The sequence below is a fragment of the Daucus carota genome, chromosome 5 (assembly GCF_001625215.2).
Source record: "Daucus carota subsp. sativus chromosome 5, DH1 v3.0, whole genome shotgun sequence".
Lineage (NCBI taxonomy): Eukaryota > Viridiplantae > Streptophyta > Magnoliopsida > Apiales > Apiaceae > Daucus > Daucus carota.
In genome coordinates, this window is record NC_030385.2 from 15,480,782 (window position 1) to 15,552,870 (window position 72,089).

The 72,089-nt window shown below is 34.7% G+C and overlaps 2 protein-coding genes, 1 long non-coding RNA gene, 1 other non-coding gene and 1 pseudogene across 5 annotated transcripts; 4 read left to right on the forward strand and 1 right to left on the reverse strand.

Annotated features, from left to right (window-relative positions):
- The first annotated feature begins 10,536 nt into the window (after positions 1–10,536).
- Positions 10,537–14,754, forward strand: LOC108223202 (uncharacterized). Of its 2 annotated transcripts, none has more exons than XM_017397332.2 (6): positions 10,537–10,814; positions 10,921–11,004; positions 11,096–11,180; positions 13,172–13,260; positions 14,109–14,220; positions 14,366–14,754. In XM_017397332.2, exons 1-6 carry the CDS (start codon positions 10,785–10,787, stop codon positions 14,596–14,598), a joined length of 633 nt encoding a protein of 210 aa, XP_017252821.1. In that variant the 5' UTR covers positions 10,537–10,784; the 3' UTR covers positions 14,599–14,754. The 2 variants fall into 2 exon arrangements, with proteins under 2 accessions (XP_017252821.1, XP_017252820.1); XM_017397331.2 differs by having other exon boundaries at positions 10,568–10,814; positions 10,921–11,016.
- A 249-nt stretch (positions 14,755–15,003) lies between these two features.
- LOC108223201 (GDP-mannose 4,6 dehydratase 1) lies at positions 15,004–16,521 on the reverse strand. Its single transcript, XM_017397330.2, has one exon. The coding sequence runs from the start codon at positions 16,397–16,399 to the stop codon at positions 15,299–15,301; it is 1,101 nt and encodes a 366-aa protein (XP_017252819.1). The 5' UTR covers positions 16,400–16,521; the 3' UTR covers positions 15,004–15,298.
- A 15,023-nt stretch (positions 16,522–31,544) lies between these two features.
- Positions 31,545–31,651, forward strand: LOC135146917 (small nucleolar RNA R71). Its single transcript, XR_010284010.1, has one exon. It is a non-coding gene; the product is annotated as a small nucleolar RNA R71 (small nucleolar RNA).
- A 5,620-nt stretch (positions 31,652–37,271) lies between these two features.
- LOC108221403 (uncharacterized) lies at positions 37,272–41,087 on the forward strand. The gene is made up of 2 exons (XR_010291831.1): positions 37,272–38,526; positions 40,604–41,087. It is a non-coding gene; the product is annotated as an uncharacterized LOC108221403 (long non-coding RNA).
- Positions 38,526–40,597, forward strand: LOC135152643 (uncharacterized; annotated as a pseudogene).
- Positions 41,088–72,089: the final 31,002 nt, after the last annotated feature.

The window sequence follows — 72,089 nt, forward strand, 5'->3', positions numbered from 1 at the left end:
ATTTCATTAGTGGTGTCATAGACACAACTCTCTTTCACAAATTGCATGATAATAATATGATATTTGTTCAAGTATATGTTGATGATATTATATTTTGTTCTACTAACGATAACTCGTGCAAGAGATTTGCTAAGTTAATGCAGAGTAACTATGAGATGAGTATTGATGGGTGAACTGTCATTCTTTCTTGGTCTTCAAGTAAGTCATAAAGATGATGAGATCTTCATTTGCCAATAAAAATATGTCAGAGATCTTCTGAAGAAATAATATCTAGAAGACTCTTCACCGGCAAAGACACCCATGACCACTGCCACTAAGCTTGAACAGGACATATCTGGTAAGAAGGTTGATATTTCAAGTAATAGAGGTATGATTGGCTCATTACTCTATCTCACTGCTAGTAGACCTGATATAATCTTTGCAACATGTTTATGTGCAAGGTTCCAGAGTGATGCTAAAAAGTCACATCTTATAACTGTTAAAAGATTTTTAGATATCTTAAGGGCATACCAAATTTAGGTATCTGGTACCTTAAGAACACTGGTTTTGACCTAACAGGCTATACAGATTCTGATTATGCAGGATGCAGGATTGATAGGAAAAGCACTTCTGGAAGCTGTCAGTTTCTAGGACGACGATTGGTTTCCTGGTACAGCAAGAAACAACACTCAGTGTCTATCTCGACAGCGGAAGCAGAATATATTGCGGCGGGTAGTTGTTGTGCTCAGATCTTATGGATTAGGAATCAGCTTAATGACTATGGACTTGTATTAAACAAAATTCCCTATATTTTGTGATGATACAAGTGCGATAGCCATTTCCAACAATCTTGTACAATATTCGAGAACCAAGCACATTGACATAAGGTATCATACTATTAGAGAACATGTCATGAATAGAACTATGGTGTTACACTTTGTACCATCACCTGATCAGATTGCTGACATCTTCACTAAACCACTTGATAAATCCAATTTCTCAAGATTGGTTTGTGAACTTGGCATGTTAAACATGACATGAGCTCTTGTAAATAGTTTTTATGTTTATGTTTAATTCCATTTTAATTTTGTTGCATGCTTGTAAAGTATTTCTTATTGGTATCCATGTTATGAATACTAATATTGTGAATATTTCTGTGGTTGGTAAATATTTAAGTAATTGACGGTTGCAATAACTTTGTCGTCCATATCAGGGATAGACACTGGAATTGCAGGTTCTTTATTGAACCAAGTGCCTTCATAGGCATACGAGGGAAACTTGGACACGTTGCCATCTAAAACGTCCTTGTCTACCCTCCCGGAAGGAATATTTCCGGATCCCCTAAGGGATCTTTCACCCTCGAAGGTGAAAGGCAATCTACTCTGGTAGAGGATTCTTCTAAGGATCATATGCCTTAACAGGTATCCAAGGGAAACATAGGTTTCATGCCATTGAAAGGCCTAATGTCTACCCTCCCAGAATCAAACTCTGGATCCTTTAAAGGATTTACTACTTTCTAAAAGTAGTTGGCAACTTGTGGACTATGACTTGGATTTATCCGACGAGTCTACGAGGATCGGGAATTACGAACTCCCATTGCACCACCAATGACCTTCCATGAGGAGGCAAAGGTGATCTTAATTGCAGGTACATCACAGCATCTATGGAAGCTCAGGATTTGTGTGGAGTGAAACACTTACAGAACTTGTGAGTGACACCTTTACCTGTAAACTGAGAGATATTTTGAGTGTCGAGTGATACACCTGCAGAATGTTTTTGTGAGACACCCACTGTTTACCAAATTTAAACCTTATTGTTCAAAATTGGTATCTATAATGTTTTATCTAAGTGGATGCTTACTATGGTTACTTTTCTACTGGATGCACCTTCTACGAAGCCCTGTCTTCTTCATACTGGATTCTGTCATTCAATGTTTTATCTAATCAGTTGGTATCATTATTGATAACAATTGAGGATTCCTCAACTAAGGGGGAGAATGTTCAATGATGTTAAAGGGGAGACTGTTCTGAGAGAATATTCTATGATCTATGCTCTAAGGGGAAGAATGTTCTATGCCTCACTTAGGGGGAGTGCAGAGTCACATAGGGGAAGAATAATATTGCCAGAACCCATTGAAGGAGAATATCAATGTTCTAATCTATCATCTAAGGGGGAGAATATTATGAACATATGAGGGAGAAGATTAAGGGAGAATTACATGGTATATCTTGCAAGGAGATTGCAAGGCCTCTGAGGAGATTTAAAGGTCTTAAGAGATTGAAAGGTATTCCAGAAGAAGTAGCTGTCTGAAGAAAAATGGAGACTGGTACAATGTTATATGTATTACCAGAAACCATCTACTATGTACATTTTAATGTTTTATGTTTCTCTTATCAACTGGGATTGTTTCCTAATAGGTTGAGTTGGTATTAATGTTTATTGAGTCATAGAAAGTTGTTAGTTGTTGTTAGTTGAGTTATCCTCATCAGAATTTGTGTGTTAATGTTCAACAAACAAATAGGGGGAGATTGAAAGGCCTTATTCAAAGGTATATGTCTAATCCTATTTTGTACAACCAGTGATAACTCAACTAGTGTCTGATAACCACTCAACTTGTAACTCAACCTGGAATCATCTCTGATAAGTTATGTCAGTAGATAGTAGATAGTTTAGTTGGAATCAGTTCAAGAAAGTCTAGTAGATACAAGAATCAGAATGTCAGAAGAATTCCAAGATATCAGCTACAAGCCACTGGAAGAAGTTCATTCCATATGATCAAGCCTCAGTGTCAAATAAACTGTGTAGCAGTTCAAGGAGTTCGGAAGGTATGAAGATTCAAGTATTTATTTCATCAGAGATTCCATATGTGTACTGAAATGAAGAAGAACTAGAAGAGAAAGATTCGAAGACCCGACCACAGCTCAAATGTTTAATCGATGGAGAATATTCAATTTAGTTAGGCAAAGATGAACCAGACAGTACATTTGTATGCCAGCTATTTATATTGAATATTTAACATCAAAGGAAGGTGGTCGTTCAAGCCGTGTGATGATCAAGACGAAGGCTCAAGACATTTGCTTTCTGGAATATAGAGTTTTTAATTAATTCTTTGTTAAATAATTAATCTCTATTAATTTATTTAGTTGTTAAATTAATTCAATTAGAATTAATTTGATAATTAAGTTTATTAATAAGTTAATTGATTTAGAATTAATTTACAAAAAGAAAGCAAAAGAAAGAAGGCCAAAAGGAAGGACAAGGAGACCGCCGCTCAAACCTGTCTAGCTATGGGAAAAAGAATTATCACCAACGCAATGGAGTGTGATATATTCTTAATGCTGGAAACCCGGTTGGAATTGATTTATATTTTTCAAAGCAAAAGGGATCCGGTTCCAGACCCACAGGAGACCGAATCTTAGACTTGTCTGACTATGAGGAAAAAGAATTATCACCAACGCTATGGAAAGTGATATAATCTTAAAGCTGGAACCCCGGATGGAATTAAAATATTATTTGCAAGGCAAAAGGAGTTCGGTTCCTGGCCCTCTAGAGACCGCAGCTTGGACCGTAAAGATTTATTTATATTAATAAATATTTTAATTAATTAGAAAATTATATTTATAAATGTCTAATAATATTAGATATTTATTTATATAATTTCTGGATTAAATTAAATATTTATTAATTAAAGATTATAAGCTGTGCAGGATTAAAAGCAGTTCTAAGGGCTGGCTGAAGGACGAAAGTTTATAAACTTTCGTAGCGAGCGTACTGCCGAATGATTCAATGGTGGCCAAGATAATTCCAATTGTCTTACTGCCATGTAATTATCATTCTGACTTGTTTATGGCTTGGTAGACAATCAGATTGTCTTACCTTCCCTCTCTCAGCAGGACAATCTCTAATTGTCCTACCTTCCCTTACCATCAAGACAAACCAATTGTCCTACCTTGTCTCAATTTGTCTTGCCCATGGAGAATTGTCTTGCCCTTCTTTATAATTGTCTTTCTGGCTTGTTTTAGGCTTGTTAGGCAATCCAGAATTGTCTTCCCTTGCCTTGTAATTGTCTTGCCCATCTTGTTTTGTCTTTGCAAGCTTATTTGTCTTGTCTTTTATTTGTCTTACAAGTACAAATGGTTGCCTATATATATGGCACTCCATTCTTCATTTCAAATGTTCTTCACTTTGTAATTCAAAGCATTGTTAAGCTTTCAAGTTGTTCGTAACTTGCTTGTTATATCCACAGTTTTCTGTGCTTTGATCACTCGATTGTTTTAATCCCTAAATTAGAATACTTCCTGTCAAATTTATTCTAGAATATTTAGTGGACATTAAAACTGAACCTTAATTAATTTAATAAACACTTTCAAGTTTAAATTACTTTTTACTTGAACCTTGTTTATTTAATTAATTAAAATCTAATTATCCTATTTTATTCTAATCAGATTTATTCCGCGCGAATTTTGTGACGATTGTATTCAACCCCCCCCCCCCTTCTACAATCGTATCGGGACCTAACAACTATTATGTACATACTTTCATTTCCAAAATTGTTTAGTTCAAATCTACTTAAACTTGGATAACTGCTATGGGACATTAATCTTTGACTGTCATGTCTTGTATTGCATACTGTCATTTGGAAACCAAGCTGGACCAAAGTGCTTATAAATTTAACTTCAAAAAGTGCTTACGCTATACCATACTAAATTCAACAAACCTATAATGAACAAATAACATTTATTAAGTTCTGAACCAATTTCCAAAAAAGCGCAGGGATTCCGGAAATATTAAACAGACAAAAAATAAATATCAAGTCAGCTTGCTTATGTCATGAAGGCCGACATTAACAGCCTAAGACGATGAGATCAGTGGCAGTTATGATATGATCACCATATGTGACCATCAATACAGGCCCTCATGGAAATACACACGACCGACTTGCATGGCCAAAAAAACCAAACCAACAAACACCATTAAAACCAAAAATAACTTCAATCCATGATACCAGCATAACGGGCCTCTTGGAAAAACAGATAGATGGTTCAGTTCACCTACATTTCAATTCAACTCGAGGTGTGGGCGTTGTATCTTGGGGCGTGGAGAAAGGGTCAAGAAAGTATTGGATAATGGTGAAGTAAGAAATGCATATTTGCTTATTTCAGATATCTTTAAAAATCCTCAGAAGAGAACCACATGCTCGCAATCATTCGCAACAATCAGAGGGATACATTTGGCAAGCAAGTAGAGGAGGGTGAGGTATATAGCATCACAAATATGAAGATTGTCGTTGGACCTAAAAGCTACAGAACTGTCGATAGCGAGATCTATAAACTTTTTCTATAACACAAAAATAAAAAAAGAGGTTGACGGAGGGATCATCCCAAGATCCTGAAACATTCTAGTGTACTTTGATGTGCCATGCAATTCTTTGCGGAGCAAAGCCCATGAAGACGTAGGTTCCAACTGAACCTGAACAAAGTATCAATACTATAGTTTAAAGTCCATTATGATTGTGTAAATGAGCCATCACCATATGAATGTGATTTAGTTACTTTGCCAAAGAGAATGCAGAGACCCAATAAGTATGTTCTACAATAAATTTATCGCTGAGTTGAAAAACAAATATTCAACCCCACTCACCGCGGTGAAACAAAAAAAGAACTTTGCTAACAAAATAAGCCCGCAGACCTCAGTAACCAGTTTCTAAATAATTACGATGGGTGTCATCTATTCATTCTGTTAAAAACAAGTTCAAACCATAATTCTGAGATAAAACGGAAATGCTGCTAAAGCATTGATAGAAAACAGTCATTCTGATTAATAAAGTCCAATGCAGCAGCAAATGCACCAACACAAGCTTACGCCGATCCTCAGCTTTAAATAAACAATGACAAAAAAACAATTTGCGCTAAAGCGAATAGACATAACCACATATAAAATAACAAAAACTTTCACACATGCAAGGCGGTGAAGAAAGAAAGGCATCATTAACTTTACCACAGTCAGAACCATGCAGTAATTTTACCCCGCCAAAAGGAATATACTTCTGGATCATGACAAAGGCGGTGTTACTAACAGCGACGACACTAATACAATAAAAGGTATATGCACGGAAACAAGACTCCGAAAGACTAAACACCGATGCAACCTTCTATTTCCGTACACCAAAAATCACACCATAACCTAGGTCATGAAAGGGGAACAAGTACGTGAAAAAGCACCTAAAACTAAACAGATGTTACATGCATCACAGTTACCACATTTTCTTCTTCATCACCCTCAGAAGCAGGCAATGCGACAAAATTGGTTTTGCAACGCAGATCAACTATTCGACTAATAAACAGTGGATTAACAGGCTCATCCGCGGCAAAAATTTAAGGTAAGGGACCATTTTAACTACATAACTACGACAGTGCGGATAGACAAAGAGCTCGCGAACACGGCTCCAAACAAAACTACTATCACCGCCATTGTACAGCACCCGAAATGCAACCCATGCTAATTTGGAAAAGAAATGACCATTATTTGCTAGACCGAGCAGAAAATCTAACTGTGCGTCAATGCTTCCAACTCCGCATATTAAATTTTTGCATGGGACGAAACAACTGGCTCCGGGAATTTCTAACCTTGATACTATAAACAAAAAACGAAAGAAGTAACCAACTTCACTGGGGCTATTAACGCGTGAAAACTTATACAGCTCCTGAATGGGATATGCACGCAGAAGCTGAATAATCACACAACGCCGTTGACTCTGGAACCATGCCATGAAACCATGAAAAAAAATCTTCAAAAGAACCCCCGGCTAACACCTTCTTCAAAATGCAAACGACCATATCAACAGGGATATTGTTTATATTGCGCAGTACAGCATCCATGGTGTAGAAAGTATAGTACACAAGTGGAACCAAAACCCTCTTTGCAATCTGCAGAGTCGGCCTACACACACGACTCCTTATATACACACAATCGGATATGGATGTTCAGTATTCGGTAAATATAAAAAAGGAGCGTGCGTTACCAAAAAGGCCGCTGGTTACATGAATGGCAATTATTGCTAAATTAATGAGTTTTATAACTCATCTCTTCTTTATTGGTTGTGGGCACCTACTAACATACAGCCAAAAGTCAACACACATTATTCGACCTGGATCCTCTGTATATATTTGTACAGTTTTCATTCCATTTTCAATGTATATCCCTGACCACATTGACAGATCCTTATTATATTTGAGCTACATAAATCCGATTACTTTAGTAAATAAACGGATTCAAAAATTATTCACAATTACAATGCCTAAATATATGATTGTCAAAATTATGGGCTCAGGATTGTGTGCCCAGCGATATTTATGAAAATTGTTTTTACCGCATTATATTATCATGTTCAAAATATTATTTTGGATAGAGATCCTCGAGAAAAAATGACACAGTGTTTTAAGCAGGGCAGAAAATTATACAGCATATGTCAAATCACAAGATATAAAAATAGCATACAGCCACGCACTATATTCATACCCATTTTGGTGGATTTTATTGTATATAATTCATAATAAAAACTACAAATTCTAATATTTTACTCGATTTTAATACATATGAAATTTCAAAACATCTTTCCAAAAAAATGATGATGTTCCGTTTAATGATTGTCCAAATTATGGGAATCAAAATAAGGTAGTTGGGAAAAATAAAATATTTAAAAATGCATGCATTATAAAATTAGTCTACCTATATATTAAAATAATAGATAAGTTACAAATCTTTTAGATGAACAAAAGGATTACGGAATGCAGAAACAACAATTATAAAATTTAAAAATTTAAAAATTAAATATCATTACTTACTTATCTAAATAATTTACGCAAATAAAATACCTATAGAGCTATAGATGACTGTCAAAATGATGTGTTAAAGATTGTCTATCGAGTGAATTTTTTGAAAATTACTTTCACCTTATTACATTAGCATGCTTAAAATATTATTTTTGATAAAATTCCTACAACTGGTGACAAACTTTAAAACGGTGCAAAAAATTACACAACGGATGGGTACTCACATATTATAAACAAACATTCAACGTCTAACCATATCCATAACATTTGAGTTATAAAAGCTACGAATTTTAATGTTCTACTAAAATTTAATACATATGACCTTTCAAAATACAATTCACATTAAATAATGACCGGCTAATTATTTACGTAAAAAAAATTTATATTGAAAAAGAATTTAAATAATTTGGCTCTAACCATGACTCAGGTTTCTAAAAATAGATATAATTCATACTTGAATAATAAAACTAAATAATTGGACTCGAACCATGATTCATATTTGTAAAAAAAAATATAATTCATTTTCAGATTAAAATGAGATCTCCGTGAGCATCTTTGCATGAAAAAATTGATGTGCTGTCAACATGGACTATGTCATATTAATTCTGTGTTTACAAATTATAGATATAATAATAGTGACAAAGACATCAATTTGGGGTTTGAAAATATTTCTAAATGATGTAATTTTGATTACATATGATTTTGAAATATTAGCCTTGGGTCCGATATCATTAAGATTACCTTGGCAAGTAATATTGGTAGCAACTATATAAACAGGAAACTACGTTAGCGTGCGACTCAAACCCATCAAACTGTTCACGCTACCAACTCACGTACAAACTGCTTAACTCCTCATACTGACCATCCCGATCCTCTCTCTTTTTATACTACAACAAAATCCACCGTTTCTTACAGACCTGATGCCGACAATTATGAATTACTATCACCTCCACAGGTAACGCACGACTACAAACTGCTTAACTCCTAAGCCTAGAACATGCTTCAAGAACATCTTTTGTTTACCGTCATTACAGTGGCTGGGGTTGCCTGTTATGTGGTAGCAGACAGGACTATTCAAGCATCAGCAAGGCGAAAATCGTGCCGCGAGAGCTCTTCAGCTAACTTGAATGTATGAAAAACATCAATCATATTGTGTTCTCTGTGTTGCTTAAGCCTCCGATGTTACTAATGACCCACATGATGAAAATATCATACACAACCGGTTACTGTGACCCTTAATAAGTGTGATATTACAAGGATTGATTAGTAAATAACTGGGCCATTTCGATAGTTATCGTCTCAAACTTTCATACAATCAAATTCCAAATGCAATTACATAATCAATACTGAGTGTAGCACATGCAGCACATTATGCACAATCCGTAAAGTCAAATGTTCAACAAACTACAAAGGACTTTAAAAAAAACTAAACATAAAACCAACAAAAACTTCACACACCGCTTAGTGAAAACTTACAACAAAATTGATTTAAATAACAATAGACAAAATTGATAACAAATAAATATAACTAGCGCCCCGTGCCTTGCACGGCTATTATGCTAGTTTTTTATATAAAAATAAAAAGGCATGTGCTAACAGAAAATCTTTTACTCCCTCCGTCCCATTTTAACTGCTTTTGACTTTTTTACACGTATTTTAAGATGTTAAAAAAGTCACATCTAAACATTATAATTTTTTATAAAATTTATATCAAATAAAAGTTTAGAACCTAAACTTTTATTTGATATAAGAATTGAATTATTTTATTAAGTGTAGATATTGTTTTTTTACATCTCAATATACGTGCTAGAAAGTCAAACATCAGTTAAAATGGGACAGAGGGAGTATCTAAAAATATGTGTGATTAATTGATCATAGAATATTTCCTCCTTCCTTAGGTTATTTACAAAACGAGAACTTACACTCGTATTAGTTATTTTGTAAAATACAGTTTTACAAATTATTTTATTCTGTAAGAGTTAGGTTCCCTGGAGACTTGTTTTTTTGGAGTACCTGGAGACCAAATTTGACACCCTTAGATTAAAACTAAACTATATGGTAGATCTACAAGCCACGTGGCATTTGCTTTTTAATTAAAAAAAACCACCAGACATCTTCAAAGAACATGGTATTGTATATGTGCAAGACATAATCGACTGTTCTTCTTAATTAATTTTAAATTTCCAAGAGATAAACACAAGATTGATGAACAACTGCAGAACAACTGCGAGTCCCGTGAGTATCTCTTGACTACTTAAGCCCATCATGTTCTATTTGTTGGTGTGTTTATATTCTATAAGAATGTCGATGAAAGAAAGCAACTGTTCTTTTATGTTCTCTGGTCTTCTATGTTTTCTTCTCTTGACCAATTTCAAATTTCTGAGACAGATGAACTGCAAAACAATGGGGAGAAGTCTAGTAAATGACTAAATCTCGCATATTTGCAGAACAACCAGAATGTTCTTCTCAGACTACCATTCCGAGACAATAATCAGAGATACATGCGGGAGATAAGAGATTAATGAGGAAACTGGATTAATGAAGAAACTGTTGCTACTCTTGTAACTGCATATACTTTACGGAAGAAACAAAACAATGAAAAAGTAATATTTTAATTACAAATGAAAGTATATCAGCCATTAGATTATAAATAAATGAAGGGTCAAGATGTAGGACTCCAAGTCTCCAATAATTTAGAGTCTCCACAGAACTTAGGTCTAATATCATAATTCAATATTTAAATATTTATTAGAAAAAGAAAAATTTTGAAATTATCAAATTGTATTTCATCGCGCATCTGAATGAAATTAGAGGTGCCTCTACCCCTGCAACAATTTTTGTTCCAAGCTCCGGAGATAATCTGTGGCCAAGTTCTCGGCAACTACAAGTCAAATCGAAATTGAAGTCCTCTGGACTCAAAATTGGCCACTTCCTCGAGACGTGCATACTGAAAATTTATAACTTTCGGGGTTCATGGGGGCCTCGGAATCAAGCTTACTTCAGGTAAATCCCCCAACCTCCGCAATTACAATTCAAGAAAGCCCTTTTCTTTACTTGTACTAACTCACTTCTCAAATCACTATTTATCGATATCAATGCGCATTTACAGAGGTCTGGCGACGAGATAACTGTCGTTTCTGAGAGATCAGAAAGCATTGATCCTGTTTTAGAGAGGCTTCGTTCCCTCCAAATTGTGAGTTTGTATGTAAGTTTTAATTATAAGTTTGTTGAGTGTTGAGTTTTTTTTTGTTTTTTCTATAATTATGGTTATATGTAATTTGCAGGCGAATCCGATATTGGAATCTCTTCCAGCGGAGAGGAGTTTGACTGACATTTTGGTTAGGAAGCCCTTGCTGTCTTCGAATTCCAGTAATCTTTCTCCTTCCTTTTCTATATTTTTGTTGATTATTGTGTTTGCGTTTGCGAGATACAAAAGTTTGATTTATGATGGCGTTTATTAGTGAAATGAGATAGGTTTGACGGTGGAAATTTAGATGCTTAGTTAAGTTGATCAGTGGTTTGCATCATGATATAAATGGCATTTTCATATCTTTTCAAGTTCATTGTATCATGTTTTCATTTTACATGGCTGAATTCTTGTCTGACAATATGACTTATCTAGAGAGGGGCAAAGAATAATCTGGTTTCCATATTCAGGATATTTATTTAATTGACAAACAATTGAGTATTGGCTCTGTTAAGGTTGCCCGAGCACTATGTCAATCAATATTTATTGTCACCAGGGTCATTACTTCTTGTTCTATCCTGTATTTATATGTTTCAACGGGCTTCTTTGCCCCTTGCTCTAGATCATGTCATCACTACTTTAATAAGCATAAATAAGGTGCCTGCTTTTGAAGCACAATTTGGTTTAGTTCCTTCTACAGTTCTGCTTCAGATATCTGAGTTAAGGTCCAACTTGAAGTTTACTCTTGGTCATTCATATATGGCCTGTCAGGAGGTTAATGGCCACTCATTATATAACTACCATGAATTGGCAGCTAAGCACAATTAAAAAGAAATACTATCCCAATTCAGGAATAATGAAGCAAAAAATTTCAAGGAGACAGGAGAAGCTATCATTTGTGGAATTAAGGCTTATTCACAAGTAAAGTAAAGTTTCCTTTTATCAGTGAACAGGAATGGAAGTCATAATGGGAGGTGGGAAGCTAAAATGCTTGGCACAAAATAGAAGAGGCCTCTACTGAAGTGGCTTTGCCTGAAACTGGACAACTGATCTTATTTGCTATTTAGGGAAATAAACTTATCTTTACAAAATGAAAGCCACTCACCTCCGGTTTTCCTTTAATTACTATACCATTTATTTTTGTACAGCTATTTGTTTACTTTGATATGGCTTGATTGATAAACTAGCTAATTTCTTGGAAGGTCAAGTACAATCAGATTTTTTACCTTTATCACCTGCAGATACTTATATATACATATATATTATAATCTAGAGGTTATAGTTACATTCTGATTCTGAATCTGTTTGTTTACTATACTTAGGATTTCAACACAAATATTTAGTCTCTATAGTTGGCCTAGATAGGTTTTTGGGTGATAAGCTTGGAGTTATGGCTGCTATGATTATGTGAATGAGTTTCCAACACTATAAATATAATAGATTATGAGACATCAAGTAAAAGTTTGTATATCTGCTTCAGGTGGCGTAAGTGTTGCAGAAGCAAACTATTTGGACATGTACGCAGTTCCTAAGGACTCTCTTTTAAGTCTTGAATATCTCATGTTCACCTGGTTTTTGCAAAAGCATGGAACAACTCACAATGCATTTGTAAGCCATGTGAACTAAATTTTGGAGATAGTAAAGACTATCAACCCCCCCCCCCCCCCCCCGCCATTTCACTTTTTGACGGGGAGCCTGAAATTAAAATATTAGTTGGTATTTGTTATACGTTATTATTTAAAAAAGAAAAAAAGTTGATTGTAATTTATCAGAACTAAGTCATATTAGATAAGCCTATTACAGATTATTGGTGCTTACTCTGAGGATGAGTTTTGCCGATTCTGTAGGATCCCAGACGAAGTTCCATAGGTTAGCTCTCTCTATAAAGGTGCACATGAACTCTAATGTTAACTGAAGTTTTATCTTACAGTGACTGGTTTGTTTTGTACCCTATAGCACATATCAGACTAGCGGGTTGATAGTCTAGACCGGCTCTATAGTGTTTTCAAGTTGGCTGCAAATCATATTGTGTAGCAATTATTATGTGTTTTGGGTGAGAATATGAGTTTTCATTCTTTTTGTGTTTTTCTAAATAAACTAAAAGAGTGCATCTTGCATTATAACCCACATATTTGCTGCTATGACTGATTTTGATGGTCTTGTGGTAAAATAGGTACAGTAGATCCTCAAGTGCTACTGGAACTCTTTTCAATGTACCGAGATTGGCAGGAAAAGAAGACTCAGAATATCAGTAAAAGACAGGTTTGCTTTAATGATGGTTAAAAGCACATGAACCTTAAAAGAGTAGACCATACATCTATATTTCTTTACTATATTCAGGACATGGGATAGATCTGAATGTTAGATCTGATGAAATATTGATCTGAATTGGTTCCTTTTTCTGGCATTCAAAAAAGACATGGTCATAATTAGGATTTTATTAGTGGACCCGAATGCCCTGACAAGATGCATACAGGTAGGGACACTTTATCAAAGGCCATATTGAGTTATTGAAAATAAACATTAAAAGCACTGTACATGTAGTGCTTACTGTTCTATCACAAGCCTCAGTGTTGGTTCAGCCGTTCAGCGGCTTCCTGAATTAGTCAGTTTTTTGACCGTGCGAACCTTTACGTCGTCATCTACTGTGCTACCTTGTAATGTGGCCAAAACCGGCATAGACTAATGATATCGGGGCTTCTAATCTTTTAATTTTTATGCAGCAGTAGCCAGTAGTTGCACTAGAACTTGTAAGAGCTCACACAGAATATTTAAATAATAATAATAATACGAAGTCCAGACATCCTGTATTTTCCATTCTGGACGTTTTGTCCTTGGAGATTTCCAGGGGTGGTTTATATGATTCTGTAAATAAAAAAATATCATAAGCGGCTAAGCGGCTTAATTCTCTCTTTTTTCTTGCCTGGTTCAAACTTGTACATTTGAATTGCTGATTTTTTTCTCTTTGCAGTAAGGAGCTATGGTTTTCCATCTTAGAATTCTTGGTTTTGTGTCCATAATTTGTACCTGACAAAATAATTCCTTTTGCCATCTGAATGTCTCTTCCAAGTTGCTTATGGGTGGTTTAAAAATGTTCATTGTTATTTCAGGAAGAAATAGAAAATAAGATAGATGTCGCAGATGCATTGGCAGTTAAACTTCTTCAACGTTTTAATTATTCTGTCTCAGCCATGAGAACTTCTTCAAATCACCTATCAGAAGGTCAGCTGATCAGTCTTGTTTGTGAAGATCAGATTATGATGAAATATAACATTTTATCAAATGTTTGGTCGCAAACTATTTGGTACCCTTGAATTATGGTGACTCGCAATTCATGAGTAGACAATTTTATTTGTTTTGCATGCAGTTCACTCATTGCAGGTGGAGCTTGGTGAACTGAAAGGAAGGTTGACAGAGGTTATCAGCAACTGTGATGGTTTGTGCAAAAGAATTGCTGCAAATGGACCAGAATCACTTAAATCAACTGTCAAGCCATTTGTGTTGGCCTCTTCGGACCCATCAACATCTTCAGCTGACACAGCTAGATTGAAAGCAGAAACAGTTAGAACAGAACCTCAACCAATGCCGAAGCCAACCTAGATTGTATAATTTTTTTTCTTTTTTCTTTTGTTTTTCGCTGTACATCTTTGGAAAACACACGTTGAGATTACACAGATGATCAGCATTTCTTCAGCTGTTTGACAAGTTATATCTGTTCTCCAGCTAATGTATAACCATTCAAGGTTGGTTTTGAAATTTGATCTCTTTACATAAAACATGCCTTTTGCACTTTTATCGCTAGGTGGCATAGATAAGGGCTTGCCCGCGGTCCCTTTCTAGGTGGCCTATGAATGGTCCAATTGTGAGGGAGAATTTGGTCTGTGCATTGAGAAGACTTTTATGAAGTGAAAAGCTGCCGACGGATTTTCACTATTTGCAGTTGAAGAGAAATTCAATTGGAAACAAAAAAAATGAAGGAAATTGAATATATGTCCACGACTACAATCAAGCACTAAACAACAGTTGTTGATAACCAAAATTTTATAGAATTTTGTCCTTGTTACAAATGAAGCACATTGAACATATTGTAATATGACAAAGAAACATTGATGAACTTTCTCAACTTAAAAGAGTGATGATATAATAACACAAAACAACCTGTAGATCAAGATCAGAAACAACAGAGTGAAAGAAACAATAAACATGATATCTAAGACTCAATAATCCATAATTGAACAGATGAGATTTGGGAAACTAGGAATCAAATTAAAGAGAAGAAAATGTATGTCGGCAGCCTAGATCAAGGCTGTTGTTGAGCATCCATATAACCAGCATCAACAAGAACCTTCTCTCTTTTCGCCAATTCAACATCTTCATCCACCATCATCTTAACCAACTGCTCAAACCCAACTTTCGGTTTCCACTCCAACACTTTCCTAGCCTTACTCGAATCCCCTTTCAAGTTATCAACCTCAGTCGGCCTAAAATACCTCTTATCAATCACCACATGATCCTTCCACTTCAACCCGACATACCCAAACGCCACTTCCAAAAACTCCTCCACCGTGTGACTCTCCTCCGTCGCCACAACATAATCATCCGGCTTCTCCTGCTGCAACATCATCCACATTGCCTCAACATAATCCCCCGCAAACCCCCAATCCCTCGACGCCTGCAAATTCCCCAAAAACAGCTTACTCTGCAGCCCAACCTTAATCCTCCCCACCGCCCTCGTAATCTTCCTCGTCACAAAATTCTCCCCTCTCCTCGGACTCTCGTGATTAAACAAGATCCCATTACACGCAAAAATCCCATACGCCTCCCTGTAATTCACAGTATACCAATGCGCAGCCACTTTGGAAGCCGCATACGGAGACCTCGGATGAAACGGCGTCGTCTCATCCTGCGGAGGCGGAGTAGATCCGAACATCTCAGACGACCCGGCCTGATAATACTTAACGTGGGACCTCCCCGTCGCACTAATGTGAGATCTAACCGCTTCTAGAAGCCTCAACGCCCCCGTGGCGACCACGTCAGCAGTGTAATCAGGAATCTCGAACGAAACGGCGACGTGGGACTGAGCGGCGAGATTGTAGACCTCATCAGGCGAAATCGTATCGAGCCAGCGCCGAAGAGAAGAGGCGTCAGTGAGATCTGCGTAATGGAGTTTCATCTGGGCCTTGTGGGCATTATGTGGGTCGATGTAGATGTGGTTGATCCGCTGAGTATTGAAATTGGATGAGCGTCGGATCAGGCCGTGGACTTGGTAGCCTTTGTTGAGGAGGAACTCAGTTAGGTAAGATCCATCTTGGCCCGTGATTCCCGTGATTAATGCCACTTTCGGATTCGACTCGGGTCCGCTGCCGTTGGACGATTCGGATCTGATAGCTTCTGATGCCATAGTGGGAGAGAGAGAGAGAGAGAGAGAGAGAGAGAGAGAGAGAGAGATGAAGGGAAGGGAGAGGAAGCAAGTGAGTATGTTTTTAAAGCAGAGTTCCAGCTTTTAATTTTTGGGAAACGCGGTGTTACGGATCACATCTCAGGATCTGACAATTATTTTATTAATATTTTTTTGGGTGTTGCTAAATGCAAATCAGTTTTGCTTAATGCAATTCGCACAAATTACTCTCCTAGCCTTTTAGTACAGTCAATACGTATTAAATGCTGAATGTGAGTGGGGGTATATTAGAGGCGCTTAGGTGATTACGAGGAGCATTTGCATTTTAGTGTTTTCCTGTGTTATTATTTAGAAGAAAGATTTTAATAATTAAAATTGTCTTTGATAATTTTTAAATTCAATTCTTTAATATATATCAAATTTTAAATTGACATCACACAATTAATAATTATCATAAAGATATTTTATAAAATTTTAAGATTTTATCATATTTTACTTATTTTAAATATTCTTTAAATTGTCTTTGGTTAAAATTTTAAATTCAAATTTTTAAATTAGAAATTATTAGAAAGATATTTTACTTTGGGCTTTTTTTATTCATAACTACGTTTTCAATCTTATTTCCAAAAATACTACCTTATCCAATCTTATTTTCAAAAATAGTACCTTCTCTAAAATATTTTCATAAATACTGTGGTTGCATATGCAACTATATGCAACTAAATGCAACTGAAAACTGTAAGTTCCAACTGAAGTATGGGTGCCCCTGGCGGGGCCATTAGATTGCAATAGAATCAACTGAATGCAACCTCATATGCAACTAAATGCAACTGAAAACTGTAAGTTGCAACGGATGTATTGTGTGCCCCTGACGGGGCCATTAGATTGCAATAGAATCAACTGAATACAACTGAATACAACCATATGCAACTATATATGCAACTGAATTCCTGATTTCGAGTTCCAGTTTTCAAATGTCATTTTCGACCTCATCATTGGAGTCGATATATATATATATATATATGGATTCCAAATATGAGGTCGAAAATGACATTTGAAAACTGAAACTTGAAATCATGATTTGTAGTTGCATATATGGTTGCATATGCAACCACCGTATTTTTGGAAAATATTTTCAAAAAGGTAGTATTTTTGAAAATATTTTAGTGATTTGAAAATAAGATTGGATAAGGTAGTATTTTTGAAAATAAGATTGAAAAAACAATATACAAGATAATTCCCCTTTTACTTTTGTCAATACTTATTTCATATTTTCAGTATAATTAATATATCAGCGTGTTTAGTAAAATTATGTTATTCTGAAAATGAGTAGAATCAATTTATCTTGAACTCTTTTTATCACAGTATATATATTGTTTTTATTTTATAAAAAATAATATTTTATTTGTCTCTCGTATTGATTGTTTATATGTATTTTAAAAATAAAAAAGACAGCTTCATATATTTTTCCAATTTTTTTTCTCTCAAATAAAATTTTAAAATCTAATTTTATTAAAAACAATAATTTTAAGTAAAAGTTAGTGGAGCAATTGGTCTATATTTTAAAATACATGTTTAAAAAAAAATGATAACTTTGGACACACGAGGTAAATAAAAAAAATAGTAAATATTATATATAAATCATGCTTTGATATCTAAGTTACTTGTAATTTAAACTTTTCACGTGTTATAATTTTGATATTGAATAATTATTATTTTATATAAATAAATATTACACTGTGCTGATGTCTTTTACCATTATATATTCTAGTCAAAAGTTGTATATACTAATTTGAGCATAGCAAGTAAATATAATCACAATATGTACTCAAGTATAAATAAGATATAAATAAGATTTTTTTCAAAAAAAAGATATAAATAAGATTTTTTATTTGTCATTTTAAGTTTCAACATTTAATTTTAGATATTTTGAATGCAAGACAAATTTAATTAATTTGTATTATATTTTTAATGAAAATTTTGATTATATGTTTTTTAATAAAACAATTATAATTTTAACTATCCTGTCGAAATATTTAAAAATGTGTGGTAAAAATCTAAACATCAACTAATATTAAAGAACTCATTTACAGTATTTAGAAAATGTTAAAAAAATTAATCTTACAATAATATATTGATCTTTTTTTTTGAAACGAAATAATATATATATCGATGTTATTTAAACATTATTTTGGTTTACTTACAAAAATAAGGAAACGCTACATATATGGCAGGAAAGATAAAACTGTAAACAGGAAAGATAAAACTGTAAACAGATTCTCATTAGTGTTGATGCTGTACCGCCGTACACATTTAATGTTGCACGTAAAATTAGAAGGGATAGTAAAGTAATTTCTCTGGATTGCATCAAGCAAAACTGATTTGCATTTAGCAACCATGATTTTTTTTATTAATGTATGAATATAAGATTGGGTTTATTAATATATGCACACCCATGATTGATTGTTGTACACCTTTTAATACTATCAAATTTAATTTATCAAATTAAAAATACGTTACTTTCACAATAACTTGATTTTGGAAAATAGTTAATTCTTCTAATAAATATTCTTCACAGAAAATTTATTTTCTTAAAAAATCTTGAAATTTTGTTATCTATATTGTCTTTTACTAGCTAATACCCGATGTCATGTACGGCTGATTTATAACATATGTAATTTTATTATTTATATTTTGAATTAAATTGACATAAAAATTGATTATACTAGCCGAATTTTATATGTTTTTACTTAATTGATAACAAAAAAGTTTATTAGAACACATTATATATTAAGGAGAGTCATATAATAATATCGAACGGCTGATAAAACTTGAATGAGCAAAAAAATTATTAATATTTCAATTTTAGTAAAATAATAATGTATAATATATATAAATCGATGATATTCAAACTGAAATATTAATAATTTTATAAGTTTGTCGAGTTTTATCGACTAGTCGGCATTATCCTACGGATTTCCTTAACATATAAAATGTTCTGATAAACCTTTTTATCATCAATTAATTTAAAATATTTAAAAATTCAGTGATCATTTTGTATTTCATTTAAATTTAAAATATAGACAATAAAATTATCATTACTATAAATTATCCATGTATGACGCGTTATAAGCTAGTATTATTTAACACACAATGGCCCTGTTTCGAAGTCATAGGTTTTGAACGAAATTAGAGGTTTGACATATTTTAGAGGTTTGATCACTGTTGGAATAAACTAATATTTGTGTTTGGTAGTTAGCGGATTGAAATAGAGGTTTGGATCCAAAAAGCTAGTTTTGAAAAAACTACTTTAAGCAGCTTTTTGAGTAAGAGGTTTTGGTTTGTGTCTAAAAAGCTAATCATTCAACTATTTACCAAACAGTTTTACGAAAAACTTCTAATTTAATCCGCTAGTCAAAACATATGTTTCAATCAACTAGTCAAAACATCTAATTCAATCAACTAATAGCTAACCTCTATTCCTCTAATCCCCTAACAGGGCCAATGTATATAGCGGTGGGTTCTGGTACAAACTTACAAACTTTATGCGTTCAACAAATATATAATATGAGTTCAACATTTTTTTAACATATTTTGTTGAATATCGATTAAAATTGTGATGGAGAAGTACATAAACTAATTTTTCAATGTAAGAACTAAGTTAAACGTATTATATAACTACCTAGCATAAAAGCCCGTGTGAGGCACGGGCCCGTAGTTTATAATAAATATTTATTTTAAAATTATGTATTTTGAATCTAATTTAGTTTTGTATAATATATTTGATTTATAATTTTATAAATATAAATTTATTTTAAAATTCAACTAACAATGTTGAAAATATTTTTATTCAACTTGAACTAACACAACATAATTTGTATACGATACGTTTACACTGATATTAATTTGTCCAGTAGATTGTTTAATCAAAATTCGATAGTTAAAATTGATTTTAGTTCAAATTGATTTGATATAATCATATGATAGATGACCATTGATTGAACTTTATCGAGGGAACATGCATAGCCGGCACTAATTTAATTAAGCTATATTTACAATATGTCACTCTTCGACTAGAAGATATATTCATCACTTTTAATTGATCATCTACTGCTCTATTATTAATGAAAACGTAACTATATATTACATGTTTTTTTAAGAAATTTATATGACGATTATTTATCTGTCATTCATTTATTAGATTTGGTGTTACAAAATTACTCAGTCGATATTCAAACATTGATCATTCTCCTAATTGATTTTTACATTATTTGCATGACACGTAACTTGATTTTGAGCCTAACTCTGGTCACTTTTAGCAAAACCTGGCCATATTTCTCAAGTTTGATACATCTAATTCTGATCCTTGTATTTCTCAAGGCTGAGTATTAAGCTAAATAATTTTAATATGTAATTCAAAATCACTAAATTATTTACTGATCAACGGTATATAGATGAACTCTCTCACTCACTATTTATGGCCTATTTTAGGTCACACACATAGGAGTGAGCATTTTTTTTTGTTAACCGAATATTAAAACAAATTGATTCAATTTTTGTTCATTTATGATTTTTATATATATCAATATTCCGGTATTTTTAAAATATTTTAATTTAAATAATTGAATTAACCAAATATATTCAAAACATGAAATTATTATCAATATTTATATCATGTAAGTAATAATATATTTATAAAAATATAATTTAGTTTTTTAGTGACTCGTGAGTAATGAGTGATAATTGGTAATTTTATTAATTCATATTTCATGTAATTGTACTTTATAATTTTTTAGTAATATAGGTTGTGGATTGCAAAATTGTGCATGTTAATATTAGTATTAGTAATTTGGATTGTGAAAGGCCTTATTGCAAGTTACATGTCTAAGCCTATTTGTACAACCAGTGATAACTCAACTTGTGTCTAACAACCTCTCTACTTGTAACTCAACTTGGATTAGTCTCTGATAAGTTATGATAGTAGATAGTTTAGCTGGAATCAGATCAAGAAAGTAAAGTGGATACAAGAATCAGAATGTCAGAAGAATTCCAAGATATCCGCTACAAGCCACTGGAAGAAGTTCATTTCATATGATCAAGCCTCAGTGTTAAATAAATCGTGTAGCAGTTCAAGGAGTTCAGAAGGTACGAAGATTCAAGTATTTATTTCATCAGAGATTTCATATGTATACTGAAATGAAGTTGAACTAGAAGACGAAGATTCGAAGACCCGACCACAGCTCAAATGTTTAATTGATGGAGAATATTCAATTTAGTTAAGCACAAATGAACCAGACAGTACATTTGTGTGTCAGCTATATATATTGAATATTTAACATCAAAGGAAGGTGGTCGTTCAAGCCGAGTGATGATCAAGACGAAGGCTCAAGACATTTGCTTTCTGGAATATACACTTTTTAATTAATTCTTTGTTAAATAATTAATCTCTATTAATTTATTTATTTGTTAAATTAATTCAATTAGAATTAATTTAATAATTAAGTTTATTAATAAGTTAATTGATTTAGAATTAATTTACAAAAAGAAAGCAAAAGAAAGAAGGCTAAAAGGAAGGACAAGGAGACCGTCGCTCAGACCTGTCTAGCTATGGGAAAAAGAATTATCACCAACGCAATGGAGTGTGATATGTTCTTAATGCTGGAAACCCGGTTAGAATTGATTTATAATTTTCAAAGCAAAAGGGATCCGGTTCTAGACCCACAGGAGATCGAATCTTAGTCCTGTCTGACTATGAGGGAAGAGAATTATCACTAGCACAATAGAAAGTGATATAATCTTAAAGCTGGAACCCTGGATGGAATTGATTTATTATTTGCAAGGCAAAAGGAGTCCGGTTCCCGGCCCTCAAGAGACCGCAGCTTGGACCGTAAGGATTTATTTATATTAATAATTATTTTAATTAATTAGAAAATTATATTTATAAATGTCTAATAATATTAGAAATTTATTTATATAATTTCTGGATTAAATTAAATATTTATTAATTAAAGATTATACGTTGTGCGGGATTAAAAGCATTTCTAAGGAGCTGGCTAAAAGACGAAAGTTTATAACTCGTATTACTGAAGCATCGTGCGTACTGCCGAATATTTAGTGGGCATGACATTCTTAAAGAATGTCCTACCGTGTGTCACTCTATGGCTTTTCTTAATGTCATACAGACTTTGGTAGCCATGGCTTTTTAAGTCATACAGTGTGGTTCCATATGACTTTGCCATAGAATGTCATGCCATGTCTTACTTGAAGGCCAAGCTCAATAAAGTCATACCTTCCACTCTCAGCATGACATTATCAAAGAATGTCATTCATTTCCTTGTTTCAGCATGGCTTTGTCTTATAATGTCATACCCTTCCTTGTATAAGTCATACCTAAGCTTTGGAATGTCATACCTGGCTAGAATGTCATAGCTAGTAATGTCATACTAGTTCAAAGTGCTTGCCTATAAATACGCCCTCACTTTCTTCATTTCAAAGTGTTCAAAGTATTGTAAAGCTTTCAAGTTGTGCTAAACTTGCTATTCGTTAAATCCACAGTTTATGTGTTTTGATCACTCGTTTGTTTTAATCCCTAAATTAGAATACTTCATGTCAAATTTATTCTAAAATATTTTGTGGACATTGTTGCGTAAAATACTAATGTGCAAGTGTACACAATCGCAAACAAGTAATATAGTAATAAATACCAGATATCGTTCCTCAAGGACTATTTAAACGTATCAATCACAAATAATATCTAACAGTCTAGTTATCGAACACAATAAATTGTTGATGGGTTTTATATTAAAACTAAATTAACAAACTAAAATTATACTAAAGAGCTTAACGAGTTTCAAATATGAGAAGATAAGTCAGGATAATTACTTCCCCCTAACACAAGAATATCGGTAAAAGAGTCGCGAAATATTGCGGCAAATCACAATTTACTAGCTAGAATTCAATGGTCATAGGCTTCTCTCGAAATCACTATGGTATAATTCCTACAAATAAACTAACATATGTCTATGCCAATTTAATATTCGGAATCCAATTAAGCATCAATTCACAAAGCTATGCATGGTCACAATATATGTCTATACCGTAACTAAATTATAATCAAAGATATAATCATGCACCATTCAAGTTTTGTGTCAATTAATCATAACCCTCTCAGTATTATGATTAACTCGATAACCCACTAGAGTTGATCAGACAATAGCAAGTATTAACATGAAAAACACTTGAATGAGTAAATCACGAAATTGCATACAATATTCTTAACAAAACACCAAAATCCTCATGCTAGGGTTCCATAAAAATCCCAACTTTATACAATTAGTTCATACTCAAAATCTCAAAATCAATCAAAGATGAAGAGAACATGTTCATAATAATAAGAGTTAAGGAGAGAAATCTAAACAAAAAGATGAAGGAACAAATCCACTGAATGTCTTCAATGGCTGAAATCTCTTCCGTCTCGCTTCTGCTTCCTCTTCTTGCTCGAGCCTCCACTCTCTATCTCGTACGATGTCTCTCTCTAATTAGGTCTGAATACCAAACCGTAATATCTCCATTAAAAGTATTTTTAATGAATTAATGAAAATACAAGGAGATTTCAGAATCAGAATAGAATTCCAAAAGTGGAAATTCGCAGTTGACTTTTTGACTCTGATTCTGGGCTGATTAGACAGGGATAAAAATGCAAGTCCACCTCTGAATTAAAGGCCTTGTTCTAAGCTTCGCGTGGGCTCTTGAATCGCTTGATTTGGACTTCTAGAACTCCAGATATGGCCCAAACAGTGAATGCTGCGCAGCTAGCTTCAAAATCCGAATTTTATTCGAATTAATCACGAATTCTTGCCATTTAAACTCCAATCCATATTTGATTAGAATTCCTTGCATCCTACAATAAAACATTAATATTTATTAAATAAAAATCCAATTAAATACAAAATAACTAAAATACAGGGACAATATTAAGATAAAATGCACGCTTATCACATCCCCACACTTAGCATTTTGCACGTCCTCGGGCAAAGAAAAAACAAAAAAAAACTATGCCTAAAATAACTAGTACCACTTCCGTAGGTGATCACGATTGCATTTGGCATATGCAATAAGCCCTTTAAACCCCTAGACAGCTCTAGTGGACGAGTAAGGTCTCGTGAGGGTTTATAGTGAATATACCCACAAAATCCATTTTTTTTCTTGCCAAGTCCCACATATGCAACATACATGAATGCAAACTAAATGAATTAAATCACAATTTCAATCATGTAAGTATCAACCTTGTTAACATATAATCCTCAGAAAATGCAACAGTCAAGGTATTCATCTATCTCACAAATTAGTTATGCCACTCTTTCATTGCAAGTGCGGAGTGCATCGTGTGTGTTCAACATGCTCTCTAGTGAAACAAAATAGAGACCAACAAACTTCAACAGAGTCTTAACCATAAGTCGTTAATCAGAATAATGCTTAAACACTCCGTTACATTAGAGTCAACTCTCGCTTAAGGTCACCAAGGAACCTTCATGCCCCTCCTATATATTTTTTTCACTACCTACTATTTGGTGTGTATGTGCTCGGTCTAAGGTCAGGACGCTTCTCAGGGTAAATGAGTTACGACCACCATAAGACTTCACCAACCAAATTGTTCACATACGCAATTTAGGTGGCTTATTTGACCGTGCAATGGTTGAGATCCCTAAAGATTTATGCACTAATACCCATTTAACGAGTGTTAGGTCAGCAATCCCAAACCATAAAAGGCTTTAGGTTACTAGGCACAAAGTCCCCTCAGACTTAATTACTCGAGTATTAATGAGCTCAACCTAGTCAATTATACTACCATTTTTTTTTCGTGAACTTTTATTGCTACTATAATTTTTTTTTTCAATTTTTTTTTCTTTTCTTTCTATTTTTTTTTCAATTTTTTTTTTTTAAGAAAGGCATGTATATCCCAAAGCTCCCCCTTACTTAAGAATTATAGACTCTAAGCTCAGAAGGGAATAATCAAAATTCTACGTCCGGCTCATAGCTAAAACTCAAGAAATAAGCTGGTCTAAAATCTTGTCTCTAGAGCATTATATAGTGTAATTAAATCCGCACAAACAACTTCTAAGCAAGCACAGCATCACATATAATCAAGATTACTAACCAAGACATTATGCACAATAAATCATCATCGGATGTCAACATGATATAACAAACATTCATGAAATTATGAAAATGCACCTAAAAAAAATTAAAATTAAAAATAAAAAAAATGATCTACAAAATAAAAATAAAAATGCATCTATATGCTCTACAATTAATGCAACTAACATGAGACAAGGCAAAACAATTTTTTTATAAAACTATACTAAAAAAAATAATAATAATATTTTTTTTTTTAATATTGAAAACCCCTCCCCACACTTAAGTGGTTCATTGTCCTCAATGAATTAAAAATATATTACACTATAATAATATCAATACTTAATAATAAAATTATAACAAAAATAATTCGAGAAGAAAACTCCCCTGATTAGCCGCTTGATTTTGTGAAGTAGTCAGCCAGCTATTTTTCTTTGTTCAACTAAAAGTGGCTTGAAAATATGTCAAGTAATGCAGCTCTGGTTTAGTGGTGATGTGGTGCTTCATAAAAGTTGGAATGTAGAGGTCCATGGTTCAATCCTCAGCACTTGCATTTCTCTTTTTTAGTGAGTTGTGAGTTGGACTAAACCACCACCCGCTGGGTTGGGCTTGCTCAGTAGAATTGGGCTGGCACCTGCTGGATCAATTCTAGAAGCAACAAGGAAAGTAAGTAGTAACGTGTGCGTTGATTGAGAGGCTGTGAAAGATTACTGAGCTGGGCCAGGCTTTGTGGATAACAGGATAGGCTAATGAGTGTTGGGCTCAGGCCCATATGGCAGTCACGAAAGCGCCTCCAAAAAAAATGTGTGTATGCAGTAGCTTCCGCACTCCCGGCAATAATTAGCACGCCCAGCAAAGCAGCTCGCAAAAACGGACAGACTGCGGTGCACGCCCAGCAGAGATGAATGCTGCCCGTTCTAAATCTACTGATCAGCCCCTCGAAAATATAAAATCAGTAGGCACAGTAACTTTTTTTTTTTTCTCGGATATTCTTGTACTCCTGAAACTTTCAAAGCCATGAACTCTAAATTTAACTAAGACATGAAATGTCTTAAATAAATTATTACTGCAGCTCCAAAAATACCTGAAACACTTCATAAAATTTCATCAAGGCATCATATGGGATTAAAAAAAATATTAATATATATCTATCTAAAAAAAACACTAAAAATATTATATATATAAAAATTACTAACCATACAAAATCATGGGTTGCCTCCCAAGAAGCGCTTTTCTTTAACGTCTTTGGCTAGACGTACCTTCTTTTCAAGGCTCCACCAAATCAACGGATGTCTTCTCACGAGCAACTTGATCTCCCCAGTAATGCTTTAACCTTTGGCCGTTTACTTTAAATTCACCCCCTTGATTATCGCGCAATTCCACAGCTCCATAAGGATACACTTTCAAGATTGTGAAGGGTCCAGACCACCTAGATTTTAACTTACCGGGAAATAATTTAAGTCTCGAGTTAAATAATAAGACTTGTTGCCCCACTTCAAACACTCGAGATTGAATGCCCTTATCATGCCATTTCTTTGTCTTCTCCTTGTAGAGCTTAGCATTCTCATAAGAGAAGAATCTGAGTTCATCTAACTCATCAAGCTGTAACATTCTCTTTTCACCGGCCAGTTGCATGTCAAAATTTAAATTTTTCAGAGCCCAATAAGCTTTGTGTTCAAGCTCAACCGGTAAATGACATGCCTTCCCAAAAACTAAGCGGTACGGAGACATACCCAACGGAGTTTTATAAGCAGTACGATATGCCCAAAGAGCCTCATCCAATCTTGTAGACCAGTCCTTACGGTTAGGATTCACAACCTTCTGAAGAATACCCTTGATTTCTCTATTGGACAACTCAGCTTGCCCATTAGTTTGAGGATGATAGGCTGTGGCCACTTTGTGTCTCACATTATACTTAGCCAACGTATTGAACAACAATTTATTCACAAAGTGTGTACCTTCATCACTGATGATTGCTCGGGGAGTTCCAAAGCGAGTGAAGATGTGTTTGTCCAAGAACTTGACAACAACTTTGGCATCATTAGTGGGATAGGCAGCAGCTTCCACCCATTTAGAGACATAATCAACAGCCACTAAGATGTATTCATTTTTGTAAGAAGGAGGAAACGGACCCATGAAATCAATTCCCCATACATCAAACAACTCTACCTCAAGAATATTTGTCAAAGGCATCTCATTCCTTCTTGATATATTTCCAACCCTTTGACAACGATCACATCTGACAACATAGGCATGCGCATCCTTAAATAAAGAAGGCCAAAAGAAACCAGATTGCAATACCTTTGCAGCTGTGCGTTGTCCACCAAAATGTCCACCAGAAGGAGATGAATGACAGTGGAAAAGAATATCTTCTACCTCATAGTCAGGAACACATCTTCTTATCATCTGATCAGCACCTTGTTTGAACAAATAAGGCTCATCCCAAAAATAAGATTTCATATCATGTAAGAATTTCTTCCTTTGTTGGCTAGATAGATTTGGTGGCATCAATCCGGTAGCTAGATAATTAGCAAAATCAGCATACCATGGTGTAAAATCAGAGAGTTGTACCTTAAACATTTGCTCATCCGGAAATGTCTCTTTGATAGGAATCATCGAGGAAGATTCATCAATGTACTCCATTCTCGATAAATGGTCAGCCACTTGATTTTCTACACCTTTTCTATCTTGTATCTCGATATCAAACTCTTGAAGTAGAAGCACCCAACGAATTAACCGAGGCTTTGCATCCTTCTTTGCAATTAAATACTTAATTGCTGAATGGTCAGTGAAGACAATCACTTTTGTGCCCACTAGATAAGAACGAAATTTGTCAAAGGCAAATACCACCGCAAGAAGCTCCTTTTCAGTCACCGTGTAATTCAATTGAGCTCCTGTCAAAGTACGACTTGCATAATAGATAGGATGAAATACCTTGTTCTTTCTTTGACCCATGACTGCTCCCACGGCATAATCACTAGCATCACACATTAATTCAAATGGCAAGCTCCAATCTGGTGCAATGATAATAGGTGCAGAAATCAACCTTCGCTTTAACTCCTCAAAAGCCTTTATGCATGCCTCGTCAAACTGAAAGGGAGTATCATTCTCCAATAACTTGCAAAGAGGCTTAGAAATTTTGGAGAAGTCTTGAATAAACCGTCTGTAGAAACCTGCATGCCCGAGAAAACTTCGAATGCTCTTCACAGAGGAAGGAGGAGGTAACTTCTCAATCACTTCAATTTTCGCCTTATCAACTTCAATTCCCTTCCTTGAAACTTTATGTCCCAACACAATTCCTTCCTTCACCATAAAGTGACATTTTTCCCAATTGAGTACAAGATTGGTGTATTCACATCGCTCTAAAACCTTCCCCAAGTTAGAAAGACAATTATCAAAAGAATCCCCAAATACTGAGAAATCATCCATGAATACCTCTAAAAAGTCACCAACCATGTCTGAGAAGATAGCCATCATACATCTTTGAAAAGTCGGAGGGGCATTACATAGCCCGAATGACACCCTTCTGAAGGCAAAAGTACCATAAGGACAAGTGAAAGTAGTCTTGTGTTGATCTTCGGGAGCAACTGTTATCTGATTATAGCCAGAGTACCCATCAAGAAAACAATAATACTCTCGTCCAGCCAGTCTATCTAACATCTGATCAACAAAGGGCAATGGAAAGTGGTCTTTTCTAGTGGCTTTGTTCAGCTTCCGATAATCAATGCAAATTCTCCAACCGGTGACTGTTCTCGTAGGGATCAACTCGTTATTTTCATTTTTTATCACCGTGATTCCACCCTTCTTAGGCACACACTGAACTGGGCTCACCCATGCACTATCCGAGATCGGATAAATAATTCCAGCATCTAGCCACTTAATTACCTCTTTCTTCACCACTTCCTTCATAATAGGATTCAATCTACGCTGACCTTCAATTGACCCTTTGGCACCATCTTCTAACAAGATTTTATGCATGCAAATAGAAGGGCTAATACCTTTGATATCTGCAATACTCCACCCAATAGCTTTCTTGTGATTCTTCAGAAGCTCTACCAATTTCTCTTCTTGGGCAATAGATAATTCAGCAGAGATAATAACAGGCAAAGTGGAAGAAGGTCCCAGATAAGCATATTTCAAATGAGAAGGAAGAGCCTTTAGTTCTAACTCTGGTGGTTCATCAATTGATGGCTTAGGAGTCTTGAACTCCCTTGACGACAGATCCAATGACTCAAAGCGTCCCCTAGTTTTTGTAACCTGTGAATTAGCTTCCAACCAAGCTAGGAGTTCAACATTATCATCTTCTTTTTGAGAAACATTCAATATTAATTGCTCCAAAGGATCATGAGAAGAATTAGAGTCTAATTTATCAGAAATTAGCTCATCAAATATGGTGATAGCTGAGCAATCTTCTACATCATCAGAATATTTCATTGCTTTGAAGACATTGAAAGTCACCTTTTCATCTTGAACCCTCATAGTTAGCTCTCCGTTTTGCACATCGATTAGAGTTCTTCCTGTAGCAAGAAACGGTCTTCCCAAGATTATGGGAACTTCTCGATCAGCTTCATAGTCCAACACGATGAAATCAGCAGGAAATATGAACTTGTCTACCTTGACCAGAACATCTTCAATCTTTCCCTCTGGATGAGCAAGAGATCGATCAGCTAGTTGAAGAGTGACAGTAGTAGGCCGAACTTCTCCAATCCCCAATTTTCTGAACACCGACATAGGCATCAAGTTTATGCTAGCCCCCAAATCACATAATGCCATCCCACAATAAGAGTCACCAATAGTGCAAGGAATAGTGAAACTCCCTGGATCTTTCATCTTCGTAGGCAATTTATGTTGCAAGAATGAGCTACACTCCTTTGTTAAAGCTACAGTTTCAAACTCGCCCAACCTTCTCTTCTTCGTAAGAATGTCCTTCATGAATTTCACGTAATTAGGCATCTGCTCAAGAGCCTCTACAAGTGGAATATTAATGTGAAGCTGCTTCAAAACATCAAGAAATTTCTTGAACTGAACATCCTGTTTTTGCTTTTGAAAACGTTGAGGAAATGGAGGTTGTAGCTGAATATTTGATTTCTCAGAAGAAGACCTTGGTGGAGATACCTTGTCATTCTCGATTTCCTTACCTGCAGAATTTTCCTCATCGCCACTCGGTTCAACAGACTCATCTTGTTTCGCATCAATAGCAGTGTTCCCCAAAACCTTTCCGCTTTTCAATGTCATGGCTTTACAATGCTCATTCCCAACACCCTTAGGCTTTTCGGTATCACTAGGGAGAGTGCCATGTGGTCGATTCCTTAGCTCATTAGCTAGTTGCCCAACTTGATTCTCCAAGTTTCTTAAGGATGCCGCTTGACTTTGGACCAGAGCTTCAGTTTGAGATCTACTAGCTTCATTCTTGATGATGTACTCCTTCAACATATTTTCAAGTGAATTAGACTGAGGTGCTTGTTGAGAAAATCCGGGTGGAAAATTGGACTTTACGTTGCCATTTGAAGTTCCAGAATTTGCCCCTTGATTGCTCCAAGAAAAATTAGGATGTTGCCTCCATGACTGATTGTAAGTATTCGAGTAAGGGCCACCCTTATTTTGATTTCCCATGTAAAAGACAGATTCTGGATTTGAAGGACAACTATCATAAGTATGAGCCTCACCGCAAAATACACAAGAAACATTCTTGGTTTGATTAATCTGTGAACTGAGAGATTGCTCCTTAGATTGATTATTGCCCATGCTCAGATTCTTGAGCATATGCTCCATAGATGCTAGTTGAGCCTTCATCGAAGTTATAGAGTCCACATCATAGATTCCAGCTACCTTTTTACCTGTTTGAGCTCTAGAAGATGGCCACTGATAGTTGTTGGTAGCAATTGTCTCAAGAATTTCATAAGCCTGATTATAGGACTTAGAGAGAAGAGCCCCATTTGCTGATGCATCCACCACCATCTTTGTTTGAGCATTGAGACCATTATAAAAAGTCTCCATCTGAATGCAATGAAGAATACCATGATGAGGACATTTTCTGAGTAATTCTTTAAATCTTTCCCATGCATCATACAAAGATTCATCATCCTGCTGTTGAAAAGAATTGATCTCATTCCGGAGCTTTGCATTCATATTGGGAGGAAAATACTTGCTCAAGAACTTTTCTGTCAAATCATTCCATGTTGTGACTGATCCTGCTGGTAAAGAATTAAGCCAGGTTCTAGCTCTGTCTCGCACAGAATAAGGGAATAATTTCAAGCGCAAAGCATCTTCAGTTACTCCTTGAAATTTGAAAGAATCACTGATCTCCATGAATAGACGAAGATGAAGGTGAGGATCCTCAGTAGGCATCCCACTGAATTGACCAATAGTCTGAAGCATTTGGAACATGACCGGCTTCAACTCAAACTGTGTTGCTTGAATATTGGGTCTTATGATCCCCGAATTTAATTCTTCGAAACGGGGTGCCGCATATTGCCGAATAGCACGATCTTTATCATCCACAATAAATGCACCCGCTGGAATGTCTCCATTATTAACATTGTCATCCATAGCTACTTGTGTTTGCTTGATCTTGCGTTGTGCTTTTCTTCTTCTATTGAATGTTCGCTCAATTTCAGGATCAAAAGCAAATATCACTGGGTGTCTTTTGCTCATGCACAAAGAGACCTGATGAACACAAAAAAAATTACTCCCGTTAGAACAGAAGTAACAAAAACCAAACTGTAAGAATAACAAATTCGCAATTAATAACTAAAATAATCCCCGGCAGCGGCGCCAAAAACTTGTTGCGTAAAATACTAATGTGCAAGTGTACACAATCGCAAACAAGTAATATAGTAATAAATACCAGATATCGTTCCTCAAGGACTATTTAAACGTATCAATCACAAATAATATCTAACAGTCTAGTTATCGAACACAATAAATTGTTGATGGGTTTTATATTAAAACTAAATTAACAAACTAAAATTATACTAAAGAGCTTAACGAGTTTCAAATATGAGAAGATAAGTCAGGATAATTACTTCCCCCTAACACAAGAATATCGGTAAAAGAGTCGCGAAATATTGCGGCAAATCACAATTTACTAGCTAGAATTCAATGGTCATAGGCTTCTCTCGAAATCACTATGGTATAATTCCTACAAATAAACTAACATATGTCTATGCCAATTTAATATTCGGAATCCAATTAAGCATCAATTCACAAAGCTATGCATGGTCACAATATATGTCTATACCGTAACTAAATTATAATCAAAGATATAATCATGCACCATTCAAGTTTTGTGTCAATTAATCATAACCCTCTCAGTATTATGATTAACTCGATAACCCACTAGAGTTGATCAGACAATAGCAAGTATTAACATGAAAAACACTTGAATGAGTAAATCACGAAATTGCATACAATATTCTTAACAAAACACCAAAATCCTCATGCTAGGGTTCCATAAAAATCCCAACTTTATACAATTAGTTCATACTCAAAATCTCAAAATCAATCAAAGATGAAGAGAACATGTTCATAATAATAAGAGTTAAGGAGAGAAATCTAAACAAAAAGATGAAGGAACAAATCCACTGAATGTCTTCAATGGCTGAAATCTCTTCCGTCTCGCTTCTGCTTCCTCTTCTTGCTCGAGCCTCCACTCTCTATCTCGTACGATGTCTCTCTCTAATTAGGTCTGAATACCAAACCGTAATATCTCCATTAAAAGTATTTTTAATGAATTAATGAAAATACAAGGAGATTTCAGAATCAGAATAGAATTCCAAAAGTGGAAATTCGCAGTTGACTTTTTGACTCTGATTCTGGGCTGATTAGACAGGGATAAAAATGCAAGTCCACCTCTGAATTAAAGGCCTTGTTCTAAGCTTCGCGTGGGCTCTTGAATCGCTTGATTTGGACTTCTAGAACTCCAGATATGGCCCAAACAGTGAATGCTGCGCAGCTAGCTTCAAAATCCGAATTTTATTCGAATTAATCACGAATTCTTGCCATTTAAACTCCAATCCATATTTGATTAGAATTCCTTGCATCCTACAATAAAACATTAATATTTATTAAATAAAAATCCAATTAAATACAAAATAACTAAAATACAGGGACAATATTAAGATAAAATGCACGCTTATCAGACATTAAAACTGAACCTTAATTAATTTAATAACGACTTTCAAGTTTCAATAACTTTTTACTTCAACTTTGTTTATTTAATTAATTAAAATCTGATTATCCAGTTATATCCAAATCAGATTTATTCCGCGCGAATATTTTGACAATTGTATTCAACCCCCCTTCTACAATCGTATCGGGACCTAACAATTGGTATCAGAGCGAGGTTTATATAATTTACCTTATCAGATCTCATACTCACTCTGAAACTTTCTAAAAATTCCAAATAATTTTTTATTCGAAATAATTTTATTCCAAAAATTATTTTTGACCGAAAATTATTTTTCCTTCAAAAATCGAATCTTTTCCCAAATAATTTTTTATTCGAAATAATTTTATTCTAAAAATGATTTCCGACCGAAAATTATTTTTCTTTCAAATCTTTTTCTAAATAATTTTTAATTCAAAATAATTTTATTCCAAAAATTATTTTTGATCAAAAATTATTTTTTTGTCAAATCTTTTTCTAAATAATTTTTAATTCGAAATAATTTTATTCTAAAAATTATTTTTGATCAAAAATTATTTTTCTTTCAAATCTTTTTCTAAATAATTTTTATTTCGAAATAATTTTATTCCAAAAATTATTTTCGATCAAAAAAATATTTTTCTTTCAAAATCTTTTTCCAAATAATTTTTAATTTGAAATAATTTTATTCCAAAAATTATTTCTGATCAAAAATTATTTTTCTTTCAAATCTTTTTTTCAAATAATTTTTAATTCGAGATAATTTTATTCCAAAAATTATTTTTGATTGAAAATTATTTTTCTTTCAAAATCCAAATCTTTTCCAAAACACTCAAATCTTCTACCATGTCTACCACAAAAATTAGCAGCATTAAAATTCCACCTTTTGACAAGGCTAATTTTGGTCTCTGGACGAGACACATACTTTTGTTCCTCCGGGCGACGAATTGAAAATACATAAATATTTTGACGAAGGGTCTTTCGCCCCTAATGAATATTATCCTGGAACATACTGAAGATGGAGTTACGATTCCTCACAGAACTTATCTAAAAACTCCTGCTGAGTTTTCTGTTGAGGATAATGAGTTGATTCAACTGGACATGAATCTACAGCTGATTCTGATTGATTCTTTGGATCGTGTCATGTACAATAATGTTGTTAATTGTACAAGTGCAAAGCAGATATGGGATACTTTGCATATAATCAATGAGGGATCTGAGGAAGTCCGGAAAAACAAGAAGGAAATTCTTGTGGCTCAATACGAGCAATTTGGTTCTAATCCGGAAGAAGGGATTTCTGAAGTATTTTTTCATCAGATTCAACAATTTGATAAACAATTTGAATCTGAATGGGAAATACTACGACAACAAAGAGGTAAACCTGAAGTTTTTGCTGACACTCCCTGAGCATCTTGAACATAGGATAACTGCCATCATAGAGAGCAGAGATCTGTCAGAGATTTCACTAGAAAAACTCTATGGCGTTCTGAAAACCTATGAGTTGGAACATGTCCAGATGAAACAGAGATACGGATGGGGAAAGATGATCAATGCGTCTACATCTATCAGCAATTCTACTGCCCTCGTAATAGAATCACCTGTTGTGAAAGAGCGAAAGGTTAGTGTACATTCTAAATGCACCCAGGAGTATGTGGTTCCTGAAATAGGACATACGTCAACAAGTATGGGTGATGATGAATTCTACTCTATGGAAGAGTTGGATCAGCTTGAGAACGAATCTCTTGCTATGTTTGCTAGGAAGTTTAGCAACATGAGATTCAGGAAGAATCCCTCCTACAAGTTTAAATCTTCTGGTAGTAAATTCCAGAAAGGGGGATCTTTTTCCACAACTTCAAAAGGGGCTTACAAGACTGGGATGGTTGATCGAAGCAAGTTTAAATGCTTCAACTGTGATGAGCCTGGTCACTTTGCATCGGAGTGCAAGAAGCCCAATCAGCTGGCAAAGAAGAAAGAATCTTACGACGAGCTAAAGAAGAAGTACGAGGCTCTGCTAAAGAAGCATCAAGGCCAAAGCAGCCAAGGAAAGTCCTATGTGGCCAAAGGGAAAAGCTGGGATGACACAGATAGTGATGAGGAGGAAGAGCGGGGGAATGTTGCTCTAGTGGCTTTCATGGAACCTTCTAAACCTCCACATCGCATTAGCGGATTTCCGGTAGATCCTACTTGCCCTAAACTATTTATGCAATTAGAGCCTGAACGTGATGATGCTCTTAATAAGCTCAAAGCTTTAACTCTAGAACACAAAGCTTTAAAGTAGGAGGTTCATGAGTTAAAGTTAAAAGAAAAACTAGTGCTCACCCTTAAAATTGAACAACTAACTAGTCAGTTATTGACTCAGAATAATAAAGTCAAAGTGTTAAAATTTAGGGAGAAAAAGTTGAATGAGCTGTTAGCTGAAGAGAAGGTTAGGTGCCTTGCTTATAAGGAGTCGACTAATATTGTTAAGATTCTAGTGGACCAACAAGTGATTAAAAGGAAAGTTGGTATAGGTTTCGATTACAACAAGTCGGTAGGTAAGGCTAGTAATATAACTCCTTTTGTTAAGAGTGCTGAAGACAAGGGTATCCCACATGTTTTAAAGGATGCTCCCAAGCCTTTATTCAAAACCCCTGTCGCAGAACCATTACTTGATATGTCCGTGATTATTCAATATGAAATGAATTTAGAGGATATTGAGAATGAGAGGAAGATTTTGGCATCTGTAGAGCCAATGCAAGTTGAGGGCACATTCAGTTCGCCCAAAGCTGGCATAGGTGCTAATGGCTTAAAGAATAATTTCAACAAGCCTAATAAGTTTGTTAAATGCAGGAATGGTAACAATACATGCTCATCTACTAATAACATTAGAACTTCTGAAAATGTTAACACTACACCATAAGTGCTCATATGCAACGCATTATTTAAAGTGTTGCACCCCTAGTGTTTCATTAGCTATGTCCTAGTAATCTTATGCAACACTCCTTCAAATAGTATTGCATTAAGCATGTATGTTGTGTTGCGCCGTCACACTAGTGTTGCAAGGTACGATACCATGCAACACTAGTGTTGCATTAAAGTTAACCATTTTATTAATCAGAAAAATTATATATATAATCAAGTATTGTACATAGATATTTATATTCTAATATTTTTTACATAAAAACTTAACAAAAATAAATAGTACAATAACTGACTGATTGTATTAATATTTAATTTAATTAGAAGTAAGTATTTCACACATATATTTCATTTATAATTTAAATTAAAATCTAAAATTAAATATATACTCCCTCCGTCCCAGTCAATAGTATACATTGGGGGACGGGGGCGCGGCACGGACTTTAATGCTTCAATATAATATAGTTCTGTGAATTATTTTTAAGATTTTCTTTTTTTGTATAAAAGTATAACATTTATATTTTTATACAAAAAAGAAAAATCTTAAAAATAAATTGTAGAACTATGTTTTATAAGAGTCTTAAAAAGCGTGTCGAGCAGTGAAAAAGAAACGTATACAATTGATTGGGACAGAGGGAGTAAGTTATAATCTTTATTCCACGTTGGCTGCTGAAATTTTAAGCGGGTAAACTCCCCCCAAATGAAATTTCAGACATAGACACACATTTCAAACAAACACCTCCATTTTCCGAACAAACCACTCATACAAACACTCTCGTCGCGACCTCCGTTCTCACCTCTATTTCCCGAACTGACAAACTCACTGCGCCGCTCTCGCAGTCCCGACCTCCATTCTCACCTCTCTCACCTCACAATCTCGACCTCCATTCTCACCGCACAGTCTCGACCTCACATCTCAAATTAGGGTTTCGGTGTTCACAATTTGGGGATTTTGCTCAGTTCTCACCATCATATCTCCATCGCAGTTCTCGATTTGGGGATTTCGGTGTTTTTAGTTCTCGATTTGGGGATTTGGGCATCTGCAATTAGGGTTTCATTTTTTCGATTTAGGGATTTCAACTTCTCGGTTGTGGTTTTGGTTGTGGGTTCAAGTTCTCCATTGTTCAGTTAGACTGGTAATTCCTTTTTTTATTTAAGATATAGATTTTGCATATAGGGCTTTTTGTGATTAAGATTTGTATTTTTTTAGTTGCTATCTGCTTGTAATTTGTATTTTTTTAGTTGATATTAGCTAGGTTGGGATCAATTAATCAAGAAGAAACCCCTGAATGGATCCTATATTTTTAATTCTGCCCTGACTTATTACAATCAGTTTGATTTTATTGGAGGCACGATACTTCAAACTCGTCTCCCTGCAAAAACCACGATGATACAATGTTAACATGCCATCTCTTTTAAAATCGAAGGTGTTAGTAGAAGGAACTAAATGAATGTTACACGTTTTTAGCTTGATAATTGTGAATAGTGATGTTGTACACTTGTACTGAACTTCTTGTATAAATGCCGATAAGATGTACAGGGACAAGGGTTTGGGAGCTTCAAGTCTGGTTGTGATTGCACTTTCACATGCCTTATCCCTCTTCGTTGGGGTACATATTGATACAGTCACAGAGGAGTACCATCCTGGACAGCTTGACCACCTCTGACTAAAAATGGGATAACTTCATGTAGAAAATGTATTTTTTTGATCAGTAAAATTTGCTGAAAACTAGACTCCTATACCTTTCCAATGGTATATCATACTGCACCTAAAACTTTCTAGATTCAAGCAGTTTATTTAGAAAAGTGGACTCAAAAATATTCTCAGAATTCTGATTTTTCTACATCAGATCAGCTGGGAGTCTTTCTATGCTTATTAACCGTTTAGATCCAATTTCTTGAAGTTTTGCTTTGGAAGATTTGAAATTAGACTCTGGTCTGCTGCAAGAGAGTGAGTAATGTTCCATTTCATAACTTACTAATATTTCAGAGTCATAGATGATTTAATGGCTTTCATTTTTTTTTTTGAAATGACATGCATAATATAAAAGCTATATTGAACACCTTATTGGGAAGTCATAGAAACAAGCTACTGTTTATATGGGTAAGTAATTTTTTGCTGCAATAAGTAACTTAAATAATTAGTTTTTGTTAGAATATGCAAGTTTTACTACATAAATATATTATGTTGTTAAATTTATGCCAGGATCATGATGATTGTACTAATATTGGGCTCAAGTGCCTGAGAAATAAGCGCATGCCCGTTTTCTTGAAGGAACTTAATGAAGTCTAGGGAAATCATGGATACTCCTCCTCCAACACACTGTTAATTAACGACGAACCTTACAGAGCACTGCTAAATCCTGCAATTTCAATAAATTTTCTTTTCAGCTCCTTTATTATTTAAATTGACTGTATAAATTTTATTATAATATTTCTTGATGCCGCAGCCTAACACAGCAATCTTTACCACGAAGTACACTGTTTGTGATATGACGGACAATTTGTTAGGTAAGACTATAGTTTGATATTGGCTTTATTTGGTCCGATTATATTATATTTGCAATGTAGTAATGATTAATAGGTTTCATGATCATCGATTGTTCTTAGATGGCCTTGTTGAAGCAGCCGATGTTCTTTCTTATGTTAAAAATAATCCTTTTGGATAGCCTGCAATAACATCCTCTCATTATGATTGGGCGTACTACTCTATGGAGTGGTTTTTATCTTTACCTTGATATTGAGATTTTGGTCTTGACTTATTTCAAGTTTGTGAAATGTTAAGCTTCCAAATTTTGACGTGAACTTTTTATTAATGTACTTTGAAACCTATGTTTATAGGTACTACCAATGTGCTTTAGTACCAGACTTTGATTATTTTTTTAGAGAGACTACCAGACTTGAATAATCAATTATTTGAACCATCATATTTTTGCATAGGATAATGGTTTTGGCTTTCTAACTACTATTAATTAGTAATCTTTCGTATATTGAGCTGTATGCTATGAACCACACGGATCAAACACCATCAGTTTCATTCATTTCTCTAGCTGATCACATGTACAGAAATAATCTGGAATACAAGGATAATTGTGTTTTTTTAGTAGCGTATAGAAAGAAAAAATATTGAGTGCTGCCAGGTTACACCTTTTTATTTGAAAATTCTTGGTAGCCAAATTGTTCAACAAGGCGCATTGTACATATTGAGTCCATAAAAGATTTTTTTTGTCAAGAGTCTATTGGAGATTTTTATTTTGATTATATATAATATTAATTTAATACAGAGTCAACTTGCTCAAATTTAAAGATTAGTTAGGGTCAACTGCCTCTTCTTGGCTTAGCGTTTTGTTGTTGAATTGATACCGCAGTTTTTAGGATGATCCTGGTGCATGAGTAAAAAATAAAAGGAAAGGATTTGCTTGCACTGAAGTGAACCATCAGAACATATATACATAGCAGTGATAAAAGTCAAGGAAACCTGGTACATGTACTGCTGCATAGCTCTTGAAAATAGGCTGGTCACAGGGATAATCAAGTCTTCTTTGGTAGGCTAATATTAATTGTAAGCATATGTAAGCAGTGATGCATGTATTTATTTTTGTAGTCTATAAATAAGACTTCTGTTTGTATTGTAAGAGACGCCGACTGAAAAATACAGAAGTTAGGAAGTAAAAAAGCACGGGATCTTTGTGTTGTGAGAAAAAAGAAAAAGGCCGAAGCCTGGTTGAGAATTGTAGTTGTTTGTCTTGTTAAATATATAACCTGTGTGTTTACTTACAATTTTACTTAAGTCCATATGTAGGGAATTTTGATAAATGGTCAATTTCCAGGGCCTGAGCTATGCTGTATTACCAATGACAATGTCGTTATTAATGTTTATAATCGCCTGGACGAGCCATTTCTCCTCTCTTGGCCAGTCCTGCATATGTGTGTCTAAAATATATCATTTTTAGTCATGCATATGTGTCTAAAATGGATCATTTTTAGTCATGCATTTGTGTGTTAATTGTGTTTATTTCTCGATGCAGGAATGGGATTCAACAGACAAGAAACTCATACGGAGACGGAGTGTATGGAACCACATGCCCCATTTCCCCTGGCAAGAACTTCACATACAGGATGCAATTAAAAGATCAAATCGGAAGCTTCTTTTTAATTTCCCTTCTCTCAGCTTCCATAAAGCTGTTGGTGGCTACGGGTAAAAAATGTAAAGAATAGTAAGGTGATATTGCAATATCTATAACTGGTTACACATCAAGGGATGCTGCTGGTGCCTTCTATGTAGTCTGGCAGATTTATGTTACTGCCTTAAGCCATTGAAAGATTCAGTACTTAGCTATTTTGTTGGTTGTTGGGATTGGTATTTTGTTGGGACATTTTGTAACTGTTGGTTTGGTGAAAGATTATGACAGGGTTGCTTGTAGTTTGATGGCTTGTTTAGGAAGGGATTTATAAATGTACAAGACTGATATTGCAATTTTTTATAAAAAGTGTTGCATTTTACTTTTTTCAGTGTTGCAGTTTATATTTATTTAGTGTTTCATATTTAATTTATAGTGTTGCAAATATAAACATGGTATTGCATATTAAAATATATAGTGTTGCAAACGATATGTGGGACCCACTTAATATTTTACCATGTGGGACCCACCCATGACGTGGAAAGTGGACTCGGATGATGTGTCAGGTGGGACTCAACTGACGTGTCAAGTGAGACCCAGCTGACGTGGTAGATGGAGTGGGACCCACCCCTAATGTGTGTCCACCTTTAGGGGCAACACCGGGAGATGTTGCCTTTATAAAAGGGTGGTGTTGCATTATATGTATTATGCAATACATTTTCGGTGTTGCATTAGATAGCCAAAAGCGTTGCTTTATAGGTCAAAGGCAAGGCTCGCGTATGCAACGCTCAGAAAGTGTTGCATATCTTGATTTCGGGCCTAAGGCAACACCATTTGGGGTATAAGGCAACATTATTGAGCGTTGCATATGAGCGTTTATGGCGTAGTGTAATGTAGAAACTATTAAACCCCCTGTTGTTCTGAATAACATGTCTACTGTTCCTTTAGTTGATATGTGCCATAAACCTTGTGGTGTTGATAATTGCATGTTGTGTGCGTTTAATGTAATGTCTGCTTATTTCAAAAGTATGCATGCTAACAAAGAAAACACAACACCTAGAAAGCACATGAATAGTAAGTTTGCAAAAACCAAGACTGTTGGTCCTTCTCCTAACAAGAAGTATACTTATGTTCCTAAGCCTAAACCTAAAGTGTTCAAGGCTGTTTGTAAGAAAGTAAGTACAGTCAAGGTGGATGCTGATGTTATTCGAACAGGATCTGTTGTCAAAGCTGACAAAGGTCAATTCTTTAATTATGCCGGGCCCAACCAAGTTTGGGTTCCGAAGAAGGTTTAATTCGTTTGATATGTGCAGGGAGCCAAACAAGGTTGAAAAGATTGTATGGATCCTCGATAGTGGATCTTCTAGACATATGACCGGTGATAGAGCCCTTCTATTAAATGTGATTGAGAGAGCTGGCCTGATTGTCACCTTTGGAGATAACAACAAAGGTCGTACTACGGGATATGGCAATTTACATGCTGGAAATGTTATCATAGAAAAAGCTTCTTTGTGTTGAAGGACTCAAGCACAATCTTCTGTGACAAGGGATTCCAAGTAAACTTTGTCAATAAGAAGTATTTGATATCTCACACTAAAGATGACCGTCTTGCTCTCTGTGGAGTAAGAAAAGCTTACTTATACGTAGCTGATCTCAATTCAGGAACCAATGATGAAGATAATTGTTTCTATTCAAAGGCTTCACCTGAAGATAGTTGGCTATGGCATAAGAAGCTGTCTCACCTTAATTTTAAAATTGTAAACTCTTTGGTCAAAAGGTATTTGGTGAGAGGACTACCTCCTTTGGAATTCACTCAACAAGGACTTTGTGAGGCATGTCAGATGGGAAGGCTAAATAGCATCATACAAAGGCACAGACACCAGTAACATTACTGAACCACTGCAACTATATTTGGTCCAGTCAATGTGATGTCTTTATCAAGAAAGAGATATGCCTTGGTGATTGTTGATGACTTCTCTAAGTTCACATGGGTTTTATTCCAACATTCTAAGGATGAAACTCCGCAATTGGTAATTGATCTTATCAAGGAGATCGAGTTGGATTCGAATGATAAACTTTGTGTCAGAGAAATAAGGTCAAATAATGGAACCGAGTTTAAGAATAAAACTCTCAACAAATTTTGCTCTGACAATGGCATAACAAGACAATATTTAGCGTCAAAGACTCCACAACAGAATGGAGTAGTGGAAAGGAAGAATCGTACCTTGATTGAAGCTGCAAGAACTATGCTAAGCAAATTAAGGTTGCCCATCTACTTTTGAGCTGAAACTGTGAATACTTCTTGTTACACCCAGAATCGAACTCTGATCAACAAGGAACACATGAAAACTCCTTATGAGCGTATGAACGGAAAGAAACCAACGGTCAAGTACTTTCATGTATTTGAGCTAAATGCTTTGTTCTTAAGGATGGAGATGAACATCGTGGCAATTTTGAACCCAAAGCACTTAAAGTAATTTTTTTGTTGGTTATTCGCTTCAAGCATATAAGGTGTTTATCATTGATCAATTACAAGTCAAGGAAAGTGTCAATATTACTTTTGACGACACTAAACTCCCAAGTATCCAAATTGAAGATCCATCTGAGTCACTAAAGTTTGATAATTATCCCGACTCAGACTCGGATGATGATGATGATGATGATGAATAACCTGATGCTGCAACAGGTAATGAGACTATCAATGGTGATTATGATCCAGGTAATGGTGTAGGAGACACTGGAAACAATGAAGCCTCTACTAGTACCAGTGGTGGATCATCTAATCAACCTGGCAGCAACTCAGGGGGGGTTGGTGGATCAACTGGTCAAACACAACATCACAATGATAATTCTGGCGAATCATCAAGATTAAATCTTCCAAGGGAGATGATCTGGAGTAAAGATCATCTCTTTGATCTAATTTTTGGTGATCCAGATGTTGGTGTTCGGACTAGGAGTGCAACTCAAAATGAATGTCTATATTCGGGTGTTCTATCTCAAGAAAAACCGAAAAAAATTGAAGATGCACTAGCTGATCCGGATTGGGTTCTTTCCATGCAAGAGGAACTTAGTCAATTCGAGAGACAAGATGTCTGGGCCCTGGTTCCAACACCAAAGAACAAGTCTGTGTTATATTGGAACTAGACGGGTCTACCGTAATAAGCTTGATGGTGATGGAATTGTTGTACGAAACAAAGCCAGACTGGTTGCTAAAGGTTACTCCCCGGAAGAGGGAATTGAGTCTGATGAAACCTACGAGCCAGTTGCACGTCTTGAGGCCATCAGAATTTTTCTTGCATTTGCTGCACACTCCAACTTTAAAGTCTATCAAATGGATGTAAAAAGTGCATCTCTAAATGGAAAGCTTGAAGAGGAAGTATACTTGAACAGCCCCTGGCTTTGAAAATCCAGAGTTTGCTGATTTTGTATACTTCTTGTTTAAAGCTTTTTATGGCCTCAAGCAGTCCCCAAGGACATGGTATGACACCCTCTCTGAGTTTTAAAGCTTGAAGAGGAAGTATACTTGAACAGCCCCTGGCTTTGAAAATCCAGAGTTTGCTGATTTTGTATACTTCTTGTTTAAAGCTTTTTATGGCCTCAAGAAGTCCCCCAGGACATGGTATGACACCCTCTCTGAGTTTTTAATTGAAAACAATTTTACTAGAGGTGTCATAGACAAAACTCTCTTCTATAAATTGCAAATAATATGATATTTGTTCAAATATATGTTGATGATATTATATTTGGTTCTACTAATTATAACTTGTGCAAGAGATTTGATAAGTTGATGCAGAGTAACTACGAGATGAGTATGATGGGTGAACTATCATTCTTTCTTGGTCTTCAAGTAAGTTAGAAGATGATGGAATTTTTATTTGCCAATCCAAATATGTCAGAGATCTTCTAAGAAAATACAATCTAGAAAACTCTTCACCGGCAAAGACATCCATGGCCATTGCCACTAAGCTTGACCAGGACAAATTTGGTAAGAAAGTTGATATTTGAAGCTATAGAGGTATGATTGGCTCACTACTCTATCTCACCGCAAGTAGACTTAATATAATGTTTGCAACATATTTATGTGCAAGGTTCCAGAGTGATCCTAAAGAGTCACACATTATAGCTGTTAAAAGAATTCTTAGATATCTTAAGGGTACACCTATTTTAGGTATTTGGTACCCTAAGAATACTGGTTTTGACCTAACAGGCTATAAAGATTCTGATTATGCAGGTTGCAGGATAGACAGGAAAAGCACTTATAGAGGCTGTCAGTTTCTAAAACGACAGTTGGTTTCCTAGTACAGCAAGATACAACACTCAGTATCTACCTCGGCAACCGAAGCAGAATATATTGCGGCAGGTAGCTGTTGTGCTCAGATCTTGTGGATTAGGAATCAACTTAATGACTATGGACTTGTATAAAACCAAATTCCTATATTTTGTGGTAATACAAGTGCAATAGCCATTTCCAACAATCATGTACAACATTCGAGAACCATGCACATAGATATCAGGTATCATTTTATTAGAGAACATGTCATGAATTGAACTGTGGTGGTACCCTTTGTACCATCAACTGATCAGATTGCTGACATCTTCACTAAACCACTTGATGAATCCACTTTCTCAAGATTGGTTTGTGAACTTGGAATGTTAAACATGACATGAGCTCTTGTAAATAGTTTGTATGTTTATTTCTATTTTAATTTTGTTGCATGCTTGTATAGTATTTCCTATAGGTATCTATGTTGTGAATACTAATATTGTGAATATTTCTGTGGTTGGTAAATATTCAAGTAATTGACGGTTGTAATAACTTTGTCGTCCATATCAGGGATAAACACTGAAATTGCTGGTTCTTTATTGAACCAAGTGCCTTCATAGGCATCCGAGGGAAACTTGGACACGTTGCCATCTAAAACGTCCTTGTCTACCCTCCCAGAAGGAACATTTCCGGATCCCCAAAAGGATCTTTCACCCTTGAAGGTGAAAAGCAATCTACTCTAGTAGAGGATTCTTCTAAGGATCAAGTGCCTTAACAGGTATCTGAGGGAAACATAGGTTTCATGCATTGAAAGGCCTATTGTCTACCCTCCCAGAATCAAACTCTGGATCCTTTAAAGGATTTACTACTCTCTGAAAGTAGTAGGCAACTTGTGGACTATGACTTGGATTTATCCGACGAGTCTACGAGGACTGGGAATTACGAACTCCCATTGCACCACCAATGACCTTCCATGAGAAGGCAAAGGTGATCTTAAATTGCAGGTACATCACACTTTGGAAGCTCAGGATTTGTGTGGAGTGAAACACTTACAGAACTTATGAGTGACACCTTTACCCATAAACTGAGAGATATTTTGAGCGTCGAGTGATACACCTGCAGAATGTTTTAGTGAGACACCCACTGTTTACCACATTTAAACCGTATTATTCAAAATTGGTATCTAAAATGTTTTATCTAAGTGGATGCTTACTATGGTTACGTTTCTACTGGATGCACCTTCTACGAAGCCCTGTCTTCTTCATATTGGATTCTGTCATTCAATGTCTTATCTAATCAGTTGGTATCATTATTGATAACAATTGAGGATTCCTCAACTAAGGGGGAGAAATATTGACACAACTCTGAGGAACTCTGAGGGGGAGAATATTCTACAATCCATGATATTAAGGGGAGAATGTTCAATGCCTCACTTAGGTGGAGAATATTCATGTTCTAATCTATCATCTAAGAGGGAACCTATGAGGGAGAAGATTAAGGGAGAATTACAAGTTAGATCTTGGAAGGTGATTGCAAGGCCTCTAGAGAGATTTAAAGGTCTTAACTGACTGAAAGGCATTCCAGAGGAAGTAGCTATCTGAAGAATAATGAAGACTGGTACAATGTTATATGTATTACCAAAAACCATCTACTATGTACATTTTAAATGTTTTATGTTTCTCTTAACAATTGGGATTGTTTCCTAATAGGTTGAGTTGGTATTAATGTTTATTAAGTCATAAAAAGTTGTTAGTTGTTGTAAGTTGAGTTATCCTCATCTGAATTTGTGTGTTAGTGTTTAACAAACAAATAGGGGGAGATTGAAAGGCCTTATTGCAAGTTACATGTCTAAGCCTATTTGTACAACCAGTGATAACTCAACTTGTGTCTGATAACCTCTCTACTTGTAACTCAACTTGTAACTCAACCTGGATTAGTCTCTGATAAGTTATGATAATAGATATTTTAGCTGGAATCAGATCAAGAAAGTAAAGTGGATACAAGAATCAGAATGTTAGAAGAATTCCAAGATATCCGCTACAAGCCACTGGAAGAAGTTCATTTCATATGATCAAGCCTCAGTGTTAAATAAATTGTGTAGCAGTTCAAGGAGTTCAGAACGTACGAAGATTCAAGCATTTATTTCATCATAGATTCCATATGTGTACTAAAATGAAGTTGAACTAGAAGACGAAGATTCGAAGACCTGACCACAACTCAAATGTTTAATTGATGGAGAATATTCAATTTAGTTAGGCACAAATGAACCAGACAGTACATTTGTGTGTCAGCTATATATATTGAATATTTAACATCAAAGGAAGGTGGTCGTTAAAGCCGAGTGATGATCAAGACGAAGGCTCAAGACATTTGCTTTCTGGAATATACACTTTTTAATTAATTCTTTGTTAAATAATTAATCTCTATTAATTTATTTATTTGTTAAATTAATTCAATTAGAATTAATTTAATAATTAAGTTTATTAATAAGTTGATTGATTTAGAATTAATTTACAAAAAGAAAGCAAAAGAAAGAAGGCTAAAAGGAAGGACAAGGAGACCGTCGCTCAGACCTGTCTAGCTATGGAAAAAGAATTATCACCAACGCAATGAAGTGTGATATATTCATAATGCTGGAAACCCGGTTGGAATTGATTTATAATTTTCAAAGCAAAAGGGATCCGGTTCTAGACCCACAGGAGACCGAATCTTAGTCCTGTCTGACTATGCGGGAAAAGAATTATCACCAGCACAATAGAAAGTGATATAATCTTAAAGCTGGAACCCCGGATGGAATTGATTTATTATTTGCAAGGCAAAAGGAGTCCGGTTCCCGGCCCTCAAGAGACCGCAGCTTGGACCGTAAGGATTTATTTATATTAATAATTATTTTAATTAATTAGAAAATTATATTTATAAATGTCTAATAATATTAGAAATTTATTTATATAATTTCTGGATTAAATTAAATATTTATTAATTAAAGATTATACGTTGTGCGGGATTAAAAGCATTTCTAAGGAGCTGGCTAAAAGACGAAAGTTTATAACTCGTATTACTGAAGCAGCGTGCGTACTGCCGAATATTCAGTGGACATGACATTCTTAAAGAATGTCCTACCGTGTGTCACTCTATGGCTTTTCTTAATGTCATACAGACTTTGGTAGCCATGGCTTTTTAAGTCATACCGTGTGGTTCCATATGACTTTGGCATAGAATGTCATGCCATGTCTTACTTGAAGGCTAAGCTCAATAATGTCATACCTTCCACTCTCAGCATGACATTATTAAAGAATGTCATTCCTTCCCTTGTTTCAGCATGGTTTTGTCTTATAATGTCATACCCTTCCTTGTATAAGTCATACCTAAGCTTTGGAATCTCATACCTGGCTAGAATGTCATAGCTAGCAATGTCATACTAGTTCAAATTGCTTGCCTATAAATACGCCCTCACTTTCTTCATTTCAAAGTGTTCAAAGTATTGTAAAGCTTTCAAGTTGTGCTAAACTTGCAATTCGTTAAATTCACAATTTTTTGTGCTTTGATCACTCGTTTGTTTTAATCTCTAAATTAGAATACTTCATGTCAAATTTATTCTAAAATATTTAGTGGACATTAAAAGTGAACCCTAATTAATTTAATAACGACTTTCAAGTTTAAATAACTTTTTACTTGAACCTTGTTTATTTAATTAATTAAAATCTGATGATCTAGTTATATCCAAATCAGATTTATTCCGCGCGAATTTTGTGACGATTGTATTCAACCCCCCCTTCTACAATCGTATCGGGACCTAACAGATCGTATCGGGACTTTTCACGATCATTTTCTTGACAACTTTTGCCCTTGATTGTCTTTATTATATATAAAAGCCCGTGCGAGGCATGAGCCTCTAGTTTATGTCGTGTTTTAAATAATATTGACGTGCCATCGTATTGTTTCGAGCAACCTAATAGCAAATATGAAAATTAAATAATATTGACGAATTTATTATTTTTTGACAAAATAAGTACATATGAAAATGTTATATTTGCAACCTAATAGAATTAATAATAATAATAATAATAAGTACTATATTTTAAAAAAAAATTATGCATAAAAAACTACAACTGAATTGATTTTTCCATATTCAAATTCGTGAGGATATAGAGGTCATCATCATATTATCTATATAATATACCTCATTAAAAGTATCTGTAAATTATTATTGAAAATTATTAAATAATTTCACCCAACATAACATGATTTTGATGAAAACTTGTTCTTGATATGTGAACTACGATATCCTAAATTATGATTAGATGAAGATGATACTCTCAAGGTTTTGATGATCACACTGCCAGCAAGCTAATATCATAAAACTGATGCTTGTTAGCGAGCTATCAAAGAAATATATCTGTGCTAACAGTATTTCAGGAATTAAGTAATGACAGCTCACTGTCAGCAAGCTTACAGGGAAGTTCACAGACTATCAGCAGGCTCACAGCATACTGACAGGAAAGCAAGCGGATAAAGATGAAGTCCTAAAATCATGTAGATTTATTAGAAATCGATTTGTAAGGACTTTAATATTTATATATGACGTATATAAATATTAGAGCTCGGTTTTAAACAAGAGTTTCAAACAAAAACGATTTCCTAACTTATAGGAGTTTTTATCTCTTATTCGATCTTATCTAAAACTACTCCTATTTGATTTCAAATTATGGTTTTTATATAAACGTTTTATTGAGAAATCTTCACAACGTTTTGACGCTTTTTACTCAGTAAAATATACGTTGTTCAAACGTTCATCTTTCAAGCAAATAAAACGTGAGATTTGTTAAATCAAGAACGTTAGAGATTTGTTGAATTATGACCGTTTGGAATGATGGTATATAAACTTGAGTGTGGTTGCCGTTTTTAAAAAAAAGAACACACTTCAAGCTTTCTGAAATACAACACACTTACATTGCAAAATCTTCTTTGAGCTCTAGTACTTATATTCGATTATATATCTATATTGAGTTCATAGTTTCGGTTGTATTACACTCATACATTGTATTGTTCAAAGTGTAAAGTTTTGTTGCTGTGTATCCAGCTTGTGAAACAAGGGAACAAGGGGACTAGTTAGCTAGAAGAGTATACTTGGGAAGTATAGGTCTTGGAGAGCTTTTGGTTTGTGTTTCAGGGGTTTCAGCAAGCTGATAACAGGAACAAGGGATAAAGGGAGTTATATTATTGAATCTTGTAACCGTTAACATTATTGATTAATAATATAATCCCTTACCAGTTGGTAGGGGACCAGGACGTAGACCAATAGGGATAGGGGTCGAACTTGGCTAAAATTCTCTGTGTTGCTAGCTTACTGATTATATCTGTTTTGCATTGCATCTGCATTGTTAGCTAGCTGACTGTTTACTCTGAAATTAACAGCAAGCTGTCTGTGACAGTTTAACTATTCGGTAACAATTAAAAATCGGTCATATTAGCCATAACACCTATTCACCCCCCCCCCCTCTAGGTGTGTAATTTCAGAAGATGTGTGGTCCGCGTTGTTTTAATTTTATTTCTCTTTTTTATCGTAGATTTGCGTTATTGTTAAGTGATACATGATGGGGCGGATCATCACCACATTATTTTATAACATATGTTGCACACACTTTGTACAAATAGAAATTGAAACATATGTTGTATGTAAAAAGACCCATACCTATCTCAAATAAATAAGATATTGAAAATAATATAAATACAACAGTTTTAATGTATGTGGTTAATGTTTTTGAATAAAAAAAATTAATTGATTGTGTAGCTCAATTGGTGTAAGTGGTGTAATTGAGTTGGAGTGGTCTTGGGTTCAATTCCTAAGAATAACATATTTTTTTAATATATGAGGAGCAGTTAGGTTTGGAGTTAGGCTCGGGTTCGGAGCTAGGTAATTTATTTGCTCAGGGAGGCTTGACAAGAACATGTTCGCTATTATATATATAAATAGAAGTAGAAGTAGATATTTATGTTTCTAGACCCTATCCCAACCCCAGATGTTGAACCCCAGCTACAAATGTAGTTAGGCTCGGGTTCGGAGCTAGGTAATTTATTTGCTCAGGGAGGCTTGACAAGAACATGTTCGCTATTATATATATAAATAGAAGTAGAAGTAGATATTTATGTTTCTAGACCCTATCCAAACCCCAAATGTTGAACCCCAGCTACAAATGTGTTGAATGCACGATTTATTTATGTGTTATTTTTAAAAATTGTGATGTTTTTTCAAGAATTTTCAACATAGATACTTTCTATAAATAAGGATTAACACGATAGGAGAATAAAAAAATTCAAAAAATCCGGGGTTTTGAAAATACAATTACTTATCAATAACACAATAACCCGGGGTTTAAATATAAAACTTTGAAAACTCATTAAACTGGAATAATATATTAAATCTTATTCCTTTCTTTATAAGAAAACCACTTATAATACTAATAAAAACATTTTTAAAAATCCGGGTCATTACAATCTACCCTCCTTATAGGGATTCCGTCCTCGGAATCAGAGAAAGAAGGAGGACGCATAATTTGTAAAATCCATATTAATCCACATAACAAAAATAATCAGATACACACTATTCACATAATCAGATCACTATTCCATTAAAGCCAACAATAATATCAACATATTAGATCTATAATAATCATAAACTAATTTTAAAAACATGGGATATTACATTCTACCCCCCTTATAAGGATTCCGTCCTCGGAATCCCCCGAAGAAAACTAAAACGTACACGCTTCGTAATATCATATCGTCATCCGCCTTTTGATCAATCTTGGCATACCTTTGACTTTAAAGAAATAGGAGAATCAAACTTTCACAATTACAAAATTCATTTCCCAAGAATCAATCTTTGGGAAAATTTGGAATAGAACTAGGTGTTTTCAAAATAGGTCACATTGGAATACAAGGGTGACTGGGAGATCAATACGATCAAATGAACTTAATGTTGCGTATCCATATTAGACACTACTAAAGGTTGTTAACCTTCTTGTAATGACAACACACACAAGTGATGGCGTCCCATTCAACTCCTATCACACAGACATGTATACCTTGTGTCCCCTATAAATAGGGTTGTTCATCCCAATCAATTTGAAGAAATGTCAAGGAATATCAACGAATGTCAAGGAATATCAAAAATATCAAAGAACATCAAGGGATATCAAAGAAGATGAAAGGGTATCAAGGAATGTCAAGAAATGTCAAACAATATCAAGGAACATCACTGTCTCTTCACAACAAACCTTTATCATACATCTCTGCTTTCCAACTCATATCAATAATCAATATCAATGTCATATTAGAATTTGAGAAATTGAAGATCTCATTTATCGAAACTTTGGTAGAAAAGATATCATGATAATATCTCACTGATGAGAAACAATCAAAAAAAATCTTTAGTTGAAAAGAGGTATTGCCAAGGTCTCCTCAGATTCCCACTCTACTTTACGAAATCGTTATTCGATTTATGTCATCCTTTCAACGTTCTCGATAGTTGATTGACGTTCGTTCATAGCAGCCTTGTAAAATTCATAGTAGACGTTATCGTTCGTAATAAGTCTTGGCCTCCACTTCATCCCCATTATCTGTGAAGTCAATAGCAAAAACATGTAGCATATCATCGATTGTATGGATCGCCAACCTATGGGTTATAGGCCCACCTTGATGTCGTTTAAAGTCCCGATTAGCTTGAAGCGTCATCGTCGAGGATTAACGTTCTAACTTACTCACATATATCACCTCTATCATTCACTTCTCATCTATCAACCTCTATCTACAAATCTCTCCTTCTAATTCTGTACAATTCATATCTTACACTGACTCTTCATATCTCACTAAAACAATATACCTTTTTCCAAATATCTGACATGGTCAACATACTATGAACCATGTATCTTTATCCTTTTCAAATCAATACACTAGACCATTTTGAACTATGCAGTATAGTCAGAATACTCTGAACTCTGCATTTTCACCATTCTTAACTCAATCATTCACTATCAAACTCTTCTATCCAGGTCTAATCTTGACCTTCCTCACAATTCAACATCTCAATGAGTCAACATACTAAAATCCAAGTGTCTAGACTTAGAAATCATAATCTTTCTAAACATATACACTCAACTTAATCATCTAACTAGATTATATTCCTGTCACATCTCTAGACTATTTCCAGATAGTCTCACAATACCTCTATATGAGGTCACACAACATTCTCCTCTATAAAACTTAAAACTATAATCTATATTCTAATTTCAAATACTTATAACCTGTTGCTCTGATACCAACTGTGACGGTCCAGGAATAATGGGGTCTGGATTCTGACGTCACCACATAAAACCCATTTTTAAACACTTTTGAAAGCCTGAATTTTTATTTTTTTTTAAGATAATAAAACCAAAAGAATTTAAAACCTGAAAACATTTAATAAAAGATTCGAAAGAGAACATTTAAACCCCCTAAAAGCAACAGGATCGCATCCAGGTTACAGTATTGAAATTAGAATCTACCACTATTATTACACAACATCTCTTACCAAATCAGATCATCTTCGATAAGAAGAATCACTGTCAACTATTCCAGCTATGACTTACACTTGAATCTCTATAGCACAGCTCTAGCTTGCACCAACCTCATCAACTTTCCTGAACACTCCTCGACCACTGGATCCTCAACTCTGTCTCCTCGCCTAGCATTAGCCTTATTCACAATCTCAATCAATCATCTCATCTTTCAGCCTTTCTGAAATGGTTAGAAAGGAATAGCAAGAGTGAGCAACAATGCTCAGCAAGTAATAATAAACAATGACAATTCTGAATAAGATGGCACAGAAGTTCACAAGCTCAAGATACTTTAATAAAAGATTCGATATGAATACATAAGATCAGGGTATTGTATGAAATGATTCGCAATACCTTGTAGCCATGGAAACTGAGTAATTCAATCTTTCAAGAGAATTATTGAATTGGACTATCATATTTTTAATTAAAAACCAAGGTTAGGCAGCTGATCAGTTCCGCACTAACCCCGAGCAGGCCCCGCCATGCTCTATCACTGGATCCAAGGCACTCATTGGCCTAACATGACCACTCATCTGGTCCACAGGTTTATATAAAAACAATAATCCAATTCTCTAATTCAATTCAACAAACCAACGTATATTAATAGAACAAAATCACAATCATTATCAATAACAGAAATATTTCAAATCAAACGTTGATAATAATCTTTTCATAAATCACCGTCCATTCTTTCATAAAACATAGTTCAGGAAATCCCAAACTATTCAGTATCCTCAATTATCGGCTAAGTTTACTGAATTTAGCCTGCTAAACCAGCATGACAATGGCAGGTTGAATAATCAAGAAGATCCCAAGTCATTCTAGGTTCCAACCATCACTGAGCAACACATGCTTCAATGACAATCTGAACTTCGAATTAATTTGTAAAACTGGAATTATTTGAATCTTGAGGATTAGAAAGAATGGATGAGGATAATCACAGTAATCAGAACAATTGCAACAGATATAAAAAGAATGGATCAGAATAATCGCAAGATATCCAAGAGAAGGGTTAAGGATACTTGCCTTAAATCTGACTCCAGTCTCACATCTCTATCTCATCTTTCAACTTTCACAATCTATGCACACCATAATCTCTAGACCATCTCTGGCTATACCCTATTCGCCACACCATTTCGCTTTCTCGATTCGTTCCTTATTCGCTTTGTAACACCGTTTGACTTTCTGACGTCTTCGAGCGTACACGTCCCGTCCAAATCCTTAACGATAATAAGACAATACTATAATCACTAATCAATTTATCGTATATACATATCACGTATATCGATACCCACTTATATACCCCTTTAAACTTATCAGATAGCACTTAGCATATAATCATGCTTTGACTCTATCATATAGTCAAATTAACTTCCACATAACATATCACAAATCAATTATCATATATATCCTATCGAAAATCTAACAATGTCTCATCTATTTATAAGACAATCCACCTGTTATCTTATCTCAACCAACAACCAGTCAACCAATTCCAATTCCTATAATCCATATGTCCTTATCCAATATTAATCAAATCATGACACTATGTCATATAAGTCATTTATCACGTATATAATATCAAGAATAGACATATATATCACGTAATCATCAATTAGTAACATTCAATAACATATAATCACATTCTGCACATTTAACAACAATTATTCACATTCTCGACTCCATCATATTATTATGTCATATCAAACTAGACTTTATAGGCTTCTGTCTCTCTTTCGCTTCACTTAGTTCCGACTTACAGATCAAAAGATATGATCAAATCAGTTTTCTAACTCCCTATCAACATATAACACATCACACAGATAACACACGTCACATAACACATAAGATTTCCCATCCCGTCTGGTATCAAATCAAGTCTCGGGTGAAAAATGATTTTTCGAGAATTTTCTGGAATTTTTAAACATTTTTCGGAATTAAAATCGATAAAAGAATCATTTTATAAATTAATAATCAACTCCAGATACTCGGAATTGGACTTGATATCCTTCATAAATAATTAACGAGCCTTGAACATAATTTAGAAAAATATTTCAAAGCTCGAAACTATTTTTCGAGATTTTTAAATCAAAAAGGATAATTAAATCCAATTAATTAATCAATTAAAATCAATTAATAATTAATCAAAATAATTAATCAATTAATATTTAAATTAATTGACCAATTAAAATAATTAATTACTAATTAAAAGTAATTAATAAACTAATTTAGATTTATTTTTGAATAAAGAAATAATTAAAAACTATTTTTGAAATTTAAAATAATCAAATAAAACAATTTTTGAAAATTAAATCAAAAGGTTTATTTTGTAAACTTTTGAAAGTTTTCGGCCAGGGTTTAAAGTGTAACTTTTCAAAGTTACAGGGGTTGGTTAGAAAAATTCGAAACTTCGATATCACAACTTCATCATCTTCGAAACCCTAGGGAATAAACTGAACTTTTCCAGTCGCCGCCCCCAGGTGGCCGACCCGTCGTCGGAGACGACGCCGGAGGCGTCCCGTCGCCCAGAATCTTGCACAAAAATGCAGATTTGAAGCTTACATCCCCACAAACTCAATGGTTTGTGCAAAGGAATGGCCAATCGGCCGGAAAATGGAAGAGAAAGCGGCGGCACCGCCTCTCTTTCCGGAACCCGGCGAGTTTATCTCGCCTCCTTTGGACAAATTAATGCCACCAATCGATTCCTCGTTCAATAATCTACTTATATATACAAAGCATACCTGCCCAGACTCAGTAAATCAAGATTCCGATCAAAAGCTTGAGTTTTCCGGCGAGGAAACTCAAGAACACCAAGAACACTCAATACTCAAAATCAAACCACTGTTTCTATATGATTCCGAACCCCAAATTCAACATATTATATACCAAAACGACGAGAAAAGCACGTACTACAACATGGTATCATCAAAATAGTCAAACAATCACGTTTGCACAAATTCATATTTCAAATCAAAATAATTCGAATTTTCAAAAATTAATAGTAATTTACCTGTTGAATCTGCACACAAACGGATGATTAAACCATAATCTACACGTCGATAGCTTCGTTTTGACTATTCATACACCTCCATCGGATTCCAATAACGCCTCCAAATCCTCGTTTGATTACGAAGAACACGAAGAACACACTTCGGTTTCTCTCGGTATTCGTGCAAAGAAAAACTGGTGAAATGATTTTACGGTTGAAAATAAGGTGTCGAAAGGTCTATTTATATTTACGAATAATTGGTACCCCTTTGGATCGTTTATGACATGAAAATACGATATTTACTAGCTTTATATTGATAAAGCGGGGTCCAATCGGTACCGGTTTTCGAGATACTTATCAAAACGGGGCTTTTTAACTCAATCATTGGTCTGCGGGTCCCATTTGCACGTATTTCGATAAAAAGTAATATAATAATCAAAATATCTGGTTTTCACATATTTCGAGGCAAACTAGATAATTATCGATAATTAAAATACCCGAAAAACTCCGCCGGACCGACCCCGGGAAAAACCGTACTCCGGATCGAAAAAGTCAAAACACGAAAAATGTCCGGAATATTGAAATTAGGCTAAAGGTAAGTTTTCTCGAAACTTTCGGGAAGAAAATCGCTAAACCGTTACGAGTGGACGGTTTTTAGAAAAATCAAATAATTAATAATTAAATATAAATATACGCAATTAAATCCGTAAATCGATTATAAAATCATCTAACATTCCATAAATCGATATGAAAATATCCAAATAAACTATATTTTCTCCTGAGCATATAGAAATTGAATTTTTCACAAATACGAATACATATGAGTAGTCGACTCAATTAACCAGATAGTACAGAATTCACAAAAATTCATATATTAATCATATAATATTAATAATTAATCATAACTAATTAACAAACAAATTCACCAATACCACTTAATCACATAACACATATATCCACATAATATTCATACAGAATTTTGCAAAACAATATATGAAAATCACTTTTTAAAATACAATTACTTATCAATAACACAATAACCCGGGGTTTAAATATAAAACTTTGAAAACCCATTAAACTGGAATAAAATATTAAATCTTATTCCTTTCTTTATAAGAAAACCACTTATAATACTAATAAAAACATTTTTAAAAATCCGGGTCATTACATATAATTTTCTTTTCTGAATCCAAAACGAATTCTGTCTTTCATGTGTTTATGATTTTTTTAATCCAAAATAAATATTTCCTACCAATTTTATTAGAATCATAAAAATCGCCCCGTCACAAAATTATTTTTATCTAATATATTTTAAAATTAATAAGCCGGATTTATGTGAGGAATGAATACAAAAACTTTTTCTTAATTCAAAACAAATTTTACATTCTTATTGCACGTTTATGATTCTTTTTCTTAATTCAAAACAAATAAATTATGTTTATCAATTTTAATCTGGAACCATATAAATTTTTAAAAAAATATTTAAATCACATTATAATAATTCTAGTATAAAATACATTTATAAATATAATCTAATAGAAGTTGGCGTCACATATTCTACTCAAAATATATTAAAATTTGATAAAAAAAAATTTAATACTTTGACATAATACATGCAAGAGAAGGAATGCCCGGGTACTTTGCAACTTTTCTATCTTTCCCAAACTTCCTCATCGAATTGCTGCTAACAAAGGTAATAACTTCTCTCTCTTTTTTTTTACTACTGTTTGATGAATTGCTATGCATGAGTTTTATGAATTTTTTCTGTTTGTCTAAATTTTATTGATTTATTCAATTTTTTGTAGATCACACCATGGATTTGCACGACGAATCAAATAATACGAATGAAAAACGGAGAATTGAACTTAACAAGCGTCGTAGAGAACGATACATGCTACGTCGAGAACAATACAAGCAACAACAAAGAAGTCAAGAACCATGTAGGTAATATATTAAAAGAAAATACAAAAAATTATATACAAATATGCATTACATCATGCTATTAAATATTTTTATTATTAATCATGGAAAACTAATATTTTGGATTCGATTCAACTAAAATTTAAGATTAAATTTTAAATTATAAACAACATATAAAAATTATATATTTTCACAACCGTTTGAACTTACAAACATATCATATTTCAAATTATATTTAATTGAAAATTTTAATTTACTATTTATAAATTAAAGTTTTTCTCACCACTTAATATATATTTAAAAAATTTATAAATAATTAAAAAGCTGCCCACGGCTTATAAGTAGGGATGGCAGAAAAAACCGATCCGAATGGATACCCGACCGTTTCGACCCGAATGGATCTTACCGAACCCGATATTTTAGATTTGGATTTGATTTTTGGACCCAAACGAGTTTGGAATTGGATTTGGATACTAGCTATTCCGTATTGAAACCCGACCCGAAATCCGAATCCGATCCAAACCCAAAACCCGAAAAAAATCCAAATATATATATATATAGGCACTTGCTCAAATGAGAACTTTCTTAAAATGAGAACTGTGAGAACTTTCCTAATTTATCAAAATCTCATTCATTTGAAGGGCCCCGCCAGGGGCACCTTCACAAAAAATGTATATCATTAAGGTCTCCACCTAGCTAGCCGAAAAAAAAAAAAATAAAAAAAAATAAAATAAAATCACTGATGACGTGGCAGTGGACCTTTTTTTTTGAATTTTTTTTTGAATTTTTTTTTTGACTAGCTAGGAAGAGACTAGTTTTATATACATTTTTTATATTGGGCACCCACTAGTTTAATGTTTAGATTAGACAAAATATGATAAATAAAGGAAGTTCTCACGGTTCTCATTTTAAGAAGTTCTCACTGGAGTAACCCTCTATATATATATATATATAGAGGGTTACTCCAGTGAGAACTTCTTAAAATGAGAACCGTGAGAACTTCCTTTATTTATCATATTTTTTGTGAAGGTGCCCCTGGCGGGGCCCTTCAAATGAATGAGATTTTGATAAATTAGGAAAGTTCTCACAGTTCTCATTTTAAGAAAGTTCTCATTTGAGCAAGTGCCTATATATATATATATATAATGATATTTTAAATTATATATATAATGATGTTTTAATTTAATTTTATGATATATATTCCTGTTTTTCTAGCAATTCCCTGTTTTGCTCTTTTTGTGTTTATTTAAAATTAGTTAATTCTCTGCTTTTATACCTAATCAATTACCGTCAGTTACAAAAATTTGCTTCTCATTTCACATGCCCTTTCGCTTTTCAAGTATTGCCAGACTTTTCTTCATGTTCTTCTAGCTCTGTTCTTTTTTAATTCTATCTCCTTTTGTTTGCTTCTCTCTATCTTCTTCTTAGTTCGATCTCATTTTATTTGCTTATTTATTTGAATTTCAGGCTTTTAGGTGATGAGTCCTCGTTCTCACAGCATGTCCCAAAAGAAGATGACGTGTAGTCTCTCAAATCTCCTCTTTTATTTTTCCTCAATGCTCATGATCTCCGGTCTTTTTGTTTTTTTTTTTTGAAATAAACGTACTTGCTTCAATAGATAATATCAGAGTCTAGTACATGAATGAGAAAATCAGACGGGTTATCATACCACAACTCTAAACCTAACATAGAATAGGCGGCTTTTTCTAACACACGCGCAACATTATTCGCAGATCAATAAGCAAACTGAACTAGTACCGAATTTAAGTGCTTTAACAATTGAATACAATCTACTATTATGGTACAAAAATATGCCTCTCCTGGAGTTCCATTACAAGCCATAACAAGTGATTTAGAATCCGTCTCAATAATAAAGTGGTCATTCCGTCGTTCTATGACCCAAGATAATGCTTCTTTCAAACTAATTGCTTCCGCCTCTCTTGGTGGCCACGCACCCGCCACCTTGTGACATCCTGCACCTACAAACTGCCCCTAAGCATTACGAAGAACACACCCAACACCAACGTGACCATCTTGAAAAACTGCAATATTCACAAATATATTAACACTGAAATTTTTAAAAATATATGTTTATTATAATATTATATCATAATATCGTCAAATAATTATTATTTTATATTTTTACATAAAGAAATGGTGCATAATCTTATACCTTTTTAAAGGAAAAATATTGATTATGATCTTTTAAATATTTTAAACTGGCCTTAAAATTCTTCCTGGAGGTGCATTACAACCTCAAAATTAAACCCTTAAAGAGAGACGATTTATGTACTCCAAAAAAACTCAGGCCACTAATGGTGATGCAGCAACTATTAAAAAAAGTGTTGTACATTTGAAAAAATGAAGAACATTTGAAAAATATGGTCAGTTTTACGATCAATTTTAAGGAGTTTGTTGATTATATGGTAAAAAAATCTATCATAAAAGGACAACTTCCAGTATATAAAGTTCATATAGTCGATTTATATAAACACGATGTACCTCAGGCATAGATATTAGTCATAGATATATAAACACGATGTACCTCGGGCATAGATATTAGTCATAGATATAGCCATATAAACACCATAATTTGCTTGGAACAAAAGTTTTCCGTAGATTAAAAACAAAAAATCCTCCTAAATATCATCTTGAATTGAAGATCACCCACGCGGATATACATCACAAATTCCGCTCGAACCTGAAAATTGATTATAAAGATATGCATTAGACAAATCTCTGACCATTGTGACATCTTCTAATTTCACCATCTAGCTCCAAGAGAGCAAAGAAGACACACAGTACTGACCTCTAAGCCTCGTAGCATTATCCTCGTTCAACTCGACAAAGAAAAGATTGGCCCTTTCCACGGAACAGGCAATGAACAGGCCTTCACTGTACATGTTTTGCATATAGAATAATAATCAAAATCAAATAATTCTGTTTAGTAGTCACCGTACCAAGTACCAAATATGAATGAAAGGTATTGCTTCACCAGATCTGCATGATGTGGCACATAATTTCCCACTTATATTAACTTTGGTGGTTCGATTCCTTTCACTCTACAATATAATAACTTTATATATACAAAAACAAAAATCCAAGAGAGCACAGCTACATTTACTAAAAGTAAATAAACTATAGAGAACAAGGTAAGATACCAGCCAATTCCTTTCAGCACTTTAAGAAATTTCTCCACTGTACAACTTTCAGCTTCCATTTCCACATGATAAATCTAAGAAAGACATTAGTTGAATACATATATGGTACATAGCAAGATAGAGAAAACGGAGAAAGCTGCCAAAGATTACATCAAATATCATAGAGAATGAATAATGCTTGCCGATTCATCAGCGACAGGGAAATCGAGGATGAAAATATACAAGCATATGTAAATATAAATGAGTATATCCACTCAGTTGCAATGTAGAGATGGAAAAGAATAAGAAGTAAAAAAAAAACCTTCAACATGTCTAAGAGAACCCAATTTCTCTTTGCATCCAAGGTTATCTAAGAAAACATCAGCATCCCCCCACCAAATACAATTTTCTGTTTATAGCCAGCTTAAATAATGAGGTTAAACAAACTTTAAAAGCCTTTTATGGGTCATACAACAGTAGCACAACTCCAAATTTATTAAGCACAAGAAATGCAAACACAACGAACATCCACTTTGGGTTTGAAAGTGCCTAAAGATGGCATAGAGATTGAAAGGATGGTTATAATATTATGCTATAAAAAAGCAACACTATTCATAAACTGACTAAAGTCAAGGAAGCTTTCAGATCCTATGCACAGCATAATGATAAACAGAAACAAGAAATATTATTATGAATCGCACTGCAATCTATACCTTAAGAACATCCTCAAATGGATATAAATCAACATCTGGATGTTCATAACTAAAGTGTATTTCTCCAAGGAGCTGGCACAAACCTTTGATCAAGATAACGCAAACTCAAATAGCTAGGTAAAATTACTACTGCAATAATAGTATAATCTCCCAACTACATTAACAGTCAAATTGGAAAAATAGTTTTCAAATCAACGAACACTAAGAAAAACCCATAAGAAAGAATCTTTTAGGAGAACCTGTGGGCTAAGAGTTGTACATGTGAGTTGATTACAATTGAGAAAATATATAATTATGCAAGAAAAAAATTAAGATATCCTTGGTTATATTCCAACAGAAACAAGCTGTGACATTGTTTCATTTGTCCTTTAGAATATGTTAGAACATATTCACATTAGTCAGCAGAAAAAGGACAGAGCTATCACAAATTAATAAGGAAAGCTACAGGAAGCGACATGAATATAAACTAAAGAAAATAAACAAACATGCAATCACCTCGGTTCGATCAAACTTGCCACCAATCCCTGTCCAAAACAATATCTAAAGAATCAGTAAACAAAATTCCATACAATAGCACAAAACAGATGAGTCATGAGATATAAAGAAAACATCAGTTCGATTCCATTATTATTAGCATACACTATACAGGAAGTGATAGCTTCGACACAACATCAACTAATAAAAGTATAAAACTACCAAAAATAAATTACAATCAGGGCATTATCCCGTCACTAGATCTGTTTCAAGTCCTTTCATGGAGTCTTTCTACCTCGTTTTGAAAGGTCGTTATCTCTTTATCTGCCGTACTTCTCCAATAATCAACAAAATCATTTGCGATGAATGTAAACACATTTGCTTAAATTCTACAAACGGAAGCCAGTTATGGTGATAAAATGTTGCTAGTTCAAGTTTCCCCTTCTAGGTTCTGATATACAGTATAAATCTCTTGAGATCCAAGTGTTACTAAATGAAGATGTACAATGATTTAGTTATTCTTTACATTACCTCTTTTCTACCATTGCAAGTTCTTTGCTGGAAAACGAAAGCAGTCACATAGTTCTTTTTGACATATATAGCTTTTACCTTGTAATTTTTTCTGTTTGATAATTTTCGTTTACAAATAGTTCTAGTCTAGAATTAGAAAAGTTGTGAACAAATTTTCAATTGCTTCAACAATGTCGCTAAGCAAAGGGTAAATTGGGATGAGAAGAGAAGTGGCTTTGCAAATATATGTGAAAATCATAAATTCCCGATTAAATTAGCACCAGGACCGGAAACTAGTGATGTCTTCTATATAACTAGTGATGTCTTCTATAAAACAAAAGGCTTTATGTAACAATGAAACAAAACATGGGGAACTTACAACGCATTTTGGCTGATGGCTGCCAACACAAGCCTAAAAGTTCAGTATCATCTTCAGGATACTGGTACAAACTACCCCCGCCTTCAAATCGACCAAAAATCTTAGGAACTCCTGACATGTCAACCTTTGCTTTATAGATATTTCGTGGTTCCATGCGCTAAAGCCAGAGCAGGGTAAGGATTGCAGAACAAATCTAGCAATCAAATCTAGACTAAACGTGATTTCACAAAGTCAAAACTCTGGGAAATACATACCTCAGCTTTAGAACCGTCTGCACAGCAGAACAGGGGTAAGTGATAATTGTTATTGTTATACTAAAATATTTATTGTATTATGAAACAAGAATATATACTGAATATATACATATACTTACCATCACTATCATCAAACACGGGCACAAAAATCATCTTGTTTGGATAGAATCACCGAATCAATAATAATCCTAAATTATAAATCTAAACACAAAACAGATAGACGAAGATACGATATACATTTGAATTGATTCTGTAACCGAAATTTACGTGTTGAGGGCGAATTTTTCGCGTGCCGGACTGCTGCAAGTTGAGGTCCTTTTTGTTTTCGTTAAAGCATCTCCAAAACTCCAACCATCAAAAACCCTCGGTTAAAATTTAAAAAATGAGTTGACATACTTAAAATAAAAAAATTTAGCCAACACCTTGAAAAACTCAACTCCAACCATGCTCAGCTGTTGTCTATAAATTTAGCGAACCTCTTAAATTTGTCAAACCTCTACAGGTCAACAGGTCTGTAAGAAATATGTAGGAAGATTACATATCATTTATTACCATATTTAACTGATATATTCTGTTAGGTCCTATAAACTCACTATATAAACAGATATAGTGAATACAATCAATAACACAATTCGACAATATAAGAGATTGAAAGCAGTAAACTCTTATTCACAAAGCTTAGTAGGTTACAAAAACTCTCTCAGTGATTTATATATTATCACTAAGAGCTGCTAGGGTTCTTAACAATGTACTCGATAACTCAACTCATATAGAGTAACCCTAATCTGTGTTTATATAGACACAGTTACAAAATCAATCTCTGATTTGATATCCTATAAATCTGCTATGAATTCTATCAATCAAAGATTGCTCCAGTTTTCTGTTTAGTTTCCATAGTCAGCAAATCACTCCTCAGCTTCTATCCTTCCTTGAAGTATATCCGCTTCTGAGCTCTTTCCACGTGTAAACTCTGTCGAGTCTTGACTATGTAAACTCTGATCAGACTTTATTTAAACTCTGTCAGACTTTACTAAACTCTGATCAGCTTCCAGTTTAAACTCTGATGATTCCTGTTCTAAAACAGACTTTAAGAATATTAGTAATCATCAATTATTTCTAACAATCTCCCCCAACTTGTGCATAAATAAGTTATGTGCAAGTTAACAGATAATTGATGATGTCAAAACATTTAAGTCAAATGCAACAGAGTTTAACCATATAACAGAAAACTTTCAAGACTTACAGATACTTTACTCCTTAGCTGCATAGACACCATTTGCTGTCTTTAGATACCCTCTGAGGAGTTCTTTTTCAGCTTCTTCAAGCACTGTAATCATTTGTCTCTTGATCTCTCTCAGCTCTGGATCTGAAACTCCAGTTTGATAAATTGCAGCTCTGAGATCATAAATCTTGTTCTTCTTCAAGTCCCTATCCAGCCTGATATTGTAAGCTTTATCAGACTCTTCATTAAATGCAAGAGTTCTGATTCCACCTATTGTTTCAATCTTTGCTGAATTTTTCTTCATCTCCACCAGCTGTCCTTTATGATTGAGGTATTTAGGAATGAAAGGTCCAGCATTTTTGTTTCCTGTAATCCCCATCTTTCTTCTGATTTGATCCTTTAGCAGGTTAGAGATGTGTTGTCCTGACTTGTTTTTCACTTGAAATATGTGTGATACATATCTCAATTCCTCCCAGTGTTTAGCATAGAGATCTGCTTCAAGTACTCTAAACACTGTTCCATCAGACATGAAGTAGATAAGAATATTATCTCCTCTGTCATTCTTTGCCAACTGGACTGAATCAAGCTTTTCCATTTTGTCTTGCAATACTCCAGTCTTGGGAGCACAGAGAGATGAGGGGTCATCTGGTCTTGATCCTATACTCTGATCAAACTTTTCATATTTGGATCCCAGCCCTCCTTTATCTCTTCCTGCCTTTTGATGAGAAAATGGTTTAATTGAGCCTTTTTCAAAACTTATTTCAGTCATCAGAGTAGGCTTTGCAAATCCAGCCAGTGGAGTAGTTGTTGGTTTGAACACAGCTTGAGCTTTGTCAGAGACTGTGTCTTTCTTTGCTTCCTTATTGACTTGAGCTGTGTCAGAGGTCAATCTTTCTTTTTGAGGTTCTGCAACATGAGCTTTGTCAGAGATTGCAGCTTCTGTTTTCTTTTCCCTCACAACTTGATCCTTGTCAGAGGTTGTAGGCTTCTTCTTTTCCCAGCCTTTCTCCAGATTTTCATCTACTTTGCTTTTACCCTTAGAGGTGTATTCATCTTCAGAGTATACCTTTTTGACTGGTAAACTCTGATCAGCAACAGTAGCTTCCTTGATCAGTATCCCTTTTTCTTTTGGCTTGGTAGTTGACTTTGCAGGCTTTTGGATCTTTCCAGAGTTTATGGCTTCAATATGTTCCTTTTTCAGCTCAGCTTCCTCTGCAGCAATCAACTCCAAATCCAAATTTGCTTCTGGATTTTCTTGTTCAAAAACCAATCTAGCAAGCTCTTCATCAGTCATGGGTTTGTCTGATCCAGTCACTGGTCTTTGCTTAGATCCAGATGTGATGTTGTGAGTTGGACCAGACTTTTTGAGGTTCTGCAACATGAGCTTTGTCAGAGATTGCAGCTTCTGTTTTCTTTTCCCTCACAACTTGATCCTTGTCAGAGGTTGTAGGCTTCTTCTTTTCCCAGCCTTTCTCCAGATTTTCATCTACTTTGCTTTTACCCTTAGAGGTGTATTCATCTTCAGAGTATACCTTTTTGACTGGTAAACTCTGATCAGCAACAGTAGCTTCCTTGATCAGTATCCCTTTTTCTTTTGGCTTGGTAGTTGACTTTGCAGGCTTTTGGATCTTTCCAGAGTTTATGGCTTCAATATGTTCCTTTTTCAGCTCAGCTTCCTCTGCAGCAATCAACTCCAAATCCAAATTTGCTTCTGGATTTTCTTGTTCAAAAACCAATCTAGCAAGCTCTTCATCAGTCATGGGTTTGTCTGATCCAGTCACTGGTCTTTGCTTAGATCCAGATGTGATGTTGTGAGTTGGACCAGACTTTGTGCTTTGCTTAGATTGTTTCTGACTGTCAGAGTTTGAAACTCTTCCACCAGTTCCTGCTTGAAATCTCTTGTGCTTTGTGAAGTCATCCACATCATCATCATCATCATCATCCTTCTTCTTTCTCTTCAGAGTTTGATTAGTAGACTTGCATTTGACTTTAGCTACTCTCTCCCCCTTTTTGACATCATCCTCATCAGGTATCAGAATTGATGTGATCAGAGAAAGTGAAGTTTGAATGGCTTCAAGCTGTTTGGACATCTTTTCTTGATTTGATTCAATCATGGTCATCCTTTGGTCCAGAGATTCATTTGCAGTCACCAGCTTCTGTACACTCTCTTTCATAGGATTGATGGTCCTTTTCTTTTCCAGTTCATTTGTCTCCTTGACTTTTGCCATCTCTGTTCTTAGACCATCTATTGATTTAGATGTCTGGGCATGAGCAGGATGAAATGTCTTCAGATATAGAATTGTGCCCTTGAGGCTTGACATAACATCAGAGTTTGTAATTTTCTTCTCTGCCATAGATAAGAACTCTTCAGCTTTAGGTGCTTCCAAGGAATGCTGGTGACTCAACCAGAGTTTATCCCATACTTCAGTTGGAGGATCAACCTGAAGATCCCTGGGAAGTGACTCAGAGTCTGTGGTCAGAGTTTGTATCCTGGCATTGTACTGGCTAGTTGACTCCCACTTCTGTTGAGTCAGAGGAACTCCATCATTTTCATCCTTGGCAGTATCTGAACTGGCATCATCCTCAGTATCAGAGTTTGCTTTTTCATCTGCATGAACAGGATCAGCAACTTTCTCCACATTATCCGGAGCAGATTTTTCTTGAACTTCAGACTGTGACTTGAGGGGCTTTTCACCAGTCTGAGCAAGAGATTGTAAAGCTTCCACAGCTACTTTGTCAGTTTCCTCAACTATATCAGACCTGTAGTTCTCTGGAGCTGTATCATGAACAATGGCATCCTCAGGAATTTTCATTGGAGATTGAGGAATTGGACCATGATCAGATAGTGGAGTTTGAGAATTAGGCAAATTTGCTCCAGCTTCAGTTGTAGCTTGTGCATCACACTCTATTTCTTCATCTACTGCAGATGCTGTAGGAGATGCTTTAGGAGATGTTGTAGGAGATACTGTGGGAGATGTCAGAGGAACAGCTTGAATAGGAAGCACCATCAGAGCTTGGGAAGTTTCTGGTAATGTGGTAGATGGTGTTTGGTCTTCCTCAACAGTGAAGTCTGTGATGTCAGATTCTGGGATTTTGGCCTTTGCAGGTTTTTGAGCCCGTAACTTGAATCTGGCTGTCTTCTGAGGACTTGTGTGAACTGGTTCAGAGTTTGCAACTTGTGCAGTTTCTAGATCATCATATTCATATGCTGCAACAAGTCTTCTTCTTTTCTTCTGCTTTGGAGGAGAAGCAGCTTCATTGTGGACATTATCAGAGTTTGCAGCATCAGAGTTTGCTGGTTTATCAGACTTTGTCTTTAGAACTTGTGTATCAACAGAGGTTCTGGTTTTGGTAGTAGAGGGTTGGTCATCAGACTTTGTAGATTTGGATGGTTTGGTAGTTGATGATCTTGGTTTTCTGGTGACTGTGGGAGAGGTTGGATGTTGTGGTTGAGGTTGTTGAGGCTGTTGATGTGGTTCCTGAGGAAGGTTCAGCCTTGCTCTGAATGGAGCTGGGATTTGCAGAGGCCTGAGAACTGGTCTCTTCTCATCTTTAGATATGAGATCCTTAAAAGCCCTTTTATGAAGTTTAAAAGGTTTGATCTCATCTGCAGCATCAAAATCCACTTCTCCAACAGTGGCATTAAACAACAATTGACAAAATCTTGAGAAATATATGACGTTCCTGTTCTCAAGCATTCTTTCACCAATATTTCTAAGAACTAATCTACCAAAATCAAAAGCAGTAGAATAGATCAGAGAATACCCGATCTGTAGCATGTCCATTGGAATAGCATCCCAGTTTGTAGATTTCTTCTGGAAAGCTCTGGTAATGCAATCAAAGAAGAAACTCCACTCCTTATTGAGCCATGGACGCTTCAACTGACCCAGTTTATCCAGAGATTCGTAGTATCCCAATTCAAGCATCATTGTTCTGAGATTTGCATCTCCATTGGTAATGTACGCAGAATGTTCTGGCAAGTTGAGTGCCTGACGAACTGTTGCTGGAGTAACTGCATACTCCTCCCCGTCATAGGAAAATACAATTGATGGTGATCCATCTGCACCACCATTGTCATATGTACCCGACCTCCAAAAGCTGATGATTTGGCTTCCTGAAAGTCTTGCAGGAGCGGTGAGAGCGGTACCGATGACACTCTGTGCCAAGAATCGCTGAAAGGGATGATAATCCCTTGGGGCTTCAGCAGTGTCAAGGATGGCTGCATAGTTGTTAGGAACGAATTCAACACCTGCCAAGATAAAAGCTGTAGTGGCCATTAGAACAGAGATTATGAAAAGAAGATGTTTGAGGAAGTGTGTAAACGAAGATTTGAATTGCAGAGAACAGAGTGTGAGAGTTTTGTTTAGAAGGTGAATGTAGAGAGTAAGTGTAAAATTGAATAATAAGCAATAAAATCTGATCTGAAAAACTCTTCAGATTTTGTTGAACTGAGCACGCATGGGCTTTTTGTTCAATCAGACACCTGTCAAAATGTAACTGGTAGATGAGTGTTAGTGGGATGGAGAAACGAGAGTAATAATCATGAGTGCAGTAAAACATGCGCAGTAATAAATGCTGATTACACGTTCTCCTATTAAAATGTTTTGCATGTAAACCCACTAATAATACATCCGTTTGAAACACATTCTCTTCACATTCTCTGAATATTTGAAAAAAAAATCAAGATCAAATTTTTAAACTCTGAGATTTAAGACAAGGAAAATAAATTTCTGCGAACCTCAGAATAAAGACATAATTTTCAGAATTTTCGTCAATAAATCAGAGTTTGTTCTAAAATCCATAGCTCAATAATGTGCTTGTGAAATGCGTGTGTGGTCATGTTAAATCAGAGAATATAAAATTTCACAATTTCGTAATTATAAGGTAGACTTTGAATAATTTATTCAAACTCTCAAAACTTAGACTAGGACATACTCTGAAGATAATTAATAAAATAATCTACCCCCTTTTTTTTTTTTTTTTTTTTTTTTTTTTTCAAGGACGCTTCTCAGTGTGAGTGAGGCACGACCTTTAAATATACTATTGCATTAGTATTTCTCCAGTAATCAGAGATTGTGACTGGTCACCATAGATTATAAAATCTTAGCAGTTACTTAATACCAGCAAATGTTTGGTTCTTCCCAGTCACTGTCATATTAACATCTAAGATCTCAAAGGAGTACCATGCTTATTTGTCAGGGGGTTTTGTCTCAGGTAACAAAAAAACATCAGAGTTTATAATCACTGTCTAGTAGATGAGAGAAAATTTAAATTAATCAGTCTCACTTATAATTAAGATATGTGAAGTAGTAGAGTCTCAATGATATCAGCATGCAGAGTGTGAACTAGTGTAGCACAAAATTGAGATCAGGATTAAGGAACTTAGCTGAGATTCATGATTACTCATTCAGAACATGCTTCATGGTATCTTCATAGGTGTTTTGTCTCAGAGAAGATAAAAATGAGATCATTTATCAAGATTCAGAGTGTTATAAGCATCAGAGAATATTATCAGAGAATGTTATCAGAGTATGTTATCAGAGTAAAGCAAACAGAGTATATTATCAGAGAATGTCATCAGATTTTATCAATCAGAGTATATCATGGCAGATGTGTGAGTAATACATATGGTAAATTTGACAAGTTAAATTTTAAAGATCTAACCAATATGTTTACTCAGTTCCTGATATCATTCCTAGCTCATTCACCAGCCTAGTAAAAGTTGCTTCACTTAATGGCTTGGTGAAAATGTCTGCTAGCTGCTGTTCAGTAGGAACAAAGTGAAGTTCAATGGTTCCTTCTTCCACATGCTCCCTTATAAAATGATATCTTATACTGATGTGCTTTGTCAGAGAATGTTGAACTGGATTTCCTGTCATAGCAATAGCACTTTGGTTATCACAATAAATAGGAATTTTAGAGAAGGATAACCCATAGTCCAACAGTTGATTCTTCATCCAAAGAATTTGAGCACAACAGCTGCCTGCAGCAATATACTCTGATTCTGCTGTTGATGTTGAGATGGACTTCTGCTTCTTACTGTACCAAGAAACCAGTCTTCCACCCAGAAATTGACAACTCCCACTTGTGCTTTTTCTGTCAATTTTGCAACCTGCAAAATCTGCATCAGAGTATCCAATAAGACTAAAATCTGATTCTCTAGGGTACCATAGTCCCAATGATGTGGTTCCCTTGAGATATCTGAATATCCTCTTTACTGCAATCAGATGAGGTTCTCTTGGATCTGCCTGAAATCTTGCACATAGACATGTGGCATACATAATGTCTGGTCTACTTGCAGTCAGATAAAGCAATGATCCAATCATTCCTCTATAGTTTGTGATATCCACTGATGCACCAGTATCTTTGTCTAGTTTTGTTGCTGTTGCCATAGGAGTAGTTGCAGCAGAACTGTCTTGCATACCAAATTTCTTTAAAAGATTTCTGGTATACTTGGCTTGATTTATAAAAATCCCATCTTCAGTCTGTTCAACTTGTAAACCCAGAAAATAACTGAGTTCCCCCATCATGCTCATTTGGTACCTAGACTGCATGAGCTTGGCAAATCTTTGACAGAGTTTAGCATTAGTGGAGCCAAAAATAATGTCATCAACATAGATTTGAACTAAAAGCAGATCATTATCATGATTCAAATAAAACAGAGTTTTATCTATGGTACCTCTAGTAAATCCACTTTCAAGAAGAAATTGAGCTAGAGTTTCATACCATGCCCTTGGAGCCTGCTTTAGTCCATAAAGTGCTTTGTCCAACCTGTAGACATAGTCTGGATGTTTTGGATCCACAAAACCTGGAGGTTGTTCAACATATACCTCTTCATCCAGTTTCCCATTTAGAAAAGCACTTTTGACATCCATCTGAAATACTTTGAATTTCTTGTGTGCAGCATAGGCCAGAAAGATTCTGATTGCCTCCA

Bases quoted from the DNA above. Each gene is read 5' to 3' on its own strand.
- LOC108223201 (XM_017397330.2), bottom strand. From the start codon at position 16,399: ATGGCATCAGAAGCTATCAGATCCGAATCGTCCAACGGCAGCGGACCC.
- LOC108223202 (XM_017397331.2), top strand. From the start codon at position 10,785: ATGGGGGCCTCGGAATCAAGCTTACTTCAG. The intron at 10,815-10,920 runs GTAAATCCCCCA...GCGCATTTACAG, and splicing joins CGGAATCAAGCTTACTTCAG to AGGTCTGGCGACGAGATAAC. The intron at 13,261-14,108 runs GTTTGCTTTAAT...TTGTTATTTCAG, and splicing joins AGAATATCAGTAAAAGACAG to GAAGAAATAGAAAATAAGAT.